We start from the raw sequence: 60,948 nt of genomic DNA on the forward strand, positions 1-60,948 counted from the left end.
AAAACTGATATTTAACTATTGATGAATATGACGATCGATTTTAACATGAAGCGAGCCAATGAATGTGCACACAAGCCACGTGCAAACTTTCTGCAAGAGTTGAATGTGTTACCTTCAGTCAATTCACTACACAAGTTAGTAAAACATCTCACAGACGTCGCGGCATGCAATAACGCCGCATATTCTCAGAGATAATGATATATATGTCTACGTCACCGAAATGCTGAGATTAACGGCATATACTGGCTTAAATTATTCTATTATTATTTAATCTTTGCTGCCCCGTATATGGAAGAAACATAAGCAACAGATTTTTCGCTAAACAGGCCTTTTTTTTGCAATCATGTATTGAATAACGCTGCTCTTTATTTTCATTGTGACAGCATGTTTAATCTTTTAATTATAGGCCTTTAAAATTCATTGTATAATTATTTTATACAACATCTTTTTGTTTTGTTTTTTTAATAAGCCTTTAACCTTAATCCTTTATTTGCCTGACAGCGTGTTATGTGGTGATAAGCGCTATGATTTGAAGTAATTGGCAAAATTATTTGTATTTCCATAATAAAAGTAAACTGTATTATCCATAATTCATTTTGTAATTTTTTATGTAGTTTTTGGTCCGTGCCACTAGTGCCTGTTACCGTGTTTCGTGGCCTACTGATGTCGTCGCCCGGGTAGGTCATTTTTACTCAATGAAAATCATACCAGGTGTTTGCTGATTAGGGGAAGCAAACAGTTTTTTCGACTGTGCTTGTTGTGTCTGCTTTTAGGTGGTGAGAATACGGTTTGTTGTTTTGTACATGTATTATGAGTTAAGATATTGCCGCTGTAAGATATCGGAGGACAATAAATTTGCTACGATATGGTAAACATTACTGACCTCTCCGTTTGTATTATGTGAGGCGTAAGCACACTTCTAAACTTAATTCCGTTTAATATAACCATTACTTATACTTCGTGTAGGACTTAGTCAGTACGTAACTAATAATAAGAACACGCCTGATAAATACAATAAAGAATTGTAAACTGGCTTCCTTACAACTATTGGAAAAATACTAAACTCCTCTAATATTTGCTGTCATTTGATGCTTTTGATTATCTCTGGCAATAGGGGCTGACACATGATATGCCACACTGGTCTCTGACAGCTTCATGCCCAAAACAAACCTGTGCATTACAGCGATGGGGCCAGTGAGAAATGCAATAGCAACAAAACCAGAAGAGCAACAAGTTCTGAAGTGCCTGAATATTACTTTTACCATCTCTTCTACAGTTAAAGATAAAGCTTAGAGCTAATCTTTTGAGGAGTCCTTTTCGATGTTTAAAAATGTAGTTTTGTGAATTAAATCTTTAAACTGCCTGAAATATTGAATTTTAATCAATTTAATTATAATACCATTAAAAACTTACTTAATTTCATATTAAACATTCAAATAGTTAAGTACCCCGGTATTTTAAATAATAACCCTTCTATGCTGTTGTGTCTGGGTTTGTTTCGTTTGATTTTGTTTTTAAAATGACATGAGACTTTAAAATGATTCCTAATATAATATCAGCCCTCAAATGTGAATTTTACCAGGAGAACCCCATTAAAAAAATCCGTGTATTTACCCCCTGGAACCCGGGACCCCCTTGAAACTCTCGATTGGGCTAGTTTTGAGTAGCAACTGGGTGGGGTTTTGCCGTGAAAACCTGGTAACCTTGATGAAATCTGTCAACTGAAATCTAGAGATTGGAGCTTCTCATTAGAAACTAAACTGGACGCGGACGGAGCAACAGGCATTACTGGATTTTCAGAATGGGGTTCCTATAGCATTTGTCGCAGATTAAGCGCCAAGACCGCCTCACGGCCCAGTAGCAGACACGGTGTCTGACTCTTCGCAACTAGTGTCAACTTCTCCCTGGAGAAAGAGGAACGAGAGAGAGCTTGTAAACTCCAGGTGGAAGCTGATCGACCAAGGCCACTACTACAGCCAACCCTATGGATGCATCACTGAATCAAATGATTCTCATCAAACATCTTCATTCAGGCAACAGACCAGCCAGCAGTGTTGCTCTGAGATGCACAAATGTTCTTCTTCACCTTTTTTATGGGAAACTAGTTTTTGCGAAGAAACAGAAAAAAAAGACAATATTGTTTCTAAACTGGGACTCAGTGTTAACTTCTTGTTTGTTAAACCTCTTAAAAAAAAATTATATAAAGCTTGTGTAAGTAGGGTTGGATCCCAGGATGATGTGTTCGGCCTGGTTGTTGTTGGCATGACACACAAATCACTTTTTTGTGCTTGCTTACTCTCTCTGCAGCAATGTAAATTGTTGTCACCTCTGCATGAGAGTCCATTAAACAAACATGAGGGATGGAGCAGAGCTGCCCAGAGACACTGGAAGAGCCCTCAATTCAGCTGGGCATAAAACGTACGGGCCAGCATTTCTCCTGGCCGCTTTCTCCGAGTCCGGTCTCCTTTTTCTCGTTTGGTTTCTTGAAATTTTCTTGAAATGGGTTCTTCAAGTTTTCTAGAGCTGGAGCATGATAGCAGTGAACTATGCAAGCCCATTCAAGATGCAAAATCCAACCTGCCTAAAAAGGTACCAATGCTTTATATGGGTAGCAGATGAAAATGCATTCCTTTGATGTTCTCTCCGAGCAACCCTGGAACCTGCTTCACGCAGTGTTTAAGGATATTGTCCAAAGCATGTTGACTCCCACAAGCTTGGGGAAGATGGCTACTCAAACTGCGTTGCCCAATCAAATCATCTAAGGAAAGTTTCCAGCATGCTCGGAAAGTTGCCATGGAGAAAGAGGAAACGAGAGAGAGCTCAGAAACTGCAGATGGAAGCTGGTCGAGAGAAGCAGCTACATACAAAAGCCGGTAGCAAAACAGAAACTTTATTTTTTAAGGCAACAGTATATAAAGCTGTGTTATGTAAGTTTCATTTTGGAGAAGTTTCAATCTCTGCATGGCTGGAGACATGGTTCAGCTGACCACAGCCTTCCCATGGCTCTGCTTCAAAAAAACCTTAGCGAGTTTGACAAATGCATGACTCTACACTGGATCAAAATTATAAGCCTGACACTTTGAGTTTTTGTTCTCATTTTTCATGAGCTGAACCTCAAAAGATTCAAGACATTTTCTATGCCATCACGTAAAAGGCCTATTTCTCTCAACATATTGTCGCTCCATAAACTGTCTAAATCTGTACTTTATTGGGCACTTCTCCTTTAAGCCGCAGATAATCCATCCACCTCACAGGTAAGGTATATCAAGATGCTGATTACGACAGCATGATTATTGCACAGGTGTGCCTTAGGCTGGCCACACAATAAAGGCCATAGCAAACCACACCAGCCCAGGACCTCCACATCCAGCATCTTCACCTCCAAGATCACCAGAGACCAGCCACCCGGACAGCTGCTGCAACAATCGGGTTTACATAAACCAAAGAATTTTTTGTAAACTGTCAGAAACCGGTCTCAGGAAGCTCATCTGCATGCTCATCGCCCCTCATCGGGTCTGACCGACTGCGAGTTCGTCGCTCTTTTAATTCACTTAACGGATGAATCCCGGTTTTCACCGTAGCAGGGCAGATGGCGACAACAGCATGTATGGCATCATGGCGGGTGAGTGGTCGGTTTTGCGTGTCAGCGCCAGTGGATCAGAAAGTGGCCCATGGTGGCGGGGGGTTATGGTATGAGCAGGCGTATGTTATGTTTCTGGGACACAGGTGCAACGATTTATAGATACCATTGATTGAGATCCTTGAGGCCCATTGTGGTGCCATATTCATCCACCGACCATCACCTCACAGTTGCAGCATGATAAATGCATGGCCCCTATGCTGTTGCAGCAGGATCTGTACACAATTCCGGAAGCTGAAAACATCCCAGTTCTTGCGTACTGGTCAGCATAGTCACCGGACATGTCACCCATTGAGTACATGCTTGGATGCTCTGGGTCGATGTATACGACAGCGTGTTCCAGTTCCTGCCAATATCCAGCAACTTCGCACAAACATTGAAGAGTAGTGGACCAACATTCCACAGGCCACAATCAACAACCTGATCAACTCTATGTGAAGGAGATGTGTTGCACTGCATGAGGCAAATTGTGGTCACACCAGATACTGACTGGTTTTTGGAACTGTACAGGGCAGATGGCAGACAGCATGTATGGCATTGTGTGGGTGAGCGGTTTGCTGATGTCAACGTTGTGGATCAAGTGGACCAAAACAGTAACATTGCACATTTTAGAGTGACCTTTTTGGCCGTGGCGTGTGCCTAAGGCGCACCTGTGCACAATTATGCTGCCTGAATCAGCTATCTGATTTCCACACCTGTGAGGTGGATGGATTGTCTCTCGGCAAAGGAGAAGTGCTCACCAACACAGATTTAGATAGATTTGTAGAAAACAGGTCTTAGATCTTTTGAGTTCAGCCTATATAAAAAAATGGGGGAAAAAAACAAAAGTGTTGCGTTTATAATTTTGTTCAGTGTAAGTTTCTATTCTATTATGAATTTGCAGTCATATCCAAATGGCCCACATTTGATTATTATACGACTGTTCTCGCTGATCTAGCTAACAGTGTGGCCTTTTAATGATTTATAGTCTAACGCAGCAGCTTCAGAAATCCAAACGAACTGCCCGGGCTTCAAAGCCAGAAGTGGAGCCAGCAGAGCTGCCTCCCTGATGGCAGCCATCTTGGATACCCCCAAAGCTCCCTGAGCCCTCCCTCTCTTCCACAGAGCTCTGTAGACAGAGAACCCAGAGATGGCCCTGCCAAGAGAGAGCAGGAGCGCCAAGCTGGGAGAGGCTGTAAGTACTTTGCACACCAAGTATTTTAGGAAGTAACTTTAAAATGTTGATATTCAAAGGAATAGTTCACCCAAAAATGAAAATTCTGTCATTACTCACCCTCATGTCGTTCCAAACCCGTAAGACCTTACGCTCATCTTCCAAACACAAATTTTTTGATGTAATCCGAAACTTTTTCTGAGCTCGTATAGACAGCAAAATAACCTACCACGTTCAAGACCCAGAAAGGTAGTAAATTGCAATGTTAGAAGAGTCCATGTGACATCAGTGGTTCAACTGATATTTTATGAAGCCAATGAGAATACTTTTTGTGTGCAAAGAAAACAAAAATAATGACTTGTGCCATGGGACTCTCATGAACGTGTGACGAAGACTGGCACAGAAGAGAAGAAATTGTTGAATAAAGTTATTTTTTCTTTATGCACAAAAAGTATCCTCATAGATTCATAACATTACAGTTGAACCACTAATGTCACATGGACTATTTTATTGATGTCCTCTCTGGGTTTTGAATGTGGTTGTTCCATTGTTGTCTTTGCAGTGACTCAATATTCTAATCGGTTATTTATGTTCCGGAGATGAACGAAGATGTTAGGGGTTTGGAACGATGAGGGTGAGTAATTGACAGAATTTTCATTTAAATGCAATGGATGAACTCATCCCAATACATTTAAAAACATTTCATCCAATTAGGTATGTTCTTTCTAGATTTGATAATAACTCACATACATTGTTACTATATTTCCATTATATAATTATTATGGCTGCCCCTATTAATAGTCTTCTGCTAATGGGCCAGTTTATCAAAGAGGCTTGGTCTACCAAACTTTCATTAGTTGCTTTAGCTCGCTGAAAAAAAAATAAAATAAATAAAAAAGATCCACTGGTGAAAATGACTAACAGATTGCTAATAGCTAGTCTATGGTAATACAGTAGACCTATACACCGGGCAGGACATCCAAACACTCGCCTATCATTCATCGACCTCAAATCTTCTGAAATATGTAAGTATTAGCAACTTTACGTGACCGCTCAATCTAATGTTAACCTAGAAAAATGTGCACTGTTCAAGTGTGTGTGGGGAGAGTGTACACTGAACAGTAGTGCTCACTGCAGGACAGATGGAGGCGTCGGTGCGGTCACATACTCCTAAAATAGGCTACTCCGTCATTTTTGGTCTTACAGATAAGAGTAATACATCTTTCAAATCTGTAATGAAAACAATAGGTTACTGTTTATAACCCCTGGCTCCTCTGAAACATCGAGTGGCGAGATTCACCTATAGGAAGGGAATGGTACTCCGACCTCTACAGAAGCATCCAATTGCACCAAGTCTGGCTTGACCGACAGGAGGGCGTGCCCAATGGCAGGTAAGGGGCCGCCCCTTAAAAGAGCACATATAGCCCCTGCATGTGCTTCCTTTCCTTAGTGAGCATATTCCCTGCTCGTGCAGCAAGCGGGGCAAACTTGGTGGATCTCTCCACTTGACATGTCAGCAAGTATCTGACACCACAAAAAAAAGAGAGAATGCAATACCGGCCATGTAAGAAATGACATGTGGTAACATGCATACGAGACCTGACAACAAGCATAATGCCAAAGCATATATTATAGAAATATACATATGTATAGACTGACCTTTAGATACGTAAAATATAATAATGTGTCAGGAGAGGGTACAGATGACCTGCTTAATGAGATAAATAAGCCGGGCTGGACAACCCAGGCTTAAAAAAGAAGCCCAGCTTGCAGCAGCACAAATGTTCTGCCACCTGCAAGGAAACCCTTTTAAACGACACTGAAGGCCACTTATGGCCCTAATGAATTCAGGCGCCTGAGGCCCACATGGCTGCACTCCATTTGATTCATATGGCTGAGAGATGGCTTCGCACGAGCCAATGAGAGAGGCATTATCCGAAATGGATTTTCCCCATGTTCAGGGGACCCATTAGATGAAGAGCTGATCACTCCTCCTGAAAGGGCTGGTCCTGTCGGCTGGTCCCCGCACAACAAGACATAAAGCATTTAGCCTCTGAACCTCTGCAGAGGAGGGTGAAAAGCCTCGGGTGAAAATGGTCCTCGTCCCATAGCGAGAAGAACATAAAACAGTGGCCTTTTGGCGTGAGGCCAAGATATCAACGGCTGACTGCCCAAACCTCTTTCATAGCAGTACCTCTGAGTGTGGAGGGGCCATTCTCCGTTGAGTGGGTTTCCCCCACGACAAAAGGACTGCGCCCCTGTTTAGAAATGCCCGGGACATGGGTTGCCCGTAATGACAGAAAGAGCCGCCTGCTCCATACGAACAGCCTGTGAGCTAGTGCATGGAGCTTGGAGGGGTGCATCCCACCTGGCAGTTCATATGGCTGTGGCATTGTCGCAACGCACCAGCACTTTGATTCACCTTGCAGGTGGGACAGAACATGCTCTTCAGAGCTGTCCAAACCGTGAGAGGAGCTCCAAATAATTTATGTGGGCTGAGTAGAGTGTGCTCTGGACATGTTCAATGTTCTGCTCTCCTGGATGGATCCCCACCCTGATAAAGTAAAAGACACGTATGTGGTTTCCACTTTCCGCAACATGATGGCCCAGAGATACCACCAATGAAAAAAAAACTCACTGTGACTGAGCGGCAGTGTTTTGTATCACTCTGTTATAGTTATAGCTTTAATCAGCCAATCGTCTATATATGTCAGGATCTTGAGACCTGCTATTTTCAACATGGCTAAGCCTGCTCACGCACACAGACAGATCATCCTAGGCTTGAACGAGCCCGAACTGGAGAACTGAACTGTGAATTCTTATCACATGCCTTGGTTGGCAAAACGAAATAATTTCCTGTGTGGAGGATAAATGCTTATGTGGAAAAAAAGCGTCTTTTTAGATCGATTGATGTTAACCAATGGATTATACTGAATGTAAGAGAGAGCCGTGTGTTAACATTCTGAAATTGTATTTTCTCAAATGTTTGTTCAACACTGAGATCCAGAACAGGATGGAATGAACCGTCTTCCTTTGGAAGTAGTCTGCTTAAGTGCGGGGGAGACACTTGAACTAACCCCTTTCTCGAGTAGGAAGGGGATTTCGTCAAGATGTAAACAGAGCTCTCTTCCTTATGAGAAGAGAGGATTCCGTTGAAACGTAGGGTCTTTTGCAAACTGAAGTCTGAACCCCTTCGTTATTGTGTGAATCACCCATTCTGGAGCTGACAAAGACAGCCAGACTGTGCGTGATTCATGAGCATCCCCACACAAACTGGAGAACTGCTTAGAGCTGCTATCTCCCGCCTTTCTCATCTGTGGTACAATGTCTCCATCCATCTCGGTGGGTAACAAAGGAGTGACGTGGGGCTGTAAAGAGATTCTTTCTTCTCAACGAATTCATGTGATATGTTTGATTTTTATCTTTTTTGTGTGTTGGGCAACACTGAGGCCGAGCCTTTATTGAATTTTGTGAGAGAAGTGTGAAGGAAGCTGTGTGGTGACACTGCTTGTTCACTTTTTCCTCACTGTATTCCCATCTGTAAATGGGGAAACACAATGGGCTACATCAGGAACAGTGAAGCCCGCAAACACTCCCCTGACTCCTCAAACAGATAACCTCAGCTGTTTAAACAGGGAAATATGAGGGGCAGAACTGGTGTCTGGAGGAGGGCTTGCTGCCTATGAACTTGAACTCAAAGCCACCTGTGGCCGTAAGCAAACAAGCTGACCACTATGCTTTAAATCATTGGGAGTGGGGTTAGGGTTTTCTTTTGTATTTTACATTTTTTTAATCCGCCGCACAGAGGGAATCTGGCGGGCGCAGGCTTCCTAGGATGGCGAAAAAACAAAACCCTCGTCCTCCTTTTCCTTATTGTCGTAGCACTGCTGTATTAGCACGACGGCAGGACCGAAGAGGCTCGACCGGCGATTCACTTTCAGAGAGACCGGAAAGATAAAGCCACAAAGCATGCTCTCCGACCACCGAGAGAGCCATAGTACGCCCACTTGTTCGGACAGTTTGATGGGCATCACAAAGAACAAGGTGATTCACCATGAGTAACTCCTCCCAGAGAATGTGGGTTATGGCGACCCTTTCTTCTGTCATCCCATGTCGACCAGCAGTTCGCTGGTAAGCGGATGGCAGGGAGTAGACGCCGGGGGCTTAATAAGAGGCCTGATGAATGAATGCGGGAAAACGATCCATTTTGCCTGGAAGAACAGGCTGTGATGGTACATGTGTTTCGCACACGCAGAGAAACTCCAGGGAGAAGCTAAACTTTAAGGGCCGGGGAAGGTCTGAGAAGACTCTCATCGTACGAGTCCTTTTCCTGGTCCGACGCATTTGAAGTACTGGCCATTTGATATTGAGGCGTGCAGCTGCTCGCACAAAACACGAGAAGGACTGAGCCGTAGGATCATAAGCCTGAAGGACTACAGATAACGGGATGGCATCCTCGTCCTTCCAGCCATAGAAACTGCCTTTATCGTCCGCGTCTCCGGAGCCGGGCGGCCCGTCAGTGAGATGGGGATTGGGCGGCAAAATATTCTCAAAATGAGATCGCATTGGTCGGCCCGGCTAAGTGAGGCTAGGCCCCTGGGGAGGCCCTGGGAGAGCATTAATCCCATCAGAGTCAGACAACCCCAAGTTTAACAAATCCAACTCGACAATCCCTGTGTGGCGGCCACCTTGAAACCGAAAACAAAGAAAGCCCTAGTTTATCAAATTATTAAAATGTTAATGCAGTCTCCTTACTGTTTTTCCCTGACACATTCATAGCTTCTGCAATGCGCTGTGGCAAGCTCTTTGTGTGTGTTTGAGCACTTATTAGGCTATGTAGGCAATTAAAAGCTCATTATAATGATTTAAATTGTTTATTAATAAACATGTGATTTAAGCGACTAATGCTTCAAAAGAACTAGTTGACCAGAAAAATCCTTAGTTGAGGGCAGCCCTAATAATTATATAATTATGTTTATTATAATGTGTAATAACAAATATCTGTTTTGCTGTTTATTAGCATTAAATTAATAACAACAGTAAACATTGTTACTGTTATTGTTCTTAACATATAATTGTTGATTTATGATGATGATTATAATTATTAATAGGAAAATAACAAAAATAATTATTAACAAATATCAGTTATGTTTATAATCAGTAATAATAATATACCTTATGACATTACTGTTATTATTACAATATAAAGATGATTTACTAATTAGGTTGTTTATTATATTATACTATAATTCATATTAAAATAATTACAAATATAATAACGTTATGTTGTTTATTAACCTTCATAACAAATATTATACTTAATGGTTTTATAAATAACCACAATAAATATTACTGTTATTATTTCCATATAAAGATGATTTACTAATTATGTTTATTATTATATTATAATTACTATTAAGATAATTAAAATTGTAATAACAAATGTTATATTGTTTATTAACATTCATAACAATAATTACACTTTATGGTTTTATTAATAATAACCACAATAAATATTACTGATGTTATTGTTGTTGTTGTTAAATATTAAAATATTTATTATTACTACTATTACTACTCCTACTAAAAATAATAATGTTTTTATCATGTTGTTAATACTTTTTAATGTTATTTCTCTTAGATGTCCGGAGTCATTGATATGACCATGCAGAGTGACATAATGGCAACCTTTGAGAAGAACTTGGACTGAGATCGACAAACAAACAAATAAAGAATTTTTTTGCTTGTGTGTGTTGCGCTACTGTTCGGTGAACAGTGTAGGCCGTCTTTTCCCTTCCCCTACTTGCTCCAGGAGTCCAGGCGACTGAAACGGGTCTTTAATCATTTGACGGGCAAAAATACTGCAATACAGCTGCATCACTTTACATTTGTAATAAGTTAGCTCTTGTAAAAATAAGAAACCAGTCGTTGACAGCATATGATGTTGTAAGACCAATATTTGCACCAATGATAGTGTCGAGTGTATATTCTTGTTGTTTTTTGATACGTTTGATGCTTGATTCAGAAATGCCTGCACTGAAAACATGTCTGTAGCTTTCACAACAGTTTTTGTGTTCCCCTAACATGTTTTGTTTTTAAATACTGAAGAATGTTTACTTCTCATGTTTTATTATTGCAATCGGATTCTTTGGCACATTCCATCGACTCTTCTGCTGTATGAATATTGCATAGCTGGTCGTCTTGCACTAGCTGTTGTCAGAACTGTAAGGGATATTCTGTGCAGGGCGCCCCGTCCCTGTTTATTCTACTTAGCTGGTATTTCATGTATTTGATGTAAAGCAGCAATTTAAACAGAAAATATGCTGGCTGCGTAAAACTTGTCCTGTTTAATTTATATATATATATCAAAAAAAAATATATATATATATTTCTGTAGTGTCAGAAATGTAACCTAAGCATGTATGTATAAATATTTAGCATTTTGTTACAGGACAGCCATTTTTTTCCCAAGTGTCCGCCTTTGAAGAATCAAACTTTTTTAGAGGATTTATTGCACTTCCTGTATTTCTGTTTGTATCCATTTGGAAGTGCAGTGCCATAAAGTTTCTCTTGGACATGATCGGCAGTTCTCTGTGCCTAAAGTCAGTGGCTTCTCCAAAGCCGTGTTGATTCCAAGGTGTGATCTGGTAATTGTACTGCACTGAATTCTGACTAGAATGGTTGTGTGGCAGTTTTCATCACAAGCACTTTATTCATTACACCACCATGCTGAGGTGTCACATGCTATGTGGGGAAGAATAATATATTATTTCAAAGACAATCACATTCTAAACAGGTTAAATCAATAAAAGTATTTTCAGTAAAGTTTGTATGGTGTGGTCACTTTTGATTAAGTGGAACGGGTCATTTTTGTAAACTACAGTATATATGAATATCAACGCATTAGTATAACTAAATTTATGGTGTTTTTTTTTTATGTAGTTAGGCAATTGAATGATAAAAAATATCTTACCATTATTTATAAAAATCAAAGGCATTTACGTAAAAATCAGTACCAAAAATTATATTTCAAATCAGTGTTTTTTTCAAGCCTTTTATTCAACATGTTAAGGAATCACCGTTGCCACCAAAAAAAACACAGGGAAAAGGTCTCAAAAATTGGACCCTGAAATATTTTTTGAAGCACCAAAATGCGCATAGGTTATAATTTCCGAAGGATAATGTGACAACGGGACTACTGAAATTTTAGCTTTAGCCATCACAGGCATAAATTACGCTGTTTACAATGTATTAAAAACAAAACAGTTGTTTATGTAAATTGTATTATCACAATATTAATGTTTTTAATATATTTAATTCAAATAAAAGCAGCCTAGTAAGAGAACCTGTATTAAAAACGTTAAAATCTTGCCCACTAAACCAAACTTCTGAACGGTTTGGTATATGGATGGATGTTAACTAAAAATCGTTTTAAATTTCCAAGGGCTAGGGCTATATTTCTTTTGGAACATGAGGTGAACATAAGATGTCCTGAAATGTAAGTAAGTTATTGTCCCATCTTCTGTAATTTGGCTTTGTGCCATTAGGTGGTTTGTTTCATTCAAAACATATTAGATGAAATCACAAAACGTGGTACTATTAATTTTTGAAATATATTAAGCAATTTAAAAAAATTAATTTTTAAGTGACGACACTTTCATTTGCAGCCTCATCATCCTATTTATTTAAATAATCATCGAGCTTGTAATGTATAAAAATTTACATTCCTCCGTCCAAAAGTTATTTGAATCCCTTGTCTCTAATGATCAGTTAGATTTACAAGCTACGAGTTTAATATCTATACATTACGAAGATCGAATAGCTCTAGGCGGAGCTTGGGGGTCTCACTGGTCTCGGGAAAACATAATTTTAATGCACCATGAGGCACATTATATTTTATTGTTGTATCCAGGGTAAAATATCCAATAACAGCTATACTTCACCTACACTGCGATCGAGCTCTCCCGTGATCGACGCAGCTTCTTCTGCTCGATATTAACGTACCGGCAGCGTTCGCGAGAGTCCAGAACTCTGCGCGTGGACGGTCTGTGAGTACGAGGTGGGCCCAGGCTGTCTGGACTATAATGGGAGCCTTCTAGTTTTGTCAGTGTAGGTGGGCTGTAATGGTTCAGTCCGAGGTGCGAACACCTTTGGGACTGAGCATCTCTTCTGTCATACGTAAGCGTGACTGACTCTGTAGCGTCTCCACAGGGATCCTCCCCGGTCAGCATGCGCTCGTTGACGGTGCGACGGAGCTATTAAGATGCGCGTCGGTTTTGAAACACAGGCAGTTGAGTAAAAACAAATCAATAAAAGCCGTGATCAACAAGCGCAGTAATGTAAAGATGGCGAGACTGCTTCATAACTTGCTGTTGTTGACAGTCGGGCTGACGCTGAAGATCAGAGTTATGGGATACTGGGCTCTCATCTACGGATACCGCGCGCTATGCACGGGCGTAGCGCTGCTCAAACTTGGCTGGAATATCATCCTGCGACCGTCAACAACCTTCCAGTGGACGATTCGTGAGACACCCCCTGCGTGCCTGAATGACACGTCCTTGGGAACCCACTGTTATGTTAGAATCAAGGTAAGATGGATAGATGGTTGACAGGAAATGAAAGCATGTATAGTCTACATAAATATAACTTAGCTTTTTTAATGCTCAGATGTTGCTCTTTCATTTTTTTTTTTTCTTTGAAATATAAACTTTGCCTCAGATGTTCCTTAGGAGAAATAAATCAAACGATTGCTGAGTAACTATAAACATAAATGCAGGTAGCCCACATAATTTCATCTTAAAAGAATTCCATGAAAAATATTAGTGCATTGAGTTGTTGATGTTTTCAGGTTTGGTATCTTGCCAAACCTGAGCACAGTTTGAGATATTGTTGAGAACAATGTTGAGATTGTTGATGAGATACATTAAATCACCTGGTGTTTCACTAGAAGCAGAAGATCAAGCAAAAGTAGGCTATCAATTTATACTCCTTTTAGCCTCATTGGTCTCTAAGAGAAAAAATTAAATGGATAGATCACCAAAATAAAAATTCTGTCATAATTTTATCATCCTCATGTCATTCCAAACTCTCTTTCTTTCTTTCAAAGAACATTTACATTTATGCTTTTTGCCAGATGTTTTTATTCAAAGCGACTTACATTGCTTTCCCTGGGAATTGAACCCATGACCTTGGTAGCATAGCACAATTCTTTATAGGGGGAAGGAAAGCCCTAAAGATATTTAAGGAAATGTCTTTTTTTTTGGAGGAATGTAATCCAGCAGTAACTCACACCTTTTGCTTGCCAGCATTCTTTAAAATTTCTTCCATTTATTCAGCAGAAGAAAGAAAGTCATACAGATTTGAAACAACATGAGGGTAATACAGTTTTCATGTTTGGGTGAGCTATGTTTTTTCTTAAGGGAACTATCACTTTACAGGGATCTCATTTGTGATTTTTCTTTCCCATGGGGCTGCTCCAAGAAGCAAGCAGTTTCCATCACTGAGCATCTACTGAGCAATGTCTTGCAGCAGACAGCAGAGTGATCAGTTTCCCACTTGGCTGTCCACTGGAGTGGTGCTGAAAACAGCTTAGGCAGTCCCGCTCAGGATAGATGTGATGAGTATATACTGCAGAGCTTTGAACATAACATTCACACATTAGGTACTCTGCATCTGCACTTTTTCTAAAAACGTTAGCATCCCAGGTGAAAAGAAAAAAGTACACTTCCATAATTCCACTTGCTCTATTTTTTCGGACTAGTTTTGTACTTAATGTACTAAAAATGATTATCTACTTCTTAAGATAAACTTAAGATCATCTAAGTGTACTTTACTGTTCTATTTTAGAACGCCATGAATATGAACTAAAATCCGCTTTTAACATACTATCTTTGTATTAAAAAAATTTATTTAGTCACCACTTGTAGTACATTTGAGTGTACTAGTGTATGAAAGATGGTTCCATTGTACTACAAGTGGTAACTAAATACATTTTTTAAATACAGAGATAGTATGTTAAAAGTGGATTTTTCATATTCATGGTGTCCCAAAATAGCACAGTTGAGTACACTTAGAAGGTTATCTTAAGAAGTACTAAAGAATCATTTTTAGTATAAGAAGAAAAAAAACAGAAAAAATAAAGCACATTAAGCAACATTATGGAAGTGCACTTGTTTTTCATTTGAAATCTTAGAAAACAGCCACTTTAAGTTTTGTTCCTGAGTATATAACTTTTGTAACATGGGATATACAAATGTTTCTAAAGAAAAATATTGTTAAAGTCTCTGCAACTGCTGGAATTGAGGGATTTGGTATAAAAACTCTGAAAGTAAAAAAGCAAGTGACCTTGAGGATATAATCTCATTTTTTAATGCCAAATGAAAACATTACATTTTATCAGATATTTTTTGAGGTGAGATGTTTTTCACACCCACAACTTGTTTGTATTCAAAAGGAAAGTTTTGCATTGCAAACAATGTTCTTGAAATAGCCAGACAACCAGAAGATACTATCACATGCAAATTTATGCAGGCTGTCATTTAACAGGGTACGAATTTTCCCATAAATGTCAATGGAAGATATTGCTTTAATATTAGCTGAAGCCTGCGGACACGACTTCCTCTCTCTGGTGCATTTTATAGCTCTATCAAGCAGAAAGTGATGTGAGAAAGGATTTTACATCAGGATGGACAGGCTCATGTGATTAAAGAGAACGGACTGCTTTTATCATATCCTCTGTTTATGGTGAAGAATAACTGCCTTTGGTCTCTCTATGGTTTTAGGAGTCTGGGCTCAGATTTCACTATGTTGCTGCTGGAGAACGAGGAAAGCCACTTATGCTGTTTCTGCATGGATTCCCTGAGTTTTGGTGAGACTCAAACACACTAGCACACACAAGGGAAACACTTCTCTACTGGGATGCTGCCAGGCACAGATCGGAAATATGTTGTTGTGGAATCAGTCCACATTATACACATGGAGTCATAGATAATATTTGACACTCAAACCTTCCCTATCAACACAACTCTTCAGTCAGAGTCAGAGATGTGTGTATTATTGTTATGAAAATGTAAAACAGGCAGTATAATGAATTATACAGTCCTGAAATGTGATATGGAGTGTCGTGACATTCGGACTCTCTTGGGACCAGTGAAGCTGTCGTTTCAGTGAGCTGCCAGACTGCAGAACTACGATCAGGACAGGACTGTGCCTAATTAATGTGGCATGGCTCCTTTCTGCTTCACTGGCCAATCTACTGCTCCAGAATCAGTGATGAACTCTTGGACAAGTAGAGGAGACCTGGAGGACGCCCTTTTCTTCTGACTTCTGCTCCACTTTAGTTTGGTGCATTCAAAAAGTGCAAGTCAAAGATTTCTCTCTCTGCTGAGCAATAGAGAAATGTTGAGGTTAGAATAGGGTGTGTGTGTGTATGTGTGCGTGCTAATTTAACACTCATCTAAATTCTCACATATTGGGTTTGGGTCCTTAGAGCCTTTGCTGCACTGACTCATCAGAAATCATCCATTCTGGTCTAAATTTTGTCAGTCCAATGAATTCTTACTTTCCACAAGGTCTTTGGGCATAACTTGCAGGACCCCTTCAAATATAAAGGTAGCTATATTTACATTTATACTATGAAAAAAAAAATACTTGTAATATTATTTTATATTTGGAGAATATGAACTCCTTGATCATTTAATGAATGGAAAGTTTAAAAAAAACAGCATTTATTTGAATTAGAAATGTTTTGTAACATTATAAATGTCTTTACTGTCACTTTTGCCCAATTTAGTGCATTCTTGCTGACCCCAAACTTTTGAATGGTAGTGTATAAAACGGAATAGAAATATGAAACTACGACTGTCAGTTCAATAAAATAATTGTGATTTCTTCATTCATTCTATTTACCTTTCCATGGACTCAGTTCTATACCATCTTAGTAAACGCAAAAAGGTCACACTTAAGCGGGGAAGTCGTGGCCTAGTGGTTAGAGAGTTTGACTCTTAACCCTAAGGTTGTGGGACCGGCAATACCACTACTGAGGTGCCCTTGAGCAAGGCACTGAACCCCCAACTGCTCCCCGGGCGCTGCAGCATAAATGGCTGCCCACTGCTCCGGGTGTGTGTTCACGGTGTGTGTGTGTTTACTGCTGTGTGTGTGCACTTTGGATGGGTTAAATGCAGAGCACGAATTCTGAGTATGGGTCACCATACTTGGCTGACCTTGTTACACGTTACATGTACTTATTATTATAATAACAATAAATTATGCATAATTACATGTAATTAACCCTAATCTTAACTCTAACCATATAGTAAGTATATAAAGTTATTTAATATTACTCAGTACTGAAATGCATAATTATACTATAACAAGGACACCTTAAAATAAAATGTAACCAGGTAAAAAAACAAACAATGTAGAACAGAGAGAGGTGATCTAAATGTAACAAAAATGTGTTCATGTGTAACCTATAGAATTCTCACTAAATATTTATCAAAAATCTACCCCTTGTTTTGCCAGGCTCTCCTGGCGTCACCAGCTGAGGGAAATTTAAGAGCGAGTTCCGTGTTGTTGCTGTAGATATGCGAGGCTACGGGGAATCTGACCTGCCCTCCTCCACTGAGAGCTACAGACTGGGACTACCTTGTCACTGACATCAAGGACATTGTGGAGTATCTGGGTAAGAACAGACTGCCTCCATTACCTCAGCCCTGTTTCCATTTCACATTCCAGCCCGTCTAGAGGTTTTGATGAGGCTGTTGTAGTGGTGAATGCTAATGTAGCACTCTTCCCAATAGTCTGTAATGTGAAGGTGACCCATTCACAGATGCCCTTGGCTTGTAGATTTGTATTGTCAGTTTAGGCTGCTTAAAATGAAGTCTGATTGTCTGCTTCTAGATTTCAAATGTGACACAATCACTAGTTGAGCTATGCTACAATGTGACTCCAGGACAAGTGTAGATGAACAGTGTATATCATGTCGTAGTTAAACTCATCTGTCTGCTTGCACAGAGTGGCATGTGTGTAAGCGGCTGGCGGTGTATTGTGACAGGCCGTCAATGACGCGTTATTAGGATTCATGATGATGTCTTGCTCCAGGGTCTCAGTTCCTTGACATTGGAATCACTCTATTGCAGATGGTGGAAACTTCCACCCTGGCTCACAGCAACGGAGTCATTCATCCTGAGTCAGTCCTTGATATGATACTAAATGAACTGCAGCATGATATATTATTATTGCAAAAGAAGACTTACACAGTGTAAACATTGTTATTGTGCTGTAAAATGCAAGGCCCAACATAATAGAATTATTTCCTGTTATATATTTTTTAATAAGATGAATACTTTGGGATTAAACAGAAATAGTTCTGATTTCGAAGTTTACTTAATCGGCTTTCTGTACCATATTTTATATTATTTTATTTATTTTGTATGGAGACCTGAACATGACATGCATGGACAAAGATAAACAAGATAAAGTGGCCATGAATTAATAATTTGTTTATTAATATGATTGGAAAATGATGCAAACTCGTATTGTCCAAATGTGTCGAACTACTATGCCACAGTTCCAACTTAAAACTGAATGTCGAATGGGAATTAAAAATTTTGACATTTAAATGGAAAATTATGGAGCTTTGCACGACGTGGGAAAAAAGTTGTGATTTTAAAAATGTATTTATTAATTCCCTCATTTTAATTTAGTTAACATGGCCATGTTTGGACTAATACGAGGAAAAAAATTCATAAAAAGCGCTAATGCTAATGCTAAAAAATGCTAATATTTTCAAAATATATACTGTATGTGTGTGTATTTATATATGCATGCTAAATATACACAATACACAGTTTTTTTTTTTTAATGTTGGTGAGGAAAGAGAACTGTGTCCTAGAGGTTAGACACATTGTGCTATGGTGCTTATTTGGAAAATATGAGATTGCATTGTATCTCGATCCTTTTTCCTCTGATTTTGCTACAATTTCCTGTCTTGTCTCTCACTTTCCGTATTAATTATGTGGCATATACACACACAACACCACAACAAACACAAACATGCCAGCTTCCTCCTTCTGATCCTCTCCCTTAGGATACAACAGATGTTTTCTCGTGGGTCATGACTGGGGTGGCATCATCGCATGGCTCTGTGCAATTCACTACCCTGAAATGGTGACAAAACTCATAGTGCTGAACAGCCCTCAACCCCTGTGTGTTCACTGGTAAGTGCCCTAAACATCTGACAACCAGACTTCTTGTTCTATCATGCATGCCCCAGAGACTGGTTTTAGGGATCATTAGTATGATCTGCATCATTCACAATGAAATATTGTGGTTAGGCACAGGGAATCATGGGGCTTTGCCCTCCATCTGTCTGGTGCGCTCCAGTCTGGAGGAGGAGGTAATTACAGTACAGACAGGCTTCTGGCAGAGACACGGGACCCTCTTTATAATAACACTCAGTACCTGACGAGAGTGACACGTACACGACTACACCTTTTGCTTTTCTTGTTCTTTTGAAACATATCTCCGCTTAATGGGCTGTCTTCAGTTTTAACCTTCTATTGCACGTGTTATGAAACTGATTTGATTCCATTTTCTTACATAACATGGATCTCATTACTGAAATCAAAAAAGGTACGTTGCCTAGAAACAACGCTGTGAAAAAAAATTAATCAAACGCTGATAATAAAACTAGATTGGGAAGGAAAAAAATACTGTTTTCTGTGTGTATAGTAATACAAGGAAAGTAGACATTCTCTATATTCATTGCAACCATGTCTTATTCAGTGTTGCACATTTTCTTAAAGGCAAAAAACACATTAATTAACATGCAGATGATGTATAAGACTATAAAGTTTTACATTAGAGTTTATTGACCTAACAAAAGTGAATCATGTTTTTGATGGCTGAAAAATCAATCAAATTAGCTTTTCTGAGGGCAGTTCTCCGAAGCAAAAATGTGTGTCTTCCACACAGAGTGTCATGCCAGATTTGAAATGATTTTAAAATGACTGTCAGGATGTGACCAAAAAATCTTTATCCCTTCATTATTAACCATTTCATTGCCGATTTATATGTGCGTTATGTGCTTAAAAGTGAAGCAGATGGGTTTGTTTACCCTGAAGCCACACTGTACAATGTTTGTGCTAAGTTTCCTTTTGCTTTCTCTCTTCTCTTCTTGTCCAGATTATGCCCTTCATCACCCCAGTCAGATGCTCAAGTCAAGTTACTACTTTTTTTTCCAGTTGCCATATTTCCCAGAGCTAATGCTCTCCATCAATGATTTCAAGGTGAGCTTGACTCAATATACAACCATTTTTAAAGAAAAAATTAGACCTTTTATTCAGTAAAGATGCAAGAATTGATCAAAAGTGACAGTAAAAGCTTATTGCTACCAAAAAAAATTAATAAATTGTTCTTTAGTATTTTCTATTCATTAAAAATCATTAAAATCTTGATTTCCATAAAAACATTATGCAACACACATGTGATAATAATAAGAATGGTTCTTGAGCACCAAATTAGCATATTAGAAAGATTATGGCTGCTAAAATTCAGCTTTGCCATAATAGGAATTAATTACATTTTAAAATCTATTAAAATAGAAATTAGTTATTTTAAATAGTAATAATATTTTTTTTTTACTGTATTTTTGATCAAATAATTGCAGCTTTGGTGGGCATAAGAGACTACTTTTAAAATCATTTAAAAATCTTACCAACAATGTATATACTTTGGTTACCTACGTAAAGAATTAAAGACATGAATGTACATATGTATAAACTGAGAATTACTAGAATATGTCATGATAACACCATTCTCTCTTTTTTAATTACCCATTATTTTATATAACTGACCCGCTTTTGGGTCCAGCATGTGAATTTGTTTGTGTAAGAATTATGAATACAGAGGTGAATCAGCAGGCCAAGATTATCCATCTGTCTTCAGCACATACAGCTTAGTCATTAGGAATCAGCTCTGGATACACATTAGTTTTAGTGTGCTGATGATTTTATGCATATTATGCATTCTAATTGCCCAGCTATAGTACTATTGTTGAAATACATATTTAAATAATCCAGTTTGAAGTTGTCTAGTATAATATGAAGAGGATATTTATGACAAGTAAAATATTTCAACCTTTTTGCTCAGCTGCCTTTGTAAAATAAAAAAAAATAATAAAAATAAAAAACATTTATTTTGCATAGCATGTATAAAATTAATGTTTTTGTTTTTTTAGTTCTATTTTGATGTGACCAGATTGAATTATGGAACCCTCTTTATATAAAGTGTCTTTAACTACTATGTACTTATAATGAAATTAATAATTTGATACAGTGCACTTATTGTCTACATGTTTTATGTTTTAAAAATGCCCCTGCATGTAACTACATCTGTAATCTTCAGTTACATCTTGATTACACTGCATATTGGACCTAACAATTAATGCATTTATTTAGACAGAGTAGTTAAAGCCATCTTATATATAATAGGACTGAATTCTTCAAGCTCATTCTGCTTTTTCATGTGGATTTTCAGGCGCTGAAGAGTCTATTTACCAGCCGCAGCACAGGTATCAGCTGTAAGGGCCGGTGGCTCACCACAGAAGAACTCGAAGCATACCTGCATGCCCTCTCACAGCCAGGGGCCCTCAACTGGGGCCCTCAACTACTTCAGAAATGTCTTCAGGTGCCTGTGTGTCTCATTTAAAAAATCGGTGTATTTTTCTTTTTCATACAGCTTTGTAGGTTTCTTGAATGCCAAAAAAGCTGCTTAGCTAATTTTACAGAAAAATATCGCCTTCTAGTGTCTTAAATGTATATTTATATTTATTTAATATTATATATTTATTAACTTTTTGAGAAGTAGCTGATGTTTTTGCCTCAGCAGTAATGCTTATAACAGATTTGTTTAATTGCTTATAAAGAAAAAATGTGATGTGTATTTCAAAATGTTATGGACATGACAGCAAAGAAATCTATAACATCATGACTTAGACAAAAATGAGAACTAAATTCATAAGTGCATATGTCCCTGCCAAGATGGAGAGATATTGATTTCATGCTCTCTGAGCCTGTGCATGAACAGCAGTTAATTCACTGCCAATGCTGTGAAGATATTCTTTCAAAATTAGTTAATATCAGCACCAAATCAACTGCTGGGTGTCAAATGGATGTTTCAGTTAATTTTTTAACAATTGTGGACACCTTGGTGTAAATACTCTGCTTTAATTTGCTTGCGGAGTGCATGTGTTAGGAGCATGTGAGACGTGCATGCATGACTGAGCCCTCCATCTGCTCCTAAAGCACACTTTGATTATGTCTCAGGGCAGAGCTGTGCTGACTATTTGTGTGTGTGTGCATGAGTGGGTGTGTGTGTAGGTGGGCAGGTGGGTGTGTGTAGGACGGTGCTGACATAACAGTTTCTACACAAACTAGGAACACATAAGTCCATATCAGAACTGAGGAGAGGAGGGTGTCCAAACCTTTTAAAATGTTCTAACATCTATTTAACTAACTCGTCTGTGTGTATTGGAGTTTTTAGGGCTGTCAGAGAGAAATATTATAGAGACAAAAAAAATAAAATTTGATTTGTATTTTTTAGCACCATCAGTGTAGAATACTATGAAGAATAGTATACTATAAGAATACTTTGCATCATCTAAAAGTGGATAGAAAAAGGTACACCTAATGTTAAGTCAATATTGGTTTCAGTGCAGTAATAAAAACAAGTTAATATATATATTTTTAATTAGCTGTTTAGTTAAATATTTTCTTAAACAACTTTTTCATAATGATGGATGTGGAAATTCAATATTTGTATTTTGTTTTCCATATCTTGACTGACAGGTTCTCATGTTGCCATGTTGAGGGAAATCGGGAGTAAGTGCAGAGGCATTGAGCGCTGTGTGAACATGATGCTTACTGTGGTTCTAGACTAAATATAAACATGTATTTACTCATCTAACCTGCACCAAAACAGATTCAGTGTTCCTCAAAATGAATAAAAAGTCTCAAATGCAAACTCAGAATATTATACAAACCTGCAATAATTAAATGTTAAAATAAGACAAATATCATTTATGTATTTAATCCTATTTTATTAACCAGTGGCTAATGACATTCGATGATTCAATTCCACCATACTAAGCAAAAATGACATTTGTGTTTCATTTTTTATATTGATGAATAGTGTTCTCCTGCGTCATATTCTTCATGCAATTTGTTGAAGCTGTGCCCTCTACTGTACAGACATGAATTTACATTTCCTTCAGCCTGAGGCAAAATTCATTTCACTTTGTTGTGTGAAAGTGCTTTTACATTTGTAAAGATTTTTTTTTTATTATTAAAAACAAACAAGGAAAGCCCTGCTAGATTTAAAAAGTAGCTCAAAAGTAACGTAACGGATTACCTTCCATAAAAAGTAATATAATTAGTTAGGCTACTTTTTTCGGGAGTAAGCCAATATTGTAATGCATTACTTTTAAAAGTAGCTTTCCCCAACACTGTGTGGCAGTGTGTTCTTTTACACGCTGGCAGCTCACAATCCAGTGTTTCAGAACAGCTCATATCACAATAAATAAATCCTAACTGTAAACTATAGGTCAATAAAAGTATAATGTTCATTAATATGAAAATAAACACATATTGGTTATTTTGTGCAATGTCTATTCAATGTTTTACCCATCTACAACATATTTTCATCTGCAAGATTTTTTCAGCAAACAATATGTCCAATTATTTAAGAAAATTTGAATCAGCTGACAGCCATTATTTTAGTATTATTTGTAATCCGCAGTGTCCTCCCACTGAGTCAGAGTGAGGTGAAGTCTCCTGTATTGCTGCTGTGGGGAGAACGAGACGCCTTTCTGGAGCAGGACATGGCCGAGGCCTGCCGCCTGTACATCAGAAACCATTTCCGCCTCAACATCATCTCTGGAGCCAGTCACTGGCTTCAACAAGACCAGCCCGACATCGTCAACACACTCATATGGACTTTCATTAAGGAGGGAGAAGGCCGGAAAAAAACTACAGGAACTTATAATGGGGTCCTTCTCCCTCTGAGCTCACCTGAAGAGGGGACCAGGGAAAAAAAAGATACAGACACAAATCAAACTTCAGTGAAGCGGAAAAAGAACAAAAGCACATTTCAATCAGAGGGGTTGCTTAGAGAGTAGTGTGTTTAATCTATTTTTCTCAAGTTTGCACATGACATTCGCCTTAAGGTTTCTTGGTGACAGTGTTTAAAAGTGTGTTGCAAAATATCTGTGAGTAAGCTGTATTGTGTGGTGCCTTTCGACATTTTGCAGCATAAAAGATGTGCCATGTCTTTTTGAGAGTGAGCTGTCAGTCATTGGATTTGCTACTCTGCACTCTCTGTAACCCAGTCTTATGGGAGTCCTGAACCCCTCCACCTCTCTATCAGGTGGTGTTGTCTTAGTGGAAGCTATTCTGTTTTGTATCTTTGACAATATTTGGCTTAAACATTTGAGAATGTCATTATTTTGATCGTCCTGTATGATAAAACAAAGTGATGTTTCATATTGTAGACTTTTTTGTATCTTCTCCTAAACACTGCATCTAAGAACCAGCTCTGCACCATTTTGATTTTCTAAGCAAAATAAATAATAGTGGAAAGTCACTGACTTGAATTCATATTTGCTCTCTCTGTTACTGTTGCTCTCTCTGTTCATATACAAGAATGTTCTGCAAAGTTAGTATAAAGTAAAAAAAAAAATTAAACAACAGTTATTGATAACATGTATTTAATAAGATGCTTGCAAATTTTAAGATACGTGGAAAATTTTAAGTCTGAATAAAGGTGAAATGGTGAAATTTTCATTTCAAATAAAGTAATGGAAAAAGGGAGGAAATACATTTTATTAATTTAATTCTTATTTTAACATTGGGGTGAGGTCAGTAAATATTTTCACACAGAATTAAATTCATGTAAATTACATTTTATGTTTAAAAATACCTTTCACACATTTGTAATGTGGTTACTGGTAACACTTCAAAACAAGGTTCTATTTTTTAAAATAAGTTCACTACATTAGTTAATTAACTAACAATGGAAAATACTTTAATACTTTGGAATTTATTAAACTTAGCTCATTTTAATTTCAGCATTTATTAATACATTATTAAAAAACTATATTTGCAACTGTCAATATTTATATTTAATGGACCTGTGCCAACATAAAATAACAATAAACAGTAACAAATGCATTGCTAATTATTATGTAATGTTAGTATATGCAATAATTAAAGTTAATTAATGGGACCTTGTTGTAAAGTGTTATTGGGTTTACTCAACACAGCCCCTCCTTTTTAAATCCAAGTCATTAGGGTAATGCAATAAACACTACTCGATGTGCAACACCAAGTTATCAAATTCAACCTCAGTCTCTACTAAATAAAAGTATCTACTTAATGTATAAATCACACAACAATTTCACTTTTCTATATTATTATTTTTGATTGCTATTATAAATCAAAACTGTCGTAGGTGTGAACTATTCATTGTGAGATTTGTATATTGTATTTCCACATTCATACTAAATAAATGTATTTATTTTTCAGTGACCCACTTTACATATACAGTATTTTTTAAAGCTTTCTAGCACTGTACAAGAAAAAAATTAATGTGACATATCATTGAAATCTGAATTTTCCAGGTTTATAGTGCTATCAGGTCCCCAGTGCATCTACCAACCAAGGACATGTAAAAAAAGATTAACTCAGTTGTTTTTTTTTTTTTGGTAAGCCTTTTTCTGCAAGAGTCTGAAAAAACTAGCATCTGATTTCGCTCCTCTAGTGAGCTGCAAAGGCATCTCCTAATATGTCTCCTTTAAATTGGTTTTAAAACAATTTAATCATTTCTGTCTTGTGCAGAAAAATAAAATTTGGTACGAAATAGGGACTCTGTCCTGCTCACATTACACTTTTTTTGTTAGGTTTCAGGACCTCCGCCTCACTCTACCACTAAATGTTAAAATCAGCTTAAAGGCCACAAAGCAGCAGCACAGATTGAAGAGGCTGTGACAAATGTTGTTTTAATTAGTTTTAATACAAAATGTAAAGACATAGACTTCAACCATTTTGAAATATTATTTAAAAGGATTCTTGCAAAACATAGGGACTAGCTTAGTTAAAGGCAGTATTTAGTTTTTTGAATAAAGCTAAATAAGTAAAAAATAAATAAAAAATAAATAAAAAAACAAGAGATAGAAAGGATTAACTGAAGCTCCTTTGCTCCTACAGGGCATGGGTGCTGTCTGTGGAAAAAGAGTGCACAGGTGCTGCCTACATGTGGAAAGGAGGTGGGCACGGGTGCTCCCTGGGGCCTGGGGGGAAAGGACAGGAACGAGTTTGCCATTGTGGAAAAAAAGGCAGCAGCTTGGGCACTCACTGTGGGAACAAATGGGGTGCTCCCTGTGGGGCGTCCTGATGTGATAGGGTGCTCCCTGTGGAAAAGAAGCTTGAGGGAGAAGAAGTCTCTTGCTTTTTGCATCCTTCTGCTTAAGGATACTGAGTTTTGTTCCATTGTTACAGAGAGGCTTTTTCGCAATGCTAAGCAGTGGCGGATCATAGTACTGTATAGCGTAAATAGGTAAAACTGTATCCATCTACAATTAAAAAAAGGCAAAAATCTATCAATCCAAAAACTTTAGTCACTCAGAACAATAGCTTATCAAACAAACAAAAAACACTCCTCATTTTTAATATCACATAAGATAAGATTAACCATTAATAGCAGGGTAACAAACAATGTCACAGTTGAAATGAGTCAATGTAAGCAGTGTATAAATTTTATAGCTTACTTTTCTAAAAATTTCTAAATTCTCATCGTTCTAGAGTCAAGAGAACTGTCAGGATAAACCCACAAACCTGTGCGTTTAAACATTTCAAATTTTTTATAGTAAAATACAATTCAAACTGAAAACAGTTATCTAGAAAAGCAAAAGCACAACAAAGGGCCTTATGTTCTTATATCGGCATCCAGAAGGTCATGAAGGTTTACGTTTGTTAAAGCCGGATGTTTTCAACAAAAGCATTATGTTCAGTACCTTGAACTACTGAGCACTACTGACATCAAAAGCAAAAAACAACATCCTCATTTAACAAAAGTGGTCCTCAATTCATTATTCATTTGGGAGTCACACTTGTGTTTGTTTGCAGTCAAAAAACTGACCGGAGGCCATATTCGTGTAATCATTTTATTTTTGTGAAATGAATATACTATATTTCATATTTATATTTTGCATTTTGAGTGTTTGTCATGTTGCTAATTAATATTCATGGCCTATATAAATTATGGACAAAACATTTTAATGCAGTACTTAAGTTAAAAATAGAGCAAAAGTATTTAAAATCCATTAAATTAAGGCAGATTTGTTCCACATTGTGGAAAAAACATAAAGAATGTAGCTGCAAGCAGCGATTACCGATGTTTAAGCACTTACGACATTTAAGCACATAAGGAAAAAAGACATTGTGTGTTAACATAGCTCTTACCACCTAAATTAATAATATAAAAAATAAATAAATAAATAAACATTTTTGGCAAATCCAGGTAATTTACCATAGATATATGATGATTTTCAACATTTATCACGGTTATAGCGCCACCTATGGTCGAATTTCCATAAAATGTTGCATGCTTGTTTAGAATAATCTATCGCTTATGCTCACCTAGTTTCATGAAGTTTGTGAGTTTTCGTTTAGGATTTATAGGTTTTTGGGTATAATTGGCCACATAGCTTTAAAAAAGTGACCCTGTTGTAGCTTGTCTTCACAGGCTAGAATGAAAACAAAGCACACGTTAAAACAAAGAAAATACCTGTAAAAACTAGGTCTAGATTTGACATTCATTCGTTCAGTTTTTTTTAATTTCTCAGTGTATAATTTGGTTTGTTGCTTGAAAACTTTCTGTTCAACTACACTGTGCACAAATCTAACTTGACAACCTTCACCTACTTTGCACGTCATGCAATTCACACTTGCACCGCACGAGGACAGCAAAACAAAGGTAGAAATACTCCCAACTCCCAGACAGCACTCCCCATGTAAATCGTGAAGGTTGATGTTAGCTGCCAGTTTTCGTGTGGACTGCTAAAATTCACTTTCTCTAGCAGACTCATTTGTGGACATTTAAGTGCAGATGTGGATGTTCTCTTCGAGAATGACGCGGTTTTTCGGTGTGACAGTGCCTGAGGTAAGTGTCCTCATCCAGTTGTCATTGACAACACGACAGCCTCACTGATGCTTTTGAAATGTCATTGTGCCTCAGTGCTCTGGATTTACCGTCAGCAAGACGATATGAATATTCCTCTTTTTGTAGATAATTGTAGATGAACTTATAGGTACGAATAACAGAAATATTATCTCTTTTTGGTTAATGACAGTTTAAATGCTAATGGCTAGCATTCTGAATCAATGAATACACATTCACACCCTTTTTTTTAAAACATTTAGCACAACATTTGGGGATATTTGGAGTGGTATTGTGTAAAAATTATTTTACGATTGGTTTATTCGAGCAGGCTTGTTTTGATAGCTCTGTGAAATGGTAACTCAAAGGTGTGAATGCTAATGCTAACAGTGAGAAACCTCAATGGACATCAGATCTGTCCATATAAGCTTTATAATATTAGCAAGACTTTTTATTTGTCTCTTAAGAGCAAATAAGCCTGATGAGTCTACGCTTTAATAATAAATAATTAACTTATTATTAAAATGCATAGTCTGCTCTTAGATGAACCATCTTTAACTTGACGTCAGTTGTCTAGTGGTCAAAGATCTGACTGGGCAAGAGGCGATCAAACCCCATTTAACAGAAGTGCGTCAGTGGTTCATGCACTGTTTCCAATGAAGTTTTGAAGGAATTTTAAATATTAAAAAATATTAATTAATTTGTGTTTGTTGTATAGGCCTACTTTAGAGAGAGAAAGAAAGTGAGAGTGAAAAATAATATTGAAAAGTTTTTTTTCACGTACAGAATTAAGATCTAATCATAGCCTTCATCAACATTCAAATGGATTTTGGTACAATATAGTGCAGATTATTGATATCATGTATGATAGTAGTAATAATAATAATCTAACTAAGATGTGCAACTCTCCTAATTTTTTTATTTCTATAATAACATCAACGTTATTTGGAAAAAATATTATATGTGATGAGAAATATTGAGGATAGCATTTCTTTAGGTCAAAAAAACTTAATTGTACACACAAATAATACATAATTAAACATATAATTTATATTAAATTTATATTACATGTAATATTATTTTATAGATTTCTTCCCAGTGGATATATAATGGTGTTTTTTTTTTATAATTTTTATATAATTCTTCTAAACTAAAAACTAAACAATGACAAAATAAATAAACAAAAGGTAAAATTGACCACATAGACTTCTATATTATATATAACATTTGGTCAAAAATCTTGCAACATTTTACAAAAATTTGATATATTGAACATATCGAATATATTGAATACATTTGGTCAAAATTTTAGGACACTTTTGACAAAAGCGACTTTGAATAGTGAATTTGTGATCATCGTCATTATTATTGTCGAATAAATATAGTAAAGTTGGGTTTAAAAGACTGAATTGTGTTTCCTGTTTCTCTCATCAGATGTTTATTATCACAGAAATGTGCTGACGTATGGGCTCAGCAGTTTGGCAATAACATGTCGTCCACTTGAGGCTGCCCGGGAGTTTCCAAGCTAAAGAGCGCAAATGCAAGAAACCAGCTGAAGAAGCGGATTGGCAAATGCTCTGTCAAGAGATCTGAACCGGTTAATTCTCACCTTTAACATGAAAGACCTTGGTTATTCTTTTCAAAACTAGTCTGAAGTGCTCAGAGCCTATAATATCAATGTTGTTATATGATGCACTCTTAGCAACCAGTGTAGTCAAATCGCACTAACCTCCTCTAGTGTTTGCAAAGCTCATGCCACTCCCTTCAGTGATTTCAATATGCAAACTCTAATCATTTGCTTTATGTGTAAATGTAGTCTACCAGTTAAAAGTATGTAATGAAAAAAAAAAACATTTCTGTTAAAAACAGAAAAAGTATATATATATATATATATATATAGAGAGAGAGAGAGAGAGAGAAAAAGATTTTTTTTATTAGGACATTTTTTAAATAAATAATTCCATTCACTAGTGTAGCATTAAAAAGACAGCATTTAAAGGGATACTCCACCCCAAAATGAACATTTTGTCATTAATCACTTGTACTCCCATTCCATAAAAATCACGTAAAAGCTTTGTTCGTCTTCGGAACACAATTTAAGATATTTTGGATGAAAACCGGGAGGCTTGTGACTGTCCCATAGACTGCCAAGTAAATAACAGTGTCAAGGTCCAGAAAAGGTATTAAAGTTGTCGTCAGAATACTCCATCTGTCATCAGACGTGCAATCTGGGTTATATGAAGCGACGGGAACACTTTTTGTAAGCGAAGAATACAAAAATAACGACTTTATTCAACAATTCCTTTGTCAATGGCCTCCTCTGTGTCCCTCCATATCACCATATGCTGCGTATGTTCTTCTGTATCATCCACACCACAAGGATGATACAGAAGAACAAAAAAGTGTTCCCGTCGCTTCATATAACCCAGATTGCACGTCTGATGGCAGATGGAGTATTCTGACAATGACTTTCATCCCTTTTATGGACCTTGACACTGTTATTTACTTGGCAGTCTATGGGGACAGTCACAGGACTCCTGGTTTTCTCATCCAAAATATCTTAAATTGTGTTTCGAAGATGAACAGAGCTTTTAAAGGTTTGGAACGACATTGGGATAATTAATGACGATTAATGACAAAATTTTCATTTTTGGGTGGAATATCCCTTTAAGGAGAAATAGACTCATTGTTTATGGATGCACAATATGCCAGTACTGCACATCTGATATCTGATTGATTGATTGATTGATATTGGATATTTAATGTTGCATGCTTGTTTACTCTCTTTTTAGATTTAGTATTTGAATTGTAATATTCTCCATTTATTAGTTGCTGCCCATAATAATAAAATTAATATCAACTAAATTATCAGTATTGGCCAGAATGTAATGATGGTACACCCCTACTATTGTTCCTTTGAGAGATGAAGACTGTTCATTTGCACCACTAGTCTTAGTCTTGTTTTCATAGTGATTTCCAACTGTGAAAGCTATATCCTCTTTTTGATTCCAAACTGAAGTGCACTGTAGTCTTCTGCCATCTGTAAGCTTGTGGCATCACACTCGGTGCTGTAATTACTAACTGATGGAACAGCATTTTTAGTTTGGATGGAAATGCAATTCTCTTCTCCACTTCTTCATCTCTGTATGCATACATTTGGAGGAGAGAGGACTGCAGTCACACCAGACACGGCCAGCACAAAGGCCTAGGGCTGCTTAGGATTCTGGGTCAACCTAAATTCGTCACACTGCAGCAGAAGATGCCAAAATGATGCTGACAATGATGTTGATGTGGCTGTGACGCTGAGGGAAGAAATTTTAATACCTTGGTAACTGGTATCTGTGATACTTCGTAATAGTTATGGTGTTCTCTAAAGACACGAGTGGTGCTGTGTTTTAATGTGTAGTAAACTACACAACGAAAGTCTGTGTCAGTAAAATATTAAATGGCCAACTGAGATATAAAAGTTTCAAAAAGATATAATATCAGTGACATATCATAGTTAAAAAAGAAAGTATAATTTAACTTTTTTGAGCTCGAATACCACCAATAACACTGCTTAGTCTTTATTGTTTACTTTCTTTTTCCTTTTCCTTTTTCTTTTTACACTCCTTTAGAAGCCTGTCTATGCCTAAGAGTAAAAAAAAAAAAAAAATATTAAAAGGTAATTGTGGCTTATATATCTCATAATTGTGATTTCTCACGATGTGGAAATTTATTTATTTTAATTTCTTAAAATTTTATAAGAAGTTATATATAATTCTTATAATATAACTTTATATCTTTTTCATATTATAGACTTAGGCTTCCTGTTACACTATAGAACCTTAGAATAGAAATGAATGTGTGTTTCCATAACAGTTCTAGTGAAATTGTAGTTAGGTGGAGTCTGTTGAAGAGTTTTTGTTTTTAACCATTAGGCGACATTATTTTTGCCTAGTTACTTGTGTATTGACACCTATTTTTTAATATAAAAAATCCGTAATGTAGCATCAGAAAAAATCTCTCAGCAGTGTTTGTTTATCAAAAAGGAACAGAACTGCCTGCATTTGTTTTGTTTTTGTTTTGTTATTTTTATATTATTTGAAGATGAAGATCTCTTTCTCCAACAGGCTGCTGCAGGAGGAGCAGGAGACTGAACGTCACACTGTGTGTGGGCTCTGCTGTTTCGGCTGAAGGCCCACAGGCGCGGTGCTGCTGCCCGAGCCTCCTCACCTCTGCAGGGAACCGAAAGCAGCTACACCTGTCATCCACCTGCAGGGAACTGACCTTGCAGCCCCTTCAAGGACTTTATTACAGTACCATAATGACCATTTTCTGTGCTATTACTATAATTAATAGCATTTAAAATAGTTTGTGGATCCTTTAAAATGTAAAACAAAACCAATAGATCAGTCCAGTCTTGTGTATACATGGTTATGGTAACAAAATATATTGTTGCATTTTTGTAACAGAAAGGGTTGTACACAGAAGACAAGTGCCTGGTGAAAGGAGAATAGCACCATTAAACAATACACAACGGCCAACTATGCTGGTAGTGAACGGCATCTGCTGTAGACGGCCATTCATGTTGGACTCTCAGGTCAGCTTCTTTCTGACCAGGTAAGGACAACTTTCAGATATTATAGCTTTTTTCTTTCCTGTTTTGATCCAGAAAATCGTTATGTTCTTTATTGATCAGTTCTGCCAGCAGCTTGAGCTTGCAATTAGTGCTAATGTCTGTTTGTGAATAGTAAGGAGCCAGCATACATGTTGTGGCATTTGTTACTCATTCTGCTTAATTTAGTGTTTGTTTGTCAGTGTTTAGAGCACTTAGAGCCAGCATCAGGGGCTTGGGGCAGATCTTTTGGCTCTGTATCAGAGGGGGCTGATATGTCTGACCATCAGCAAGACCAGGTGGCAGATTAGAGTCTTTTCAGCACACAGGTAAAAGTCATCTTGACCAGCTTTCTGCAGCTTTTGCAGAAATTAAGTCATCTGCTTGTAAATTCTAGTATTTTTTTAAATAGAAGTTTTAGAATTTTGGAAAAACAAACTATGGCATTAAAATCATTGAAGGTAATCAAATCTGGGACATGTGTAACGAAGAAAAGATGTTCTTTTTTCCATTGAAGCACAGAATGTCTCTTTGAAAATCATTCTCAAATCAGATTGGATGGCATGACCTCAGGCTTTACACAATTTCATGCAGCTCAACAGGGGTGATTTTGGATAACAGAGGTCCTTGGGTTACAGCGTTGCAGTAGGAGCCTCTCAACCCCAAGGTAAAAATTCCACTAGTCCATTAGTACAATCATAGACATTTAATTTGTGCTAAAGTATGACTAAATTCGACTTACATGAATTCTTCCCTCCTTGTTTTCCATTCTGAAATAGTCCTTTGATAACATCAGCAAAATACAATCAGGAGAATTTGGACGGAGAAGGTCACTTTCGATGTAGAAATTAGGTCTCACAATACTCTGTTCTTAATGACTGTGCAATAGGAATCTGCAAACAGTAATTGTAGTAAATAGTGATTAAAGTAAAATGATAGTCTAAAATCGTATCACATTTGAATTGGACGTGGGAGTCCAAGGCTTAAGTTATGTGCATCAACATTAAAACTCGACACAACAGAGGAAGAGCGGAGTTAAGTATCTGACACAGACAAAAAACTCACTGAAACAGCTACGGGGAAGACAGTGGCTTGATCTAAAATCTGCAGACGACACTCAGATTATATCCACACCTTGTAATTTACTCTACCCTGCATTCAGCAAAAGAGTGGGCTATCGCGCACTGTAGATGAGGTTACAGAATAAACTGTTCTACGGTTCTGTTCACAAAGTCAGAGCGTAGCAAATATGCAGCTTGTTAGTCTTGAAGAATGATGTACGGATTTGAGTTGGGTTTATTATTAGACTGCAGTGGTTACTGCTGTAAATTTCTATATATTAACAAATAATATTGCCGCATGGTGTGTCATGCAGCACACGCCGGACCCTCCTCCCCAGCGTGTGGCCCTGAGCTTCAGCCCATGGAAGTATGTGCATTACTTCGTCACTTGAGCTCAAGTTCAGGGCTGCTGTCAGTAAGCAAATGATGACGGACATAAAGACTTCTGAATTACATCGCCAGAGAAATGCATGTGAAAATTATAAACCTTTCTACTATGTGTAAGGCATTGAGGGTTATCATTGTAGGGAGAAAAACATATTTAAAGATTCCAGGTTTTTCAATTTAGTGGTTCTTAGGGACATTTGGCCCGTGTTACATGGAGGTTTTATGATGGCTAGTTATCATTTCATCAGCTGTGACATTTCTCTTTCAATTTCACCGCCCTTAGTAGAAGGCTTTGTCCTGAGACAACAAGTTACTACTAATCTCAAAACTGTGGCTCTTCACTACTAAAACCCAGGTGCTTCATGCCGAGAGAGTTCAACACTGTATAACAGGTTATATCATCGTTAATGGAAACACATTCAAAATTGAGTGTGAAAACTGTCCAAAATTGAACAAAAAGCTATGCAGCACCAAACTGAAAATGGCCCATATAACAAAGTTTACCAAACACCCAAAAACACCAGTCTACCATTTTTTTTTTGCCAAACAAGTCCCTCTCAAAACCCAACTCACTCACATTCAGATTATAAGTGTATCAAATGTACATTTATCAGATTCTTTTAATTAATTAGTTTAAAATACTTATTGTACGTGCCTTTAGTGTAGATCTAATACAGTTAACAGTGGAGGTTAAAATTACCTCCACAATTTATCAGTAAATGGATATGGCTAATATGAAGCTTTGGATACCGATAGACCGAAAAGTAAAAAAAGCTCTACTAGTCAGTCATAGACATAGTCCTTGTTGCGTGCCCGAAGATTTTCTAGGTCCAGTGCGAGTATTGTCGGACTTCATGTGAAGCCAAGTAGTAATGCTGCCTCACATCCTAAAGTCCAGAAATCTCGGTCTGGCACAGAATTACAGTTTACTCTCTCGTAGTGAGTTGCAAGTCTAAAGCGATACGGGCTCGGAAGCTAACCATGACAGCTAACGGTACTTAACTTGTTCTGAATATAGCACGGAAAATCCATTATACAAAACAATAAAATCACATGTTGCATCGGACACTAATTCTGTAGGACATTAATCGCTAATGATATTAGCCGAGTGCAACACAGTGTCCTGTTCTGGAATGTGCGTATCTGTGTAGTTTCCTGATCATTGATGTGTCTTGTTAGCACCTTTGTTTGGTGGCTGCAGGTAGTTTAGAGCCAGTTGCCATGACCTGTTACTATAGAAACAGGCTCCCGAATCCCTCCCATCATCAGCGAGGCAATCCGTAGCAGCAATCTTCGTGCGCGGACGGATTGTGGGGTGAATTCGTGTTAGAGAACGCAGACCCATGCAGTCCTGATCAGTAAATGTAAGAGACTTGAGGTGACTGCTGCAGTGCATCTGTCAGTTTCACTGCAGGATACAACACAGCTTGAAACAGCAACTGCTAATCCCCCAGTCTCCATCAACCCCTCCCTCATCTGTCCAAAGCCGTTCTCCCAAGAGATGAGGACTCGTCTTTTATCACACATACAGTATGTGCCTACTTACAGACACACACATGTTCAGAAGAAATGCTGATAGAATCAGCGGAAATCCTGATTTGAAAGCAGGTACATAAGCATCGTTTTGTGTTTAAAAATTAGTCGAACGAGAACGAGTTTTGGGTTGGTTTTTGTTTGATGTGTCTGTGGCTCGTTGGAACTTCATGCTATGGCTAGCTTAATTGTGAATATTAAATGGTCCATGTACAAATAATTTAAAAATAGGCTCTTTAAGTAATAAATTAATTAATAATATGCATCCTTTTCTAATTAAAAAAAAACAATAATTAAATGATATAACCCTTACAATTAAAAATGTTTAAAAAATACTACTTCTTTTAAATATATATTTAATTGCTATTAAAATTAAAACTAAAACAATGCATTCGAAAATATCTGAGAGAGAGCAGGTTAATCCTTTAGTACCCAGTTAAAGTGTTAACTTTCCGTATGCATTTTTGGCTATGGAGCTTATGAATATTAAATAGACCATGTACAACTAAAATTGAACACTTTGTTTTTTTTTCTGCCATTTTTTTTGATAATTTTTTTTTCTTCTTTAAGGGCCAAGAATTGTTTAGTATTTCTTCTAATTTTGAAACTTAAAATCGACAACATTACAATTACAAATGTCCAAAAATAATTTCTCACTGGCTAATTGATTTGCAGTATTTATGTCTCACATAAAAACAACATTAATTTAAAACATTTTAGAGGGAAATAATAAATCTAATTAGCCAGTTAAACATGTAGGGCAAGACAATATCTAATCCTGGACAGTGTCGTCCAATCAACACATCCAACAGCCATTGACAGCTGCTTAATTTGTAGTAGGTCCAGTGGCATAAATGTGTGTAATCATCAGTGATTATCAGTTTGATTACTATTGGTCAGGTCTTTTTTTTTGAGGTGAGGGCACTTTCATAGCTTCTAATCTACCCTAAATGTAACCAGTAACTAGAACCCACAATATCAGTTCAACGAATTTGGTTGCAAAGGTGGTTGGATTTTGTTTTATCATTTTTCTCTGGAATGGATGCAAGCATGTGAAAGAGGAATAGAGAGTGAGGTAAGCACAACTGTGAGGGACTGTCTCTGACAAATGAAACGAAACATGGATGACAATTGGAGATGCGCTTCTCCTCTGAAATAGAAGCCATCATAGGGGGAATAGCCAACGGTCCATTTCATTCAAGTGAGTGACAAAAATTGGCCAAGGCGAAAATAATGTAGGACAGTTTTTTTTAGCCATTCCCTCATGTCCATCACTGTAAAGAGACTGCAGTTTGTTCTGAGACGAGACCAGGAGCAAGGAAGTTGACGACATTATGAAAAAAAATAGTCCTATTTATTAAGTGAATGTTTTATGACAGATGGAGAATACATAGGTCTGCTGGTCTCTGAGAAAGAGATAAAGGAGGACTGGGAGGGACGAAGATGTGGGTACTCATGCATGAGCCACTAACCAAGCTGTATCTACATGCTGCTGAGCCGTTTACAGGCAAGTCGGCTCTACATATGTCTTCAGAAATCGTTCAATATGATTATGGTTTGCCACCAACAAATCGACGAGCGAAAAGATGTACATTAGGCGTGTATAAAAGTATGTCATTACAGAAGATAGATTAATCCGATTTTATTAAACTAACTCCTCAAATCTGTGCCCTCATCGTCCTGTACGTTAGGCATGAAGTGGGAAATGCCAGTTCTTTGATGAATACAAAGCCCTGTTGCCTCAAAACTGGTTAAGATTACAACAGTTTTATGACACGTTGATGCCTATTCTTCATGAACAGTAGCAAAAAGCACATTTTGGATCTTTAAAAGGTGAAAGAAAAAATGTGAAAGTGTGTATATAATCCCTCATTTGATAAGTATGCTTTGAATAAAAGCGTCCTGCTAAATGAACTAAAATTAAAATGAAATGTAGAAATACATTAGTACGTCGCAGTCTTTTAGTGCAGGAATAAGGATCGCGGGCGTGCATGGAACTCTCCTGAATGTCATAATGTTAGGAATACAATCTTCATGTTAAACAAGGTATACAATATGCTTAATCATCTCTCTAGGTTTTTGGAGATTAGAGCCACAGTCATCAATCATTTTCTAAAATAATGCTTGAAATAAAACCATTACATCTCGGACCGTTAGCCAAAAGTTTAATGAGGTCTTATATTATTTGTCTTGGACTTTTTTTTCTATCATGGGCCCAAGCATATCAGTTGTAGCACAGGCAAGTCGATGAACAACCAGCAAATACATACATGCACATACATCGTTCCAGGGCTTGCTTGGGTGATTGTGGGTTGGGTGGAAGCATGTGTGAGGTAGACAATTCGGGTGAACTGGATGACGTGCATCGTCAGGTATCAATACGTACCTGTGTGTCCTGGTTACTTCGCAGCGTCAGCGCGTATTTCATTCCCCACACTACGCGGCCTTCTCGAGAGAGGGGACAGGTAGCATCCCGCACCTCAGGAGCATAACAGGAATAACTATTGCAGTCACGATGCCGACAACCTGGCTATTGTACGTGCAATGATATCAAGCCACACGCTGGATCGTAAAAAGGAGAGCTGCTGACGAGAATAATGATGTGTCAGTGTATCACTAGACGTGACGAGGAATGCCCCTGGTAGCGTTAATTGTTCAGGAACGGATCACGTGAATCGCATATAACCCGATGGCCAAAAATGGGTATTAAGATTGCACACTAGTGACGACGACTGATATAGACAACCCGGCAACTGCGGTCCCCACTAGATAGGCATGAAGAAAGACTAGCCTCAACAGAATAATGGTATAGCTAACTAGTAATGCGCTGTACAAATGCTGATGAAACCTAAGGTTAAAGAAACTCAATTGTGTGTACCAAAGTACTGGTATCAGCTGCGAGTCAGTGTAGTATTTTATACACAACTGCGGTCAAAACAAAGGTAAAATGCCCTACGTAGCTTTCAACATGTCCAGCTCTTCCTCGCGTTTTACCGGTTTATCTTACTAGGAACTCTTGAGGTTCAGGGCACCTATAAAATATATTTTTGATACTTGATACTGCAGGCTACTTTTACAACAGTTGATAACCATTTCTATTCACAAAAGCGGTTAAGTTGAGAGGTCATGTGTGTGACTTCACATGTTCCAGAGTTCAGCACGAGTTCTCAGACAGATCTTCTACCTGATGAGGATCTTCCAGCCTACTAACTATCAATTATTCATAGCTCAGTCTGTGTCTGGGAAAACCAGGATACTTCGTGTAGTGTTTCATGCTGACCAATTCAATCCATTATGTGTATAAAAATGAGACTTTTGTGGATTTTAGTCCATGTATGATATCAGAGCTGATTTTCTTCTAAAACCATGCTTAGCATTTACTGTAACAGAACAGGAGAACATAATACTAGCTGTTGATTTCCTGAGCTCTGACACAGTGTCTGGAAAAAGTCATTGTCTTTTTATTTTTTTCATGCTGATAGTACACTATAGCCCTCCTCATCAGATCTTCAGAAGAGCTTGTTCTGATCTCTGATTTGCTGTCTGGGTCTACAAAGGTGAAGTAGGTTGTAGTGCCAGACAGCCTCAAAATGATTGAATCTTATTTTAGTGCCATGCTGTGACCTAACTTATATGTCCACCCAACGTCCATTGGGTATGTTAGTGATAGTAATAATAAATTATTTCAATCAACACAGCAACTAAAATTGTGTTGTGCAAATCAGGAGTTCTTGAAAACAATTCAGTGGTTTCACTCCGTAGCAGAATCGATATTTTAAAAGGCGGTGAAATTCTGTTCCTCTGCCTTTGCGTTCCTCGAGATTATTACCATTTCTGAAACTGGTTGGGTGGAAGAATATCGGTTAAATAACAATTTCTTGTTTAAAAACATTTTCCTTCGTTTTGCCTATAATTTGCTTAACAATAATATGTAATAATAATAATAATAAAAGTACAGTACAGTTCTTTTTCCTTTTACTCAAAACGAAAAGGAAAAAAGAGAGATCGGTACGTTAGGCCAATAAAACCCGGCTGCGCTTAGTCACAGCCAATACAGCATCATCTTTCTAGGTTTTTGGCCAAATGTAGTGTTATACTAAAAAAAAAAAAAAAACAACTATACAACAAAAAAAGACTATCAAAGTATTTTATAAGATGTGTTAAAAAGGTTTGCCTGCCAGTTGGGTTAAAAAAAACACTTGTATAAGATATGCGTTTTGAGAGTGTTAAAAAAAAACATATTTTGCGGCTCCACATTCGCATTTATTAGCCCTATTACATTCCGAGAGATAATGAGAGGCTAAAATGCCTGTAGAAGCTAAAGCAAAATGTTTACAAACATATATAAAAACAGTTATTAGTTTCTCTCAAAAACAAAATCCTCTAAAGTTTTAGGCTATAAAAACGTCAATCCGCAAAACAAATTAATTTAAGGTGAAGCTGATGCCTACCTCTCTCATTTCAGGATGCAAGTCAACCAAAATGTAATATCCATGTTAACGGCGGCATTATCTGGATTGCTAAAATATTATTTATTACCACTATGTAGTGTTACGTACTTTCGCCGACATAAAAACAATTCATCCCTTTCACTGTTGGCTTTGTATCAGCACAGTGAGGAAGGCGGCGGTCACGCTGGAACGCAACAAATTTTGTTTGTTACAATGGAGCGCCGGGAGGTGTAACTCGATTTTATTTGTTTCTTTAACTGTATTTTTATTTTTGATATGAACGGAAAAGCTTCAATATAGCAAAGTATGTTGTGTGCGTGTAATGCATCAGCGCGATGGTCATACCAACGCTGGTTGGTTATACAGAAGCAAGACATTATTCAAGCTTTTGCAAAATAATTAAAACTGTAAAGCTTTTGCAAAATGAAGAAAACTACTCTCTGCTGTTTCATTTTCCTTTCCGAAAACTTTTGGAATGTGTCACAAAGAACCGTAATTTAGCACATTTTTTCTTCCGTTTAGTTAATCTGTTAATATGATTTAAGTGAAATATATTTAGTGTATAGCTGCCTGCTCTTCTTTTATGTAAGCCATTGGTTTTTCTGTTTTCTCCATTCTGCGGCTGCAGTGCGTTAATGATCTATGCTCAAATTCATCTTACACTATCCTCAGATAAACTCTAAGGGTGGTGTATAGGCTCATTGCGACTTACCTATGATGAGTTCACAGCTAGCGGACTATTTCACTCGAATGGCATCAGCGTCCACATGGCATAGGCCGTACTACTGGAATTTCGCTTGATTGGTTTGACAGCAAATTTCAAATATTAAAATGGAGCGATAAAATATGCACTTATTAACCCGGGTTAATGGCCAGTTCAAATTTTTCGATTTCTTGTTCATAACTATAAAAATTTTTATTAAGTGTTTCTGTTTCTGGTTCTGTTCCTGTCAAAATTTTGTCTGTTTCGGTATTTCCGAAGATTTTTTTCCGTTTTCGTTTCTTGGACCGGTCTCAAGCCCTGGTGCGGGGCCAATTTAATGGGTCTTAACAGCACTACTTTGAGAAGGAAAAAAAAACAGAGATTTATTTTTATTTTCGCAAGTTAACTACAAACTACACTTTTCTTTTTTTACTATTTAAATTAACAAAGTAGATACATTTTATAGACAAATATATTAAAAATGCTTAATAATGTTAAAAAATTAGACCGTCATTGTTAAATTGTTTTTTTTATAGCGTGTCAAAATGTCATGATCTGAATGTGTTTTTTTTGTTTGTGTTTGTTTTTTTTAATCAATCATCCTTGGTACAGATGAAATGGACATTCTGCTTTCATTTTCATGTACGGTGCATCGTGACTATCCCACCAGGAACAATGTCCAGGTAAAACACCCTCTGTTAGTGACATTTCCTTTCTTCCAGTGTGTTACAGTAATGCAAAAAATGCAATGGCTTTAGTCAGATTTCAAAGGAATGTCAAGACGTATTGTTTGTTTGTCTTATGAGTTCAGTCAGGTTTCAGTGTTATCAGCAGACATGCTGGGTCTGGAGGGGATGAAAGGACGTGGCCTGAGATGGTTCTGACATCGAGGACTATTGCCGGTTTCTTTCCCCACTGTAAGAGAAGAGTATGGGACTTCACGGCACACACATTCGTTCCTATTAAAGGTGAAGGATTGGTCAATAGTCCTTTTTTAAGCAAGGAGGTCTGTTGTCAAGGTAGATGCCAATAGTACTATCGTCTTGTCGTTTATTAGCCTTTAGGGACAACTTATAGTGAGTTGTATTTGTGCGCGAGTAAAGTCTGGGCAGAGTGGTTTGCAGCTTTTTTTTTGTTTTTGTAAAGCAGTTAATTTGTCAGCCAAAATGGGCGCTTAATCCCTGTGTTGTGGCTGTCAGACGAGGATTCCTCTCATGTTAAGTTGTCGTGATATGGTATAACATATCTTTCTACAGCCATTATTTTCTTCTTCTCTGTAGAATAGAAGTTCTGCGTCAGACTCACACCATGTTTACCCAAGCAAGTGCAGATTGTCATTGACCAGTAAGCGCTTTGGTACAAAAGCAGTAAAAAAGTCCAGAAGCAGAGTGGTTTGACCGCCTGCTCGCAATTCGTGGTAGAAACATTTTTGTTTGTGCTTCTGAGTGTTCTCATTCTCACTCCCCCCTTTTCAAGGAAATGATTTAAGACATACCCAAGGCTTTGTACGTTCAGCCAGTATTTCAATTCTCTACACAGAGAAGAAAGACGGCACTTGCCTTAGCTCCCTTCATCACTCGTCTCCACATCATTTGACCTTTACACACACGTTCGCCCGGCGACCCCCTCACCCGACCGCGCTTGATTAATGGCATGCGAAGACTTTCGTTTTTTTTGGCCCACAGCACAAATGCCCAAGCCGATCACCATACGACGTATTTGGACAGTAAAACTCTTTAAAAGCTTTGGGGGAGTGCTAAAGATTTTTTTTTTTTGTTAAGTTTTTTGAAAGAGAAATCTCCACATTGCTACAGTATATGTGTCGCTTACTATTATTGTAGAAATGGGGAACGCATTTTTGTGTTAGTGATTCCTGTGGGATAAAACACACAGCCTCCATCATTGATGGATAGAAAAAATCCACACACCACACAGACCTTGACCCACGCCCCCCTCCACTTAATGATATGAAATAATGCATTCACCTTTTCCCCCCCATAACCATTACATATTGTTGGGCAATTCTCCTCGTGACACGCATAGCATATCGATGTTATTCCAGTGTAATTTTTTTTTATACCGTCTCAACTCGACACAACAACAAATATTAGTAGTATTGCAAACGCGCCCCATCAAAAACAAATTCAAAAACCACTATAAATATATAATATAGAAAAATTAGAAGTTCAATAACAAAAACAAAACATGCCTCACACTTTATGAACCTACGTCTTCGTTAATCAACTAAAATTCTATAATTTTTGTGTTAATAATTCAGGGGTCCAGACTTTGCAAATTGTATAGATCATGCCCACCCTAAACTCTTAAAAAAAAATAACGTTGTTTCACGATGCCACCATAGATAGAAGAACCTTTTTGTCATAGACAATGGCTTTCAAGAAAGAACACCTTTAACGATCTGAAGAACCTTTCTGTTTCACAGGCGAAGTTTCTTTGTGGCGAAAGAAGCTTCTTCATATTATTACAAAAGGTAAGAACGAGATTGTTCTTTAAGAAACCTGGAATCACCTGAACATATTCGTTGTGGCATGCCAAAAAATGGTTCTTCTATGGCATCGCTGAGAAAGAACCTTATTCAAAGCACATTCACTTTCATTGTTAAGAGTGGGTATATAGATCCACGATACAGTCAGTTTTCCTGAGGTGTTCACATTGGCTTTTCACTGTAGATATTGATCCGGGGTGATTTTCAACTTGTTCCGAGCATTCAGTGACCATAACAATTTCACCCATCACAAGAAGTAGAATGGCTTACAATTTCAATCACCTTATCTGCGTAGGATTTATCCATCACTTTCACTGGGTAAGCATGTGACTAAATTGGACAGTAAGCCAATTCTGAAAAACTTTTGCCAATTGTTAGCTTTCATGACCAGTTAGAGACAGTTAAATTTAAGGACTTTAGTTGACAATAAATGTACATTAAAACAAAACAGCTGTCAAGCCGCGAATCGACCCCGATGATAACTCTAGCCCGTCCATCAGGCATATATCAGCGCTATCACTCCCACTAAAATTATTTTAGAATGATGACGGTGGTGAATAACTCAGAGTCAGGCCTCCTACTCAATTTTCTGCCCCGCAGTCACGTGATGGGATTTCAGAGATCTATACTGGAGTGACTGGCCAGTACGCAATCTGTATAAGGCCTGCAGGATCTATAACGTTGATCCTGTGTGAGGTGATGATTTTCTTCTGCACTATCTGGGGTACTGCTAACTGCTTTAAATACTTGCTTTCTAAAAATCACTCTCGCCTTCTCTTCTGATTGTACTGCCTCCATTAGAGTTCATATGCAAAGTGACACCTGTAACAGTGCAACTGAATCGTACTAACTAAGAAATCAATGGACTACTGACAATAAATCCAATAAATAATACAGGTTTCAAAAATGCTTTTATTCTGGGTTATGTTCTGTCACAAAGGTGGCTGCAATCGTTTTGCAGATAAAATTTATCAAAGGGCGTCCTACTGCACTGAATGTTATAGCATCTTTGTGTATTTGGTGTACAGCAGTTGACATGCTTAAGAATGTTCAAAAAACTCACCATGATTGATGTAGAAGACCTAAACACATAAGCCCTGCGATTTTATTATTAATCGTGTGTACCTCACGCGTGTACCCAGTCCTCTGCCGCACCAGCGCCACATGTAGCCAGCACCTGATTCTCCGCTCACTCTTTATAGAAATCGAGGAATCGCGATTTTGAATAGAAATATTGGCAAATGTTAGAATTAGACCACTTTGACAATATTCGCCGGTGGGTGATAACAGGTGTAAGAGAAAAAAAGAATGCTAATGGTGGCGGAAAGTGATTACAACCATCTCCCGCTCACAATGGACGTAAATGTGTGAAGGCCCCCTACCCGGATACAACGTCTCGACAGGCTATAAAGCTGCACCAACGCCCCACTGCTGAACACACCTCCAGAATCGCTTTTTTGTTGCCAAAGAGCAACGCAGGCAAGTGAATAGGTAAAACATGACTAGAGAGATGGGAACGCTGAAACTTATTTTTTTAACTTGAGAGGCACCAACTGTTACTGTAGACTGGCATTATCACTGCATGAGAACAGTCAACATACACCTGTCCATGTTTTATACAGAAAAAAACAATAGAGGGAAAAGCCAGCCGCAAAATCAAATAAAAACCTGATAAAGAACATACTGACTGGTATGTGTGTCGCGTTGATTATTCATGGTTTGCATCATGGTGACAGGATTGAACCTGCTGTTGTTGTTTAAAGACACATTTATGAGTTAATAAAAGTCTACACTGTGTTTTTATAACCGTTTAGTCATTCTGAATTTGAATTTATTTGAATTTTGAAGTATTTTCAGCCAGGAAGCTGTTTCTGTTACCCGTTTGGCAGACAGTTGAAAAATATCCTAGTTCACCCCCTATTATACAGAACGATATTGCTATTTGAACTCTTGTATGTGACTGAGACACCAAGCACAGTCGTCAACAATTTGTTTGTGTCAACATGGTGTAAAAGGGACGTCTAAAAGAGCAGTACAAAAAGCAACCGACAGTTAAAATGAAAACTTCTTATCACCATCTTTAGCGTGTGGGAACGCATGCCAAAAAAAAAAAAAAAAAAAAAGAAACCACAATACATAAAAAGAAAAAAATATATCTACATCAACGTCATCTTCTTTGCTTTTAAAACTCTGAATGTTGTAGGGATAAAAAGATAGGAAATATTTAATTAGTATATGTCCCAAGATTCTTTGACTGACCACTTGCACAGCATGAAAAAAATAAATACTGACCTTTAATCATGTCATATCATCACCATAAATCACTTTAATTAGTCATGCTCTGTCGTCTTTTGGAATTTTTTTGTCCCCTTTGACAGTGAGAATCAGCGCACTGCGGTAAAGCAGCTTCAGAGAGGCGTTGTGAATGTAGGTCGGGACTTTTTCCAGAGAGAGGAGAGGGACTGTGTTGCGTTGTGTTGTTTCTGTGAATGTTTTGGTGCTGCCTCCGCCGTGGTTAGGAGAGGGAAGGGTTTCATCGCCTCAGGAGGAGAGGCTTCTCAGTACAGCACTCAAATGATCTAATGGTGTCAGATCAGACGCAGGCACTACTGCAGAGAACTACAGCCATAGTGGTCTACTAACCTAGATCCCTGTTATACCCTGTTATTTGTTATGTAGGCTTTTCACAATACACCTATAGGCATGTTTCATAGCAGCTTCAATCATAATGATAATGTTTTTAATACCTAAATGCATCATATAGTCCACATTTAGAAGGTTAGAGCAGTTTACATTTGACACTGACATAAATTATCAACCAGTTGAGATTTGCTAATTAGTATATAATGCTATTGTGTCATCATTTACTCACCCTCATGTCGTTTCAAAACCTGTACTGTGCGTTTTCTTGCCTTGCTGTGCTGAGCACAAAGAAGATATTTTGAAGAAATTATGAATGAACTATAACAGTTGTTGGTGCCCACTGACTTCCATAGCAGGGAAAAGAGAAATACTATGGAAGTCAATGGAGCCGCCATCAACTCTTTGATTAATCAGGCACATTCTTCAAAATAACTTCTATTATGTTCTAACATGGTAAGACAGAAACCTTTACCAGGTTTGGAACAACATGAGTGCGAGACATTGATGGCAACATTTTTTATTTTTGAGTGAACTATCCCTTAAGATTTGGTTGTTTCTCCTGCCCTAAAGCTGTGCTATTATCATTTTCACATGCTGTTTGACATGATTGTTCGCTCATTGTTTGAACCAGATGTTTTGGGCAATCAATATTTAACAGATGTTTTTTATATTGACAGATATAATGCTGACAAGATCCAAAAAAGGACTACACTAAAAACCAATAAAAGTGCTACAAAAAAATACTTCATAGGACTATGGCAAAACCATATTTCCAAGTCCTTCTAGTATGTACAATAGCTTTTATGTGATGGAACATGAAGTTGTACTTGAATAAACCTTTACAAATTTTTGGTCCAGTTTCTAGCATTTGTGAAGTCCCTTACAGAATAATTTATTATGGTACCAATAACTGGATTTATGGCGTAAACAAGATATTCTTCAATACGTCTCCTTTTAAGAGGATCTGCCGCCGCACACTGCAGGGTTGGAATGCCACCAAAGTGGGTAGTCTATGCCCTGTGCTGCGAACCGTCCCGCGACCGACTTTGCTGACAGAAGTTTCATTTCACTGTAACTTAAAGTCACAAGTGGCCAAAAACTATTTGTAGCTTGGCATGGGAATGGTGCAGGCGACCGAACTGCTAAAAAAATTTTGACTTCTTTTGAAGAAAAAAATAACGATAAAAGCTACGCTCTTGCGGTTGTTACAATCCACAGATGTGTAGCTGAGCCCTTTGTTGCAGTGCTGGTCAGAAAGAACTTGCCCTCCTCCCTCCGGAGCTACAGAGGAGATGCCTTAAGACTATCACCAAAAAACATTGGTGTGTAACTCACTCAGACACATATTTGTTTTCTCTTTGGGTGCGGGACTCTTCCCTTTGACATTTGTTTTTACATTGCCCTCATCTAATGATAATCAGGCGAAGATATTATTCAATATGTTTATATGTCATTTTTCTAGTGGGAAACAGCATAGACAAAAAAACCCCCATGTTTCCTTTCATTCCTTACTGTCCTTCTGTTCCTGTCTGCATCCTAGTAAAATAAGACATTGATGAGATGAGCTGTGGCCTCTGTGTTTTGAGGGACTTGGCTATATGACTTAAAGAGCTAATTAGAGGTCTTGATTGAGTGGCTTTGTGTGTGTGTGAATGTCGCGGCACGACTAAGCCACAAACATAGACTCTATTCGCGTGTAACCCATAGCGATCCTGGCCGTCCCCGTAAAATTCTCTTTCACGCAGACACACAGACCCAGAACTCCACTACAACGCTGCAGTGCAGCCAGCCAAGTGTTAGTTGTATAACACTGGGTTTTCCCCTCATGATTTCCCAGCCTTGATGTAAACCAGGCTGACGCATTATGGATTACACTGGAATGTGCAGTTCATAGCAGTGCAACAGCCGATGAGAGCAGGAAAGATGGATGCTATGAATGAGACCGTGTGTCTATGAAGATGTTTTTCAGAGTTGGCAGAAGTATGGTGTAACATTCGTGAGTGTGTTTCAGGACTCTGCAGAGTGTTAGTATCTGTAGTGTTGTAGGCAGCGAGCAGCGGCTTGGCACCTGCCGGAGCGGTGAATCACAAATGGGCCCCAGCAGGTGCTGAGGTCTGGCTAGTGAACTGCACGAACAGTGTCTGCAGATGGATTGTCACACACCTCCGGGTCACACACACCGCTGCCTTTCATGATTCCGAAGGGTACGACCCATAATGATGTTTAGGCAATGATATTAATGTTTTGTCAGCTGTGAACAGTGCAGAGGCGGTGTAATGTTGCTCGACCGAGGCAGTTCACACGTGACCCAATCTATCTGGAGGAAGGTGTGCATAGCGTTGCGCCGTGGCGGGCGGGCATTACTGTCGAGAGAATGCCTGTGACCATGTTCACTGCTGTGAATCCCGGCCTGAAGCGGGTGACCCGAAATGAGCTAGATAGTGTTATCACAGAAGACCAAGCCAATCAGGAGGAAGTGGAGGGAAACAAAGACACACGAAACACTACAAGCAGCATTTAATTACAACTCAGATTCATTTAGTAAAATGAATTCCTTTCAAATTTTATTGAGCCAAACGAGATGGCTGTTATATATTCCACACAGAACAATGAACAGCTAATACGTTTGAAAGAAAAGCATAGTTCGGTTTTTCATAATAATTATGCAATTTATTATAAAATAATTATTTTGAAATAAGAAACAGTTCATTTTACATAATTCTGTAGAAATAGTGTTTAAAAAAATAGAGTTTTTAGTGCAAAAGTATTGGTTATTTTCTCCTTGCAATCATATTTTGATTGGAAAGCATCACATGCAGTGAACCAGTCACATGTGGTGCAGGTGCAAATCTGATCTGAAATTTCTGTATGCTCATATGGTCAGAACCTTACACAGCTCCCATAATACTCTCCACTGGAAATAAATGACTTCCGGTCTGTTGTTTGTCAGAGACTACCTGCAGCCCCTTCAACCTTAACTATATTAAAAATACAGCACAGCCACCAGATGCCTTGTTTTATAAACACGTTTTTATACAGATTTTCATTTAAACATTATTTATTAAGCAATCCAGATCAGAACTCTCTGTTCTGTTTTGGTAAAATATAACGTAAATTGAGGAATACATAATTAAATTCATCTTGTATCAATTTTCATATTGAAAGGTGGTGACATTCTGTATTTACAGTACATTTACATACATGTTTTACTTTTCCAAGTTGAAACAGGATATTTAAAGCATGGTGGCACTACTGTGCACTGGGCATACCAGAATAGTGGTTAAGGGAAAACTGTTGTAAAAGTAGGATTTGTGACAGCTACAGCTAAAAAGAACAACCATTTCAGACTTTGTCATTACATTTTCATAAAAAAATTGAAAACATGCACAAATAAATACATGCGTTTAAAAGGTACATCATGATTTCATGTTAATTTTAAAATGTTAACTGCATCAGTGGTGTACAGTAGTTATTATAAAACTTGATAGATAGATTTTCTGTGCTTCATCAAGTAGTGCATACCTGCAGCAACCGGTCTGCATGAGTGTCACATTCTCTGTATTTAATGGCATGTGTTTCAAAAGTGCTTCATTTTGATCCTGGGATTTAAACCCGGGAGGATAAATGTTGTACGTGGCCAGGCCGGATTACAGTAAAGTGACACTTACAAATAGAAAAGGTCATGGTAAACAACTCCACCTCTCATACTTATAGTCATTTTCTGATTTTCTATATTTCTCTCTGGCCAATCTCTGTCGCTTCCTGTCTCTTTGTGAGTTCATTCACATCCCAGGGGAAATGGCAGAATGGATTAGTCTGAGAAGACCAAGAGTCGTGGGTGTGGCCATGTCTAATCTGGTTCCATGTCCATTATAGAGGAAGGCAGGGAGGGACTTGGGAGAAAACTAAACTGTGGATGGAAAGGCTGAGGCAGAATCCCTGAAAAATACAGAGGTTCTCTTGTTTTTTTAATGAACATTCGGTGCAGAAGGCGGGAACACAAGCCTCTGCTACTGACTCATCCGATTAGCTGGAAAAAGGATCCTGTTAAGGGTAGAGGGAGGCAACGGCGATCGGTGTGCCAAGACAACCAGCCTTTGAAGCCGCTGCTGATTCGCTCCCTGTTCTCCTGCTGTTGTATCCACCTTCCCCTCCTTCTCTCTCGCTTCTCTTTTTCTCTGACTGCTCACCCTCTCTCACTCATTCTGTCCCTCCGTAGCCATTCAGGCGTGAGCTGTGTTTGCTGCGCACGAAGCTCTGGACCTTCCTGCTCTCACACCCCGTCCTTCTTGGCAGTGCGGCACACACAAGGATGGGACGCACTACAACCCAGATATCGAGAAAAAATACTCGCAGGTAAGGAGAGGAAGGAGAAAAGGTAAGAATGTAGCAATAGCAAAAGAAATGGGAATGGAATTTAAACGTAAATAATGTGGGAAGAAAGTAAAGTATAAAATAGAGGAGGATAAGAGAGAAGATCATAAGAAATGAACAGCTTTCAAAACCATGCAGCAGTCAGAATGCGCTTGTGTACATGTGTGGAGGAGGATGGGGGTATTTGTTAGGTTTTTTTTTTAGTGGGTCCATGCAGTGATGAAGAGCCCTCCTTTGCATGCATATTGGGTAGCCAGTGCTGTGGTGAGAGATAAACTCCAGCTCCTGTCAGTCCTTCAACAACGGTCCTTTAATATGACCCAGAGATCTAGAATACAGTCACATCAAAACATTAAGCATTTCTAAAGGGGGGGGGTCGGAGAATGGAGTCCACAATGAGATACAGTGGATTTTTGTGTTGTGCTTTTCTGCAGGTGGAAACATATATGCTATGCATAAATTATGCATTGCTTTAGGTGTCAAGATCATGCTGTCTAAAATGATTTCCTCGCATATGTGAAGACATGCAAATGCCGGTGACTCATATGCAAAGCATTCATCGTGCAACAGCAATCACAAACGCTCCAGCTGCATTCCTTTACAGGAGCTGTTTGATCCATGATTTGGATTGATTTCGTGGATGACAGCAGTGAAATCAGAGCTCAAATATATTGCTGGGAACAAAGCCTAGGTCTTTGTTTTTATTTTCTGATGATTTAAAGAATGCTCTGGATAAGCTGTGAGATGATCAAAGGCTAGATCTGCGCTGTCTCTATCTGAGATGAAGGAGTAGGAAATCAGTGGATCTCTGCAGAGCTGCGCTGCCACTTTTACTGATCAGGTTGTCTCAGATTGCAAGTATTTGCGTGTCTGATTGAGGAAATGTTTGGCAAACGGTGATTATGCAGGAGTGGATGTTCTAATTAAACTGAAGCTGTCTGTAATCTAAAATTAGTCTTTATTTTCTTCCTCCCTCCACCAACCCTCTCAGCTGCTCTTGATAAAGGAGACTGTAGACGGCTTGGAAAAAAACCTGTGCTCACCAGCTCTCAGGTAATTTTTATTCTGTTGCTTATTTTGGTAAAACTGAAAAATGATGGGATACATACAGATATTTTGGCCCAGGTTGATTAATTAGCCAATATTTGGTCATTCTGAGAGTTTCTGCATCACAAATAAACAGAAGTAATTTTATTATTATTATTTTTATTATATTGATGAAATATTATGTACAATTAAAATACATTCTATCTGGTGTATCTATCTGCATTTTTTCAGCCTGTCTGCTTTTTAGATATCTATATCAGCATCAGCTATTATAAAACACAATATCAGTTGACCACTACAAATAAAGTGATTTACTGGCATAGGCTCTGTTAGAACTGTTAGTTCTGATTTTATAATGTTTTCTTTTACTGAAAGACAAGCTGAAACTGAAATTAAATGGCTGTTAAATGAGCTCTGTCTCATCACAACAACGTTAAGGTTGATTCAGGGGAAGGTGCTGCAGAATTACTGATCCTGAAAACATAGCTGGATTCCCTGTGAGAAATATTTTCTTAAAGAAAAGGTCCATATTTGTTTGCTTTTTTTAGTCTTTACAAGAGTTCTGTTCTTTAAAGATGACAGAATCATATCAGCTGTATAACAGTTGTCACTATGAGTTTTGAAGCTGCTGTTGTCAGGGCTCAACAATAAGGACGGCCTGATAAGAAGCCCATAGAAAGTATAAATATGCATGTGTTTCGGTGCCTAAATATAGACAGGGACTACTGGCTTGACAAGGGCAGATGAAAAAACACCCCATTATTGAACTTTAAATAAACAATATGTATATATGACCAAAGTTATATGGATACAGAGACCGTGGGCTATGGAAACAGCTGCCCTTTTTTTTTTTTTTTTTTTTTTTTTTTTTAAGAATGTGCTTTTTAGCCTTTAATCCAAAGACCATGGCTTTGTCTCTATGTTCTTATACATCTGAGATTACTGTGTCAAATGGGTTGCTGATCGGTTAATAATGAGCAAAGCCATCATAGTATTTTGTTTCTCTCTCCGTCTCTCTCCCTTCTTCTGCAGCAACCCCAAACCTACAAAATGCCTTTCGAACACTTCATCTCCTGTGATAGCCCTACTCATCCTCCTATTAAGGTATCACAGGGTCCACGTGCTTCCCTGCAAGATCTGTAGCTGCAGCATCAGGCACCATGAAGTCCTGATGCTCTGGGGCCAACAGCTCACAGGGCTCCTTCTGGCAAAACAAAATCTAGTAACAAGACCTCACTCAGAAGTAAAAATGATAAGGCTAAGCCAACTCAAACGCCAGCTAAAACCAAGACTACGTCTACTGTTAAACCAGTGTTGAATGGCACTGGTGGTGGTGCTCAGCGGGAGAATTCCACCGCTTCAAGTGCACGTGGTTCACCCACAGGGAAGACGGTGATGGACAGGAAGCCGAACCCAGGAGCAAGGCCAAAGTCTTCCCCTGCTGGGTCTGATCTCTCGGCAGGCCAGACTAAAGGAGGAAAAGTGCAGAAGGACACAATGTTCAGGGAAGATCTGCCTCAGGAATCAGCCAGCAATGCTCAGAATACTCCATCTAACTCTGGCAGCACCTCACCAGACTACAGCGCTGGGAGTCCTCGCAAGAATGGCCACAGTACACCAACAGGTGAATTGGATTCATAATTACCTTTAGACCAGGCCCGGACTGGCCAACGGGAGAATTCAAATGTTTTTTTTTGTTATTATTGTTAATATTTTTGCCTTCCCAATGTACCAAAGTGATAATTTCTGATTTTGTCATTCGATAATAAATCGATAGTAAATTGACTAAATTGGTTAGTCTTTACTGGCAGTGCTATACGAATCAGCTCGTCTGTCGTGCGCTTCCGTCAAACGGTTTCGAACAGAGTAAATGATGCGCTGACTTGAGGAAGGAGAGGAAGCGGCCAGAAGAAGCAGTGAAATGTAGCAAAATTACTGACCTGTTCAGGGCTTCAACTGCAGGTCAGTTTCAATCAGTAAATACGCTTCTGTAGTTTTGTCTTTATTAACCTAGTTGAGTAGGCTATTAAATTGCTATTAGGCTATCAGGAGCACCCCATTATTGATAGGCATCATTATTTTAGCAGAATAGCTAATTTAGCAGACAGATATATGGATTTATTGTATAGGGAGATAGCTAGAGCAGACAGCAACACAAAAATATGAGTTGCAGCCTCATAATGCAATAGTGTGTTTAATATTAGGATTTTTCAATAAAGATATTGTACTAATTTTGACATTTAGGCACTTTAGAAAATGTGTTTTAAAATATTTGTATGAAATATACTGTAGGTTTGTTAAATCTTGGGCATTTAAGTCATTTTAAGATAAATAACATTCTGGGCTAACAATGGCAATGGACCAAAGTTCTGTTCATAACAGTAGACCTAATGGTGAGGTACAATTAAAAAAAAGGGGGAGAGAGAGATATTGGGGAAAATTAAGAGAAGGGAAAGGGAAGTGAAGGTGCAGTTCAAGAGAGAACCTTTAATTATTTTCTACGGCCTGAAATTGCATCCCAGTCCGGCCATGCTTTAGACAAATTTAAACTCTACTACATTCTCAAGCTACGTCCCTTGTTTTACTGTGAGAGTGGAGGTATCCAGCAAAGCCAGAGGCAGTGAACAGATCGAGCAGAAATTCAGATCTGAAAACAGCTGTAAGTCCTTGGAAGTCAAGAAGCTATGCTCAGTTTCCCATGTTAGCTCTTGATATTGGGAGATTACCTCCTCAGGTTTTACTCTTCTGTCCCTGTAAGTAAAAGTTAATTAATAGTATGATCTGTGCTTCTGAGTTTCAATAAAAGTTAGAAAATTAGAACAGGAAAGGAAGGCAAGGGAAAGAAGGAATGTACTGCAGTTGAGAGGGAGAGAAAATTATGAACCTTGAAATCCAGAGATAAAAATATAGATATAGTATCTCTTCCCTTTTTCCCTGCTCATTAGTTGGTGTTTGCTTGGTACTGACTTCTCTGTGACTCAGAGAGACTTTGCTCAGCAGAGTAGGTTTTAGCTCATCATTAAGCTGCTTAGCACTACTAAAATTGTACATGCCTGTTACCTTGCTCACAGTTCTTAAGGAATACAGGTTTAGATAGCACAGAGGTTCTGCAGGACAAATACCAGTTTACAATAAGGTACAAAAAATATCACTATTTATTTATTTCTTTTTTGTGCAGACAATGTTGAGACCATGACTTTGATGGATAAGTGCTCTGTTTAATTAGATTAATGGGCTTTACGTTAAAAAATGTTTTAAATGATTGTTTTTAAATAACTATTTTCTGTGTTGTCAACATGCAATGTCATTTATAAAAATGCTGTGTGGATGTAAAAACTTAATAATCATTTTATAATGTAGGTCTCAGGTCAAAACTTCAAGCCAAGGCAACAACAAAATCTCCTCTGACCAAACCTGCTCAAAAACCAGACACTGACAAGACTAGCAGGTGAGTTATGTTAACAACAAGGCTGTGATCCTCACACTTGCAATACTATTTTTTACTATCTCCACTTTCTCTTCCAGTTTATAGTTCTTTGATCCTTCATTTTGCTTACAGCCCCCACTAATAATCAACCAAGACTAAACCTACTACAACCATCCGTGCGGTACCTGGAGTTCCGGCATCCCGCTCAGATCCAAAGAGCAAAAGCACTGTGTCAGAGAACCTTGGTAAGAAATACTCAAGCTTCAGAATGGATCTAAAAGTAATTTGTTATTGACAATAATGAGTTCAAGTCTGTTTCCTCTTTTAAACAGCTTCATCCAGACCTGGTTCAGCCCATAGCTCTAGAAAGCCTGCTTCCCCAAGAAAAGAGGTAGAGAAAGATTATCTAAACCTGCAACGTACAAGAAGACCACAAAGGCCATCCCTGAGTCAAGGCCCAGTGTCAAAGCTTCCACGTCTTCCTCCAGGCAGTCACCTTCTGTCCCAAACAAAACAGGACCTAAACAGAAGGCTCCAAAACACTTCCAACAAATCAATCTCTAAAATCCTCAGGGGCCGGCAAAACTCCTGCTGGCTCTAAAAAAAGCCAGGCACTGCTTTGAAAGATTCAGTATCCAGCCCTAAACAATTCAGACTCTAAAAAGGGACACTCAGAAGTTAAATCCAGATTCTAGCGAAGGTAAGACAAGAAGTAAGGAACTGGTCACATCTTGTCTGGAGAGTTCCAAAGTTCCTTCTTCCCTGGGAGCAGCATTCACTAGTCAGCCCAGCTAGTACTAGACCAGCAAGAAACAGTTCCTGAGGGTATATCGCAGCTTCCGCTAAGGTTCAGGATATGGAGAAAAGCAGTGATCTAGCGAGTAAATTAAGTAGCACAGAAGTGAAGACTCAGTCAGTTACTCCAGACCATGCATCCATGTACTTTCTGGCAGAGAGTGAGATAAGCGGAAGTAAACTGGCCACAGGACCATGCCATTCCAACCATGTCACGGGACCAGATCAAGTCCTCTCTTCCATGAACTCCTCAAAGGACTCAGACCTTCCCTCCTCCTTCCAACCTCCAGTCCTGGGAGCAAGTGCATAATACCCCTTATGGTAATCATGGGAAGGGCTTTCAATCCCCAAGTTAGCCCAGATTCCAGAAGACTGGCAGTGCCACGACTGTCTTTCTGAATGACAATAAACCAAGCCACGTCAGATTCTTATGATGCTGGTTGGGACATCCCAAGATGACGACTGTTGTTCAATGATGCGTGGCTTTTCACGAAGTGTGGGACTCAAAGTCGTTGCCCGATACTTCCTGGATCGCAGCACAGTGAGCAACCAGCACACCTGATGAGGCTCAAATATTTACGAGAGTGGGACTAGATACAACTACGTGTATACAGAATCTATACACGGCTCAGAGGACCTAGAGGCCGAAACATCCAAGTGAAAGAATAGGTCGTGGGCTTCAAATGGCCACGTATCTTTGATTAGAAAGGATGAGGTGCCAGTGGCGGAGTAACCCATTGTAAAATATATACTACATTACAAAACTTGAAGGGCGTGCAGGACCACCAACTTTTCTCTTTGAAGACAAGAGGAGAAGGAAGACGGGCGGGAGACTGAAGATGAAGAATACAGAAAGTTGAGTTGTTTCACCGAGAGGGAATGCTCCACACCAAATTGCAGAGCACCTCCCACAGTTTTTTCAGGTATTGTGCACCTTGCATTTGAGATCCTTCGGGACACAAGAGAATGAGTCAACCAGAGTACCAATCATCTTCTCACTATCGTCGCTCGGTTTAATACGCTCGGTGGAATAATGTGGGCTGGAGACATAGAATATACCAACACATCACTCGTGCCCATACCTCCGACCACCCGTCAAGTGATTCCTTTGCACAGGTTATGTCCCTTGGCTTTTTGCACCTCACCAATTCCTCAGACAGCCTACCGCTCCCAGCAGTCCACAAGCACAGGGAGGCACAACCTAAAATACATACCCACACCACCAGCAAATAACAAGAGCCCAAACCTGCAGTATTCCAGACAGAGGTTCCAGGGATCTCCACAGAATGACTTGTGCTAACTAAGCAATCAGATGCCTCCTAGTGGCAGACAAGACACCAAGGAGTTCCTGCTCAGGAGCGTCCCCCCTAGTCCACCCTGGACCTCCGCTTGGTGTAACAATATGGCACATCTCATCCAGTCCAAAATATCAGACAAAGCAGAAAAGCTTGCCATTGCGGCTAGACTTACCTGAGCCTGCAGCTTGACCTGCGAGCCGCACCGGACCCACCTCTCCAGCAGGTCAATGTCTAACATGCGAGGCCCAATCCTCCCCTGACTGCAGCCTCATAAACTCTCACTACAAGTCTCAACCATACCTGATTCATTATCATTTAAGCCTATTCAGAGAATTCCCTGTTTGGGGGGGACCCCTCCACCAAGGGTTTTTTTTTCATACTTCATATGGGCTAAATCTTGATAGCCCATTGATTTAGATAGTCGAACGCTACTGCCAGGTCCATTTCCCCGCTTCCTTTCATGCTCCTATGTAGATTTATATTCCTTTGCAATTGACTATTTCAAATAAGCTATACACACAAATAAATTGCCTTCTCCTGCGGCGCTAAATATGCCTAAATACTCAACTAACAAGGTGATAAAAAGCTTAATATTTAACCGCAAAATTCTAGCTGCGTGGGGTGACGTAGGCTGATTCAGACCATCTGTTATGTGTCATGGCTGGGCAGCTCACAGTTGTACCATTGGCACTTAAGTCCTCAGATCATTTTTTGTTTTTCATTATCCATACCTATAGTTGGTGCTTCTTCCGCATAGTCCCAGTCATTTATATGCTGACCTTGTCATAAAGATCCTTTATATTGCAAAAGCAAGCTCGAACATATAGCCTGGGGCCAGCAAATATATACATAGAAATATATATATATGGACAAATAGACAGTTGAGCTAAGCTTCCATGATTCTTTGAAGGTGGTTTAGAACAAATTTAGCTGTTTTGACTCTCAATATCAATGGTAGATCCTAATTGCTGTTTTTGTTTTTTCAAGAATCTGTCTGTTTAAGTCCACCCAAACCCGGAAATCTGACATGCCAACACTAGGTTTCCCATTATGGATTTTGGATTCATTTATTAAATTCCATGTTTGTTATCCATTTATGTGTTTTTTGATTTGTTTGATTTCTCATGTCACAAATAATCCCACCATCTGTATGTCTGTAAGTAGTAACATTTCCTCAACTCATAGATTTTATATGCTTGTAGATTTCATTTAATTCACTGGTATTTCTGTATCAGAATTAGTATTTTTTTTTTCCTCCCTGTATGTTGTGTTTTTGAAAAAACAATCTCAAGGTCCTCCTCCCTGTCTCTCTTGTTTTCACACTTGATCATGTATGCTAATCACTGTTAATGGTTTTTGGGGAGTTTTAATCTTAACAAGAGCATATCCTTGCCAAGTAAAGCAATAAGCACCTGGGTTGCCAGCATGCCTTCATTTTTTTCATTGTATCTTTAAGTTAAGAAAGTATAAACTAAAAAAAAAAGCGTAGTGCTTTCTTGCATTTCGATGTTATATTTAGGACAACCAATGCTCAGTTTGATCAGAACAGAGATCATAATCTTTTGTATGTGACCAAAAGTTATGCGGATATAACAGTGGCTGGCAAAACATGATTTTTGTCCTGTTACTGTTAACAGCACTTGTGAACAAAGAGACACATTCAGTGTAGGCTTTCTTCTGTGCATCACCTTTATGGCAGGTGTCCACCTTATCCTAAATTCAGGAGTTGCTCCATGGAAATGTAGGATTTGCACATTTGCTTAAATTGTAAAGCATGTGGTCATTGAATCATATCTTGATGACAATGAAAGTGAAAACTGCCTAAGACAAAGTGTATATATTTTTTTTTTCATCTAGTCTGTAAAGGATTGATATTTCAAGCTTAATTGCATCATGGAGGACCACAGTTGCACTAGGGTGGATTTTGTACATCATGTGGAGCTAGAACACGCATGTCTTCAGGAAAAATAAAAAAAAAGACGCCCACGTAAGGATAAAAACTCTTGGTCCATTGTGCAGGTATTGTCAATTATTTTTAGGGGACTTGGATGGTTGTGACACATTGTATCAAACCTGCACACGATGACCGTCGCGGGGGGCGTGCTAAAGCCCTGTCCCCCCATTTACGCTAGCTGGACCTGGGAGAAGCCCAATCGAACAAAGCTATGGATGCTGACCGAAGCAATGATCCCCAACAGGAGGAAGTCACCTCAGGAGGGTAAAGGAAGTAGAGACAGAGGACGTTAAACGAACAAGTGGACAGGCGGAAGACGGTAAGTTTGCATAGAAAGACTGGAGTCTGCTTCGACAGCTACTGTTCCTGACCCAAGAATCCAATCTGGGCATGCATAAACTCTTGTCCCAAGAGGATTTAAACCTTGCACAGTATCTGATCAAGCAGACGCTGTCCTTGTCTCGACGACTGTTTTGAATGAACAGGACTACTTGGCATCACGAACAGGACACATTATTAGCGCGCTGGTGACCGAGCTATTTCTCCACTGGAGGACATCCACCACACAGCATCAACTGTGACCAGCTTCTCTCCTGAGGACGCTGCATCTCCAACAGGGCGAGTGGACCATCGTGGAGGTCTGTGGAGACAAGCACATCACTGATGGCCTCCTGGACTGGAATACAGCCAATGTTTTGAATAGGACTCTTTGGATTAACTGGCATCCTGTCTGTGCTTATTTTATTTTGGGGGAGAAAGAGACCGATCAGTTTGAAGCTTAAGTTGACTGAAGTCACATGTCATTTTTGTTCTCATTGTACACGGTACTATATCAAGGACTGGAGCACTGACCTCTGTGCAGTTGTTTTGGGCATGTTCGGGACAGTTTTCTAAGTGCTATATGTAGTTTACTTGATGGGTGTTGCTTGAATCTTTGTTAGGAATACCAAAAATGCATTTTCTTGTTGCTCTTTTGGTCTCTGAATGATGACGCTTCTAACATGTTTTGAACTGAGTGTAGAGAGTAAGTATGTTTCTGGTTTTTACATTCATTGTTGTTATTTAAGACAATAAAAAGCTGTGTAATGAATTTTTCCTGTCTTTTTTATAATGTATATTATAACTTGAGCGCTTAAATGGAAGAGTACAGTAAATTAGGGACACGTTTTAGAGGATTAAAAATAGATTAAATGCAAATCTAATGATTTTACTAAAAGCACTGATTTATTTTGGAATGGCAAGAAAAAGCAGGGAACTTTCTGTTTTTCTTATTTCTTTTCTTAATCAACTTTTTGGAACAGGACGATGTGGGTTTTTTTTCTACTTTTCTTTAAACATCTTTAAAGGAAGCTACAGAAGATTCTTACATTTTCAAAGACAGACAAAATAAGTACTAATTTGACCGTGATCTTATGTTCAAAAAGTTTACAACCCGCCTCACATTTTCCTAGAGCAGCCAGTAAATGTTTTCAACCTTTGATAAGTGCTGTTACGTACTGTTATTAGTCCATCAGTTGTCTCCTGTGGAAAAAGATCTTTTAAAATCTTACAGTTACGGTTGTTTAAATAGTACAGAGATAGTCTGGAGCAAAACAATGTGCAGGATCTGACGGATTTTTCTCTGCAAGAACACATTGGGCAATTTTCAACTGCTTAGAGAACAAACCAAAGTTCAAACCACATGAAATATCTTTTCCACATCACTGTGCATGTGTTCAGTAAAGGACATGACAGATTATAATTGTGTGTTTGTTGTGTGTTTGTAAGCATAAGCACATTGTGTTTGTCTATACTTCTGACTTGAAGATCAGTAACGATACCAATAGGACAGAAAAAAAACAACTAATTCCGAGGGGTTCCCACAGACTTCTTCTGCAACTGTATTAAACGTATTGATTTAAGTTGAAAAACTGTTTCTTTTGAATTATGCGGTGGCATTTTAGGCAGGCAAATATTGTAAAACTGGATACAACTTTACACACAGAAACGGTATTAATATGTTTTTTCCTAAGCTGAAATTATATAGTAACAATTATGGTTGAACGCACAGTACTGTAACAATTTATGAACTGACCCCATTCACCTCTCCATTCTTTTACCCAAGCATCGTCTAGAGTAGATAATAATGGGTTGAAGGCGTATGTATTTCTGTATCTCCTGAGCAG

The 60,948-nt window shown here is 38.4% G+C and overlaps 2 pseudogenes; both read left to right on the forward strand.

Moving 5' to 3' along the window:
• Window positions 1-12,636: 12,636 nt before the first annotated feature.
• On the forward strand, window positions 12,637-23,880 carry LOC122144279 (annotated as a pseudogene).
• Window positions 23,881-27,977: 4,097 nt separating this feature from the next.
• On the forward strand, window positions 27,978-59,447 carry LOC122144272 (annotated as a pseudogene).
• The last annotated feature ends 1,501 nt before the right edge of the window (window positions 59,448-60,948 follow it).

This window comes from Cyprinus carpio, unplaced genomic scaffold, assembly GCF_018340385.1.
Source record: "Cyprinus carpio isolate SPL01 unplaced genomic scaffold, ASM1834038v1 S000006628, whole genome shotgun sequence".
NCBI classification, from domain to species: Eukaryota; Metazoa; Chordata; class Actinopteri; order Cypriniformes; family Cyprinidae; genus Cyprinus; species Cyprinus carpio.